The 72,089-nt window shown below is 42.2% G+C and overlaps 1 protein-coding gene across 1 annotated transcript; it reads right to left on the reverse strand.

Annotated features, from left to right (window-relative positions):
* Positions 1 to 7,492: 7,492 nt before the first annotated feature.
* adarb2 (adenosine deaminase RNA specific B2 (inactive)) lies at positions 7,493 to 46,903 on the reverse strand. Its single transcript, XM_036125771.1, has 8 exons — positions 46,871 to 46,903; positions 45,080 to 45,194; positions 31,722 to 31,890; positions 24,701 to 24,852; positions 23,680 to 23,848; positions 18,637 to 18,818; positions 12,160 to 12,341; positions 7,493 to 8,155 (listed from the first exon to the last, which is right to left on the reverse strand). Exons 1-8 carry the CDS (start codon positions 46,901 to 46,903, stop codon positions 7,976 to 7,978), a joined length of 1,182 nt encoding a protein of 393 aa, XP_035981664.1. The 3' UTR covers positions 7,493 to 7,975.
* Positions 46,904 to 72,089: the final 25,186 nt, after the last annotated feature.

The raw sequence follows: 72,089 nt of genomic DNA on the forward strand, positions 1-72,089 counted from the left end.
TCATACCCAACGAATGATTAGGTTTGCAGAGGTTCTTGACTCTGGGCCTGGACAATGCCATGAGTGATTCTTCTGTTTTTACCAGCCCTAGCTGCTGTCTTCAGGAGCCTTGTCCAGAAAACCTTCAGCTGACAAATCTTTATCCTCACTATTGACGTCTAGAACACCCTAAAGCAATTACTACAACCAGTGTAGGTCAGGGTGTCAAACTCCAGTCCTCGAGGGCCAGTGTCCTGCTGCTTTTATATGCATCCCTGGTCCAACACATCCGAGTTTAATAATCCGGGCGTCAGCAGGACTCTGGAGAACTTGACTGTCTGCTGAGAAGCTAACTCAGCCTCTTGACTCAGCTGTGTTGGACCAGGGACACATTTAAAAGTTGCTGCATAAAAAAACCTTCATTGGCACACTGCCACCGTGCTTAACGGTAAGTCCAATTCCAAACCATTTTCATTTTTTCCCTACCAGACAATTTGGTGTTTTACATCATTTAAGTACTTCTAATCCATGTGTTTGAGTTCCTACTGAACATTTTCCAACAAGGGTTTTCAGGAGGACATTGTTTAGGTGCTCATTTAGGATCTCGCGTCTGGGTTCAAAGTAAATGTAACCATTTGGTGTTTTGTGACTTTTTATTTTTTTTTATTACATACATGTTAATACATTTTCACAACTGATTTGAAAAGTTTACAGTTTTCCGATTTTTGGAGAGGGATTAGTCTGCTATTTGAGCTACTTTCAGTCGCATTCTGCTGGTTGTAGCAACATTTGCTGAACTTTCAGCGCTCCTGTTGTGTCCGTTTACCAGCTTTGGCTTCATGTGTCTCTGATCACAGAAATAAACAAAAATTTTATATTTGACGTGCCAATTAAGAGGTCAATGATGCTGTGGAAACAGTTAATTTACACTCGTTTCAAAGCTTCTTCTAGACATTAAGAGTCTTCCTGTTTCCAAGTTTTGTTCCCTTAGCTCTGCTAAAGAGTAAACCTGTAGGTGGATGAAAACTAGTGCTATGTCCTTTCTGTGGTTGAAAGTGGGAGCTTTGATCTGAGACTGACATCACATCCTATGTGGATTTGCTCTATTAGCTCTGGGATGTGAGAATCAGCAGGTTTGGGGGGAAAACATCTAACCAAATGCCCCAAAGAATCCACTTTCTCCAGTTCTGAGCTTCTAACCAGTCCCTGAGCTCACATTCATTTTGGCTGCTGCTGCGCATATAAGTGAGAGTAAACTGTTTCCTTCCCGCAGCTTTCACACTTGTCTTATGACTGTTAATACCTCCTTAGTGGCACACATGCTGAAGCCCGATCTCCATATGTGATCATGCTACTTTTTGAATGGAGAAAAATGCGTTGTCAGCTAAGTTAGCCGGGTCAGTGAGTGAAATCCACTGGTTTTCCAAAGAGTGACTGGAATGTGTTAAACTTTGCCCACTGCAGGACATCTCTGCTGTGACGTGCCAGTGTCGCCTGATTCAAGCGCCAACTTTCAGAACAAATCAAATGTGTTATTGGCTGCAATTTAGATAACAAAAGTGATTCAATGGTTAATTCTAACTGCTAACAGCAAATCAAGCTGTTAGTAGTTAGAATTACAACCACCATTAGAATTGAAAAGTGCTAATGGTTTATACTTCCTGCTTTCACTAAGTTTCATATCTGCAGCCGTCATTTTGGTGCCACACAGGGCTACTTGGTGACCTTCAGCTCTCCAAGTCGGATATCTGTACTGAATGGGCAATTTGCCACATCATTTGATGAAAATGGAAATCGGCAACCTTACAGAGGGCTTAAGCCACAGGCACTGCAAAAGTAAAGTATGCCACAGCCTGGTCCAATCGGCAGGGCTGGGCAGTGAGCCAGGGGCCTACTAGTGGACATCTGACTACTGGCCATCCTCATGAAGTCTGTTTCTGATGGTTTGGTCAGAGAAATTCATGCCAGTGACCTGCTGGAGGTCACTTTGTAGGGCTCTGGCAGTCCTCATCCTGTTACCAGACCTGCTGATGGGTTAAGGTCCTCCGACTGCCCTGACAGCTCTCCTAGAGGAACTGCCCGTCAGCTGCTACCTCCTTCATGCTGGTGAGACTCTGATGGGAGACACAGGACATCTTCTGGCAACGACACTTATTGCTGTGCCATCCTGGTGGAGTTGGACTGCCTGTGAAACCTTTGTATGGTCCAGGAGTCAGCAGACTTCTGAAGAGCTGAGGGCTCTGCACGATTCATATGTGACTGGCAACTCAGAGATGGATTTCAGCCCAAGACTATTCAGTGTTTTTATTTATTTTTATACAGGAACCTTAAAAGACATTCCAGCAATTCCATCTGATGAAAATGAAAACAGGCACCAGTTGTTTCTGTGAGCTGTTCTGAATGGAAACACTTTGTTATGCCAAGGTTTTTAAGACAACGGAAAGCTGATTTAGAGTTTATGTGGTTGTAGAAATTCAGATCAGAGTCCAAACGACACCGAGCTTTCTTGCTCTCTAGGTCTATTGGGTCAAGTTGAGCACAGATCTCATTCTGCACGTTTTTCAGTCAAGAAACTGATTTCTGTCTCATCTGCATTAAGCTGGAGGAAACTCCTAACCTGTCCACTGATTTATAGTCTGGACACGCTGACCCGGTGAGAGTAGCGGACATGGAGATACAAAGTCGTGAGACCAAATTGAGCAAAGAAACCCCTATCTGCCAAATAAGATTTAAACCCGTTAATCACAGTATCAGGCAACATTTTTACTAGTCTGGTATTGGTGCTGTGGTGTGGTTCTGAATCAGATCTTGCTTTATTAATCCCCATCAGGAAATTGAGCTTTGCAACAAAGCGCCATTATCAAGAAGAACACAATGTGTCTAAAACTGTAAGAGAAAATATACTGCAATAGAATAAAATTTAAAATAGATGGACTAAAATATGACGTAAATTACCATATATACAATTGAGGTGATTGCAATATATACACCCATCTTCCCTCTGATTAAAGTATGAACAGTAAACATGGCCAAATAGTTTCTCAGTCACATAGTGTCATTAATACAAGGTGACAGCCAGAGGAAGGAAAGGTGCCAGTATTTACACTGCAAAAATGGAACCGGAAACAAGTAAGTTTTTCTTGAGATTAGTGTGTTTGTCCTTTATTAGTATCTGCCAATGGAATAAGATTTTCTGCACTTAAAACACAAACAACTCATCACCATCATCTTATTTTAAGTGCAATATATCTAATTATCTTATTTTAGGGGTCAACAAACTCATTACATTGGCAGATCATCTTATTTACCTGCTCAAATCAAGGAGAAATACATTAATTTCAAGAAAATTAACCTTATTTTCAGTTCAGTTTTTGCAGTGTACTGAACATGCTCCCATGGCTGATAAGCTCCTCATGTAGATGGTGGGAAGGACGGTCTGGGTCCTCCTTATTTAGGATAGTGTCCTCCTCTTCAACCTCACTGAACAGTGCAATTCCCCGCCTCCAGCAAAGACGGTCTTCATAAAGGCTTTGCTGTGCTCCCATTTCCTGGGCAACGCAGCTAAAAAAAAAAAACAGCTTTTAGAAACACGGTGGGCAACAAATCAAGGCAGCAAGTTGTGGATTTCAGTATGTGTCCTGTTTAATTGTGCACTTTGTTACACTCAGATGCTGAAATGACTTCGGAGGCAGAGGAGCCAGAGGCCGCACTTCCAGTCTTATTCTCTGAATGTTGCTCAGCAGCCTCCAACGTTTCAACTTCTGGTTTGGATGACGACGCTTCCTCACATCTTTCCAACGCTGCATGTTAAAAATCTCTGCTTACAAATGGAGCGCACCGTCCTCAGAGTACGGCAAGTCATTAAACATTTTAACTGCTTCCAAGATAATGGAAATGCTCTTAAATACAACTGAGAGCACCTACACAAATGCTCTCTGTACTTAAATGGAAATTCTAATCCCCCTGAGGTTTTTTTTTTTTTTTTTCTTTTGTGGTGGAATTGTGTGAAGGCAAAAAAAGATGGAGAGATTTACTGAGAAACTTCCCCTACCCCCCCCTCCCATGCCAATGCAGTATAATGTTAGATCCTTTCTGCACATGTTGGCGTTGTGGCCTATTATGCGTTTGTGTCTCTTCTTTTCACTACCTGCCAGCATCCAACATGGCGGCAGAAGAAAGCATGGAGCTCCTCTCTGCCCCCGTCCATTAGATTAGAGGTGTGCGGCCGTGGTCAGCCTCTGGATCAAATTGTCAATTACGGAGTTTATTGTGGAGCGCAGGACTGACCACGGCTGAGAGGGGGGGGGGGGGGGGGGGGGGTGAGGTGTAGCTCCCTGCACCGGTCTGCTCTCTCATCCTCCAGGCTAATTTGGCTGCCGGTCTGTGTGACACCTGCCATGAGCCTAACTGAGATAACCGTTCCCCCGCGGATTTCCCCAGGGAGGCGCGGCGGCGGGGAGGCCTCTTTAATAATGTGCAGGCGCTCTCCAGGGTCAGCACATTATCGCCCCTGACGGGTGATCATCACAGAGCAGAAACAGACCAGTGTGGGAGGTACTAGGAAAAAGAAACCAGACAGGCAAAAGTAAAAAATTACAAGATTTAGGGGGGTTTTATTCACATATACAGTACAAACATTCACTTTTTATGTCACTGGAGTGCAATTTACAGACCTTAGCAGCAGTTCCTCGTATGCCTCAATTTACATCATAGTTGGGACTTTTTTTTATTTAATTTTTTTTAAAAGATTTCTTTCACATCTTCATCAATATCATTTGTACATTTATTATTATTATTTTATTTTTATACATATATACACTCTGATAGAGCATCTGCCATTCAGACATACCTTTACATGTTTTGTCTCAAAAATAAATTTGTTAAACTCTGTGATCGGCAACATCATGGAGCGAAATAGAGATGAAGGATGTCACAATTGCCCCCCCACCTAAAAAATAAAACACGATTTGTGCCCAACTTTGATACAGAGATGACAAACACGTGACATTAACATGAAATCCAGTCCCCAGAAGAGGCCGTCCTTTTTGGGTCTGACTGAATGTAACGTGGCTCCTCTTTTTGCTCCTGACTGAATCTCCCTCCAGCTGGTTCTGCATGTCCTGCTATCGGATCTTGGTCCTTAATGTAGGGCAACTTTTAAATCACAGGAACCTGAAACTAGATGCACTGCAGATCTATGCCAGAGACGGGTGTGGTTCTGTTTTAAACATGTCATGCTTTCGTTGAAGAAGACAAGATGTTCGCCTCCAAAAGAAGCTGCAGAAGGCTGCAGCAGCTGGGAATTCATTGTTGGATGTAGTGGGGATGACAGCTCATCCAACCTGACCAAATTTCACCGTCAGGTCGGAAAAACCAGAGGGACTCGCTAACGGCTAATGTCAGCAATATGAGCCGGTAACAATGTGTTTCTCAGCGTTCTACGGGGCTTCTCTAAAAGTACCAACTATCTGAGTCTTTCTTTTAGTTTTCTACCGTTTCTATTGTTTCAGAGGGCTCGGACCTTTAGAGGAACAATGCTTTGACCTCAGTTGCTCATTTTTATACAGATTTACAAAGCAACACAGTAGGATTGCACAGCGTGGACACAAAAGTATTCGCTCTCCTTCAAACTTTTTACATTTTGTCACCCAACAACCACAAACTTGAGTTTGAACAGGATTTTATGTGATGGAGCATCGCAAGTGGCACAGTGACGGGGATTTATGCCATTCGGCTCTGTGTTGTTGCTGATATCTGAAAAGTGGTAATGGGTCCTTTGTTAAACACAAAGCACACTTGCTTTCATCTAAAGCGTTCCAGTCTGGCAGTGGGATTAGGATCACGGTCCCACTTTTCATTGACCTGCATCCATCTTCCCTTCGACCCTCAGTTTCTCTGCTGATTAAAACCATTCCCGCAGCATGATACCGCCTCCACTGTGGCGATGTTTGTCTGCGACCATTGTTTCCCTTGTTTCCTGTGTCCACTATGTGAAATGTGGATGACTTTAACTTCCTCCTTACCATTCTTCTATGAAGGCCAGCTTTGTGGAGTGCGTAGCTAAAAGTTGTTGCGTCAACTGATGCTCACAGCCAAGCTGTGGATCTCTGCAGCTCCTCCAGAGTAGCAACGAGGTTTGATTTAGTGGAGTCAGCATAATGGAGGTTAAACACAAACGCACAGCGCGCCTTTTGACCTTTTATTACCCGTAAAAGATTAAAACGCACAAATTGTTTTTTCTCTGCTTTACAATTCGGCACTACTTTGTGTTGCTCCACCACGTAAAATCCCGACAGAAATGCTGGTTGTAACATAACAAAATCTAAAAAAAAAAAAAAAGGACATGAGTACTTTGGCAGCGCATGTGACACTTTATTTTGTACATTTCTAGGTTCATCACGTTACACGACAGTAGAAGCGCTCGCAGATTCACCCGTTCAGTCCAGGCCATGCAGATGAAGCTCGTTTCAAGTCTCGCTGATGATGTCGTCCTAATTTTGATAGAAATCCCAATGAAATGACTACTACACAAATAAAAAAACATATATAATACATGTGCCAGACCGGTGAACGTTTCGTGAGATAGGTCGGTATTTTGTGGAAATCTGTTTGTCAGTCCGTCTGCCCCACGGTTAACCAAGCTGCCAGGTCTCAGCAGATGCTGGGCGTGAAACAGAGACACCACTAGATGTCACTCTCACTGCTCGGATCTCACCGATTTTATCCCCCTCCTGCTGCTGATGCTGCTGCTGCTGCTGCTGCTGCTGCTGCTGCTGGCGGTCTGAGCGCTTCGGCTGAATTATTTATAGAGAACACGGCGCTGACAGAACAGTACACTCATGATCATAATGAATATAAAGACATCACAGCGATACGCAGATAAAATATGCTAAGATGAAATGCATTAAGGTGCAAATTTACATGGGCTTGATGGTGACCTGTGTTTGCTTGAACGTGTGTTAGCAGAGCTCAGATCTGATGGGAATGGGACGGAAGGAAAGCGTGGAAGTAAAAAAAAAATTAGACAACAACTTTTAACACTACTGGTTTTCAGGCTGGGGCGTAAAATGTGAGCGGAGAACGACAGAAGGAGGGGATCGGGTTTGCAAATGAATGTTGCTGCTGAGCTTGCATCAAGTAATTACAGAAAAAGAAACATCAATGGAGGTAAAAAAACAAAAAAAAAAAACAAGAAGAGAAGAAACAAGCGCCGCCGCCATCTCCTCCTTCCTTCTCGTGTTTAGTGGAGTTGTAATGATGTCGTTTATGCACCTCGCCTTCTGGAGGGGTGCATTAACCTGTCGTCGTGTCATGTTTAGCTCCCCCGGGGGAGAGAGAGGGCACAGGAGAGTTAAAAGGGTGAGTTAAGGGAAGGAGGACGGAGGGAGTAATAAAAGAGGAGAAGGTGAAATACCCCGTCCTTCTCTTTCCTCACTCCCTTCCTCCGTCTCCATCACCCGTCACCCTGACAGGGTTGGTAATTGGACGTGGACCCCTCTTTTTTTTCCTTCTTCTTCTTCTTCTTCTTCTTCTCCTTTCCCCTTCCTCTGTCTGTCTCGCTCTCTCTCCCCTGTGGCTCCGCTCCTCAGCGGGAGCCTCGGGGCCCGGAAATAGCTGATGACAAGATAGTGGCTGCCTTTCATTCTGCTCAAGGTTACCCCAACCCCCTTTTTCCTTCACAGCCACAAGAAGGGAATGGGCTGAATTTAGATGGCTGTTTGCTTAAACCTCTGTGTTTGCGATCAAAGCATGTCAGAGGAAAAACGTCCCGCTTTTCAACTCCGCTTTTTCCTCCTGTCTGACCTTCCACCGGCGGTTTCAGCGACGGGCATGAAAGGGCGACACGAAGCGCAATGAGCCGAGGACACACACAAGGGGTCGGTAATCTTTAGTTTGGAGGGTACACTTCCTGGTGTGGAGTTGTGTCATCTTGCCCTAAAAAAATAAAGGTCTCACACACACACACACACACACACACACATACTCCCAGTGTCGCTCAGACGGACAGCAGGAACTGATCCTGCTCTGGCGGCTTCTTCACCCAGGTGCCGAGGCCCATCTCCTGCAGGGACTTGAACCACTGCTGCTTCGCGGTCTGGTAAGGACGTGCCGCCACCTTGGCCTCGCTGTACATGAGCTCGCGGTCCGTCGCTGAGCTGGAGACGTGGACCCCCAGCTGGAAAACAAGAAAGCATGTGGGAGGGTAAACATACAAAAAGTGCATCGGAGAAGTAATCAGATCCATGAGTGGGGAGTAGAATTGGATCAACCCCACCCTGTACTCTGGATAAATGGATGGGAGAGTACTGAGACGTTCCTCTCCATGGCTACACTCCTCAGCTTATTCAGATCCCAAGGAGTACCCAGTTCAGAATAAATACAGAGAGTCTGCAGGAAAACCTCCAAAGGGTACAGTCCAGAAGTCACAGACGAACCAGCATATTAAGACCTTTGCTTTGTGACTAAGCCCCAGTGGACCCGGTCCATCTATCCATCTCCATCCTGCCATCACGTGTGACACCGAGACACTAAAACTCCTCCGGATGAGGCATGGACTGTCCCCCAACCCAGCAGGAGTGACTCTAATACTCTGATACCTGATCCCTTGATCACTTTACAGCAGAAGGAGCTACAGAGATCTCTTGTCGACTGATATTGGAGATGTACTCTACAAGTCTGGCTTGTTTGTCACGACAGTGACACAGAAGCTGGTCATCGTTGGTGCGGACATCAGCGATGGAACTAAATGTGTCTAAGGAAACCCGACTTGAGACTGGTGGCGCTGTTAGGGCCGCTGTGGTTTTAGCAGGAAGACAAACCTAAATGTTTTAGATCAAAGCACACAGTTCATGTCAGGGCTTTGAACCGATTTTTCCCCCCCAATCGGTTCGTTCCGAACAGAAACGGAATTATAACGTTTCCGATTATGAGTTCCACCAATAAATTGACGTTCCCGAACCGGTTAGAACAAAAAAATACTGTTCCTGGAACGGTTAATTTCGTTTCCTTTCGTTTGACAAATATAGCTATTGATATTGTGTTTGGAATGAGCGTTTTACTCAACGACGGATCGTAATTTACCTCTTATTTAAGATGTGTAGCTCTAGTGGAGACACCGCTCTCTCTCCATTCAGTCAGCGAATGTGTGATGTGATGTCACACAGGAAGTGAACCTCAGCCGTCATGGTAACGTGCGCAGGAAAATAATTACTTTTTTTTTTAGTTAATTAGGCAACGAAAACTGTGAGGAACGAAATAAAACCGGTATTAACCGGTTACCATTATTTTTAAATAAGTGTTCCAGTTCCAGAACATAAAAAATAATAACGTTTCCGTTTTTTTCGTTTTTTCGTTCCTTGAACCGGTTCAAAGCCCTGGTTCATGTGTTGGAACGGCCCAGTCAAAGCCCGGACCTAACCCCGACCGATGACAAAGGGGAAGACGTTGGTCTATTCCATAAAACCCTCAAGAAAATCCATCGTTGTGGCTGTAAAGTGACGTTTTGCTAGGCTCTGTAAAGCCGGGGCAGAAAGGTGCAGAAGGTTTTAGTCGGGGGTGGGGGTGGGGGGGAGCAAAACAAAACGAATGAGCCGGCACAAATGCATTTGGGTGGCTATGGGAGGGGGGGGGGATGGTGGGGGCCTCAACAGCTGTGTAATCTCCCCATTTAAATTTCACAAGCAATTGCACATTCTCTGTGCTTTTTGTGCATTCGTACTGTCGCGGAGGGAAACAGTGGAGATCGGCGCCGAGACAAGTGGGGAGAGGGAGGCGCGGAGAGCAAAAGTTTCTTTTGGAGATTAGTGCGACTGCTCTTGCGTGGCCCCGTATGCGCGGCGCGCGGGGAGCACTTAGGGTGGGGGCCTCCTCGAGTACTCCTCCAAATAATTATGGTTTCATAGTCATTATGCTTTAACGGCTCGCCATTAGCCGACGCAGGCGGTGTCTGTTACATAAAGTTTCAGAATGGAAATGAAAGTGCGGCGGGTGAAGATCCGAGCTGCCAGATTCTGATAAGCCGCGCAGACGGCAGATGTTGCCAAGACGACACATTTATCTGCGGCAGAGAGGAAATTCCACATTTCCTCGGCGCCGAGCGCTCTGTGATCAGGATTTTAATACACACATGTGGCTTTTGATTGTTGGAAAGCTTCTCAGTAGTTAATGTTTCTGGATGCCTGGCTAGAAGCAGGAGATTTCTGATGGCAGCGGATGCTGCTTGGATGCAGCTCTGGCTGCTAGCTGAGGATCTCCTGTCACTTTCGCACGGGCCAGACTAACAATGGTGAAGCATTGGTTTTACCACTTTAAAAGGTCTTCAAAAAAACATCCGATAAAATATATAACAATCTTTATAACCATGTGGGACTTTATGATAAGCTGAAATGTCTTCCCATCGTAACAATTAGTGAACAGTGGAATTAAGTGGTGATAATGTTAGCGTTTAGACCGTGTCTGGGTGTTTTCCTGCTGCTATTCTTGGTTTTTATCCTGTTCTACAAAGGTTTTTTAAAAAATAAAGCCCTCTAGGATTTATTATATAATACCCTGACAAAGTGTTTACCGTAAGCCTTGTTGACCACCACAAACTTCAATGTATTTTGTGTGACAGACCAACACAAAGCGCTGATTCAATGTAAAGAGGAAGGAAGATGATGCATCGTTTTCAAAACTTTAGTCTTTAGTCTGATACTCCTGTAAGATCCAGAGTCACATGGTATGTTTTTTTCTTAGGAAATAGAGTTCACATCTTTGTAATATAATCTCAGTAGAACTGCAGCTGTTCTGCGTCTCAGCGACTCGTGGAGAGCTGCAGAAGTCCACAGCTCAGGTGGGAGAATCTGTTACCAGGGCAACCGTCTTTGTGCAAACCACAAAACCTGGTCTTCATGGAAAAGTGGCAAGAAACAAGCCATCGTTCAAAGAAAGTCATGAGATGACCTGTTTACCAGTGTGCCACCAATTCCATAGGGGACACCGTACACCCGTGGGAGAAGGTGCTCTCCTCAGATGAAGCCAAAGTTCCAGTTTTTTTGGACTATATCCAGAAGGCTGTTTGTGGCAGAAACTATCACTGCACAATACGGCGGTGGCAGCGTCGTGCTGTGAGGATGCTCATCCTCAGCAAGACATCAAGAGAGTTGATGGGACAGTGGATGGTGCTAAATAAGGTTTCAAAAGACTTGAGTGTCGGCAGGACAAGAACCCTTCATGTAAAGCCAGAGCTAAAATTAAATGGGTGAGATCAAAGCATATCGATATGTTAGAATAGCCCAGTCAAAGTTTAGACTAAAAGCTAAACCACAGCCTGTAACAAGGCTGTAAAAAATAATATTCACGGATGCTTTCATTCAATTTAGCTCAGTTTGAGCCATTTGGCACAGAACGGTAGGCACAAAGGTCTGTCTGTGGAAGTGAAAAGCTGTTCCTCTGACTCTGTGGCTGGGGGCTACCCCTGTGTTGGTCAATTATAGGAAACTTCAATAACATCCAGCCTCATTCAGTGAATTAGAACATAGGTTCTGATGTGGCCCGTCTGTCTGTCGGATTACAAGTACCTTTTGAAAATGGACACCTTTAAGCAGTCCTTAAACCTGCTTTTGATTAAGACATATCTGTATCATTATCGTTTTGAAATATGTCTGATGCAATATTCTAGTCCTAAATGTTTATCTTTCATTAGTAATTTAACAGAAATAAAGGCTTAGACTGTGCGTAATTCTTCTATATAATGTATTTAACTTATTGAGCTAATAAATTAACTTTCCATTAACATTCTGATCTATTGAAAGGGTCTGTACACCACAGTTTGCAACTGTAGCAATACCTTTACAAATGAATCTGAAACCAACTAAACATGAACACCGACTGGTAGAAACGCTGCACCTCCAGCCTATGGTTGCATTTTCCAACATAATCTCTTAATATTGTCAGTTTTTTCTGTCAAAACGTGGCCTCTTCAGGAGCTGAAACCATGATTTTAGCGTAGTGAGCGTCTCACTGTGCCAAGTGAGCCAGACAGGACGACGGCTGAGCTGCTGCTGTGTGTGAAAGGTCTGACAGAAAAACATGGAGAGAAGTTCCTGGTTACAAACGGACAAAATGTGAAAAACTTTAAAAGGTACCGCGCGCCCAGCTTTAAGCCGCCTCCTCCTAAACCTCGGTTCTGAGGGCCCTCACCTTACGGTACAGTCTGTTCCAGCGGGTGAACAGGGCGTGCTTGCAGAGGTGCGACGGCGTCCCCGAGTCGCGCCGCCGTCCCGTCGCTGTGTTGATCACCTCCAGCTGCGGGTCGCCCAGGGTCCAGTTGACGCTGACGCACGTGGCCTTCCCCTGCTGCTGGTACTCGGCGCTGCTTAGCCCTGCGGGGGAGGAAAACCCACACTTTTAGCGGGGAGGCGTGACCTTCACAGCACTCACACGGCCGTCCCGACATGCCGTCTGTCCAGTTTCTACGGCGGGGAAAGAAAATGTTGAGACAGTGCAGCCTCTCACACCTCCACTTGTTACATTTGACCTTCCTCCACCCTCGCTCCCCTCTCTCCCTGAGGCTAACGGCTCATGTTACGTTTTTGCAGCGCTGCAAAAAGTGGACCTGAGCGTTAAACTGTGCGCCCGTTACTGTTGAGCTTTGATGCCCCCCCAGAGAGAGAGAGAGGGGAATCAATCGAGCCCTCCGTGTGTTCCTGTCGTGGTGAAACAGCTTGTCTGCTCTTGTGCTCCTGCAGCTCACAGCGCTGGAGACGTGCTGTATCTGCTGTAGACACCAGCCGGACCGTCGCTGCGCTCTCTGCCTGTTTCTCTGAAGCATTTAGCCTCTCCAGCAAAGCACAGGCTGACAACGGGGGAGCCGGGGGTCTCTCTGGGTTCCAGGGAGAGAGTTCGCCGTCTGCTCCGGGAACCCAGATGCTGGGGAACCAACGAGCATTCAGGGTAGGAAGCTCCTCAGGAGGCCGGCGTAGGTGTTTGGTAGGAGCGGGGTCAGTGAACAGCCTGAAGCTGCTCTAAATGTTTTACCTCCAAAGCCTCCAGCCATGATGAGGAGCAAAACATTTTAAATGCTGTCGTTTGGTGTTCACTGGCGCGTTTGCATTTCATTTTGAAGGGAAAATTAAAAGCAAGCTTTTTGAAACTTCTACAACAAATGCACAAATTAGGCCTATTTGCAGATTTGGAGAAGCAGCTGCAGGACCAACTGTGTCGCGCTTGACGACGGAAGCTGGGCTACAAGAAACCACGCTGCTGTTTCCAGACTATCTTTAGCCCTTACAACGAAATCTGATGCTGGGGTGCGTATCGGAGTTTTACCCCAAACCAGAGCTGCTTCTCCATGTCTGCCTTTATAAGAACAAATATGTTAAAGTTCATAAAACAAGATTAACAATGAAACCAAACCAATGGATTTTCTTTTTATGTGTTTATCTACTTTTAAACTGGCTTGACGATTCAGTGCTGTACATTTGACAGTGCTGGATGACAAGATGTTTTTCCACATCATCATCATGTAAATCTAACTGAAAGTTCTCAGAAAGTGGTTCCTCTGGCTTCTAGCACTGCCTGGACACTGAGCTCTAGCTACCTGGAGCTCAGGTGAGATGTCCCCTGTAGTCACTCATGACCTGCTTGATGATGCTATTAAGGGTGAACATCCACCTCGTCCCTCTACAAGGTCCATCACTGATTTGGATTTGAGCTTTGATTTTGCTAAATTGCACCTAAAATTGAACTTTTTGGCCACCAAGGAAAACGCCATGTCTGGCACAAACCCATCACATCCCATCACCCCAAGAACACCATTCCCACAGAAAAACATGGTGGCGGCAGCCGCAGTAACTGGGAAACTGGTCCGACCACAGATCCACTTGAGAAGCACTGGTTAAACTTCAAGCCAATCAAAAGTCATCCAACATGGAGGATCAGGAGCAGTTTAGCCTTGGGGAAAAGGCTAAACTCCCGGTGGCAACACGTGGCGAGCTCATAGAGACTGATCTGAAGACACTTGCAGCTTGAGCTCTGCAAAAGCTGACTCTGCAAAATGCTAAATTTAGGGGGGGGGGGGGGGGGGGGTAAAGGGTCTCGCATGCTGAAGTTTTCTGCTGTTTTGTCCTATTTATTGAACAAAACGTAATACACTTTCAAAGTTGTAGGCATGTTGTGTAAATGAAATGGTGCAAAGGCCTCTGTGAGAAGATCATTTTCAGCAAATGATGTTACATCCTTTTGTTCCTAAAACATGATCAATTCCACTTCAGTATGATCTGTTTTCAAAGAGTTCCCTTATTTTTTTTTTAAAGTAGTCTATATTTATAATATCTATGAATTGAAAAAATAAAACACATTTTGCTGGTTCTCCATGAATGGCGTTTTCCAAAGTTGAGATGCTCTTTAGAAATCAAATTATTTAGAAAATATTTGGTAACAGCATGTTTTGCTTTTAGGTCTTAGAAAACTGAACTAGCCACGATGAAAAGTATAAATGATAACACAATGCATGTGTGACCTCTGATTTTATTGATGTATTAGTTGTCCTCCTGCAGGAGAGCTGCAGAAATGTGACATTATTCACTTCTGGGTCAGAAGGTGAACAGTCTGGGAACCCGTGACCCAGATCGTCCCGCCCCACACCGGCAAACCCCCAGACTGGACCACCAGATCCATACTGTTCAATTTTCCTCACTAAAAGCTTTGAATGTTAGTTCTGCCTATATAAAAGACTCATAGCTTCTCTGGATGTTAAGGGACCATCCTCGCTGCTTCTTTCCTATCTCCTATGGCAACAAATAAAGAGAGGGAATACCAGAGGCACGCTCCATCACATTTCCCTGCAGCATCAACATCAGAAGGATGGCACCTTGTGTCCATTCATGCATTGTCTTCACAAAAGGATTTCAGTTTTGATTTTCAACCCAGCTATTTATTGCAACATGCAGCGCTAACCTGGACCTTTTTAAAAACGTTAGCAACAAATGCCTCTGATCTCATCATCTGACAGGCAGCTTGTTATAACACAAACCCGGAGCTACAATGCCTCGCCGCCCGCCCGCAGATCATCTACCCCCATTTTCCACGCTCATCTTCTCCATCCTCGCTCTTCCATTCACCGGTCTCACCTCTTCCTTTTTTTCCCTCCGCTCCACGGAGCTGGATGAATCACCTGCCACGGGAACAATCCTCCGAGTCTCTTATTACCCATCTTTCTCCTCTCTTGTGCAGATGCACCTCTTTGAACAAAAGAGCCCCCCTATCCATCGTGCCTCCTTCCCCCTTCCCTCGCGCTCCATTCATGGCTCATTTCATCCATTCAATGGCCTTGACTCCTGTGTTTCTGTAATAGCCAATTTGATTTTTCCTTCAATGAAGACTTGATCAATGCCTCCTCTGGGAGGATGCTTGGCAGAATGACGGAGGCTGAATGGGGAGCATCTGCATATAGGATTTATTTTTATCATGCGCGCAGCTCCATCTTTGATGCGTATTTGATACAACATGTAGCAGCTCAGCGTGTTTCCCGGGAGGGCGCGAGGCAACAGGTTTGCTAGATGCGACATTTTTAATGGGTCTGTTAAAATCAGGGCGAGGAATGAGAATTTTCCTGGAGGTGATAAAATTAGAGGGCCGTTAGACGCCTTCGGGGGACCACTGGGTAGCGCCGCAGAGCAGCAGAATCTCGAATTTCGGATTGATTGTTGTTTAAAGCGGACTTTGATTGAGGCTCGCCCTTTTAATGGAAGTAAAAAAGCAAAAATCCATGTAGCTCCGGTGCGACCACTAACGTGACATTAGGATTTAATGAGTAATTGATTTTAAGCAATGTTTTCATTTCCTCCTGAAGCGAAAAAAGTTCAAAAAGTCTTCTGATGTTTTCCGAACCAGCCCGTTTGGTTTTATACGGAAAGCGGCCCAAACAAGTCCAGCTGCAGCAACCCGATTCAAACATTAATAACTCTGATAAATCATCGTTAATAATGCTGCCGCTTTGATTCCCTTCATCCAAAAGGAACACAACAAAGCCAGGGTTGGTATTTGTCCAGCAGCCAAGGACAAACCGGTCGCTCTATCGATGTGTTTGGAGGTTGGCCCTCAGGGTTCAGGTGGAGTTGCTTTGGCTGTTTTGCGATAAGAGCGGACCCAGCGATCTCCTGCCACTTCCTCTGGGGGCCCTGCTTTTAAATGAGCCGGGGCTCATATGAGCCGGGGACCTCATCAGAGTCAATGTTGGAGCGATGGAGGAGAGTAAAGGAAGGTGAGGGGGAGGGACATCTGAATGCAAACATCTGTCTTTCCTCGCTGTCCCCTTCAGCACTGCTGTCCCCCCCCCCCCCTCCCTGTCCGGGGCTCCCTTCAGATTGAAAGGCTGACTGATAAGAGGTCTGATTACATTGATTCGGTGTAGGGCCGTTCCCCCTGTCTGCCCATTCCCTTCCCTTCCTTCACCCCTGCGCTCTTCAATAAGGCTTTTGCCACTCAGAGCAGACGAGGTGCGAGGATCTGACAGCTCCAGACACACGGGGAACAGAATCATTTTAAAACACGTCAAACCGGAGAGGACCCAAAGAAGTAGCTCTGCTTCCCAAAGATGAGTTATAACTCTAACATGAGATCAAAAACCAAACTGTTGATTTTAATTTGATTTATTATTATATTATTGTGCTATTTTTATAGTTATTAACTAAGTTTACAATGGATAAAACAACAATGTGGCCTTAGTTGATGTTTGTATTGCCTCCCTCTGTTTCACTGACTTACTCACCCATTCTACCACCCATTCTACTTGCAATGTTATTTCATCACTTTCTAAAATAATGGCATAATTAATATTTCGCCAAAAGTGATCTTTTTGCCTAAATCAACTTCTTCTTCAATATCTTATTGTTGTACTATTTTGTGTTTTGTGAAAAAAAAAACCTTGACAAAAATGACTTAAACCATTATTTTAGGAAGGTGAAGATTTTGGGATCATAAAAACAAATCACTGGTGGGAAGGACTGTACAGGTTCCAGCTGGAATTAAATCCAACAAACTTCCTTAAAGTGAAGTTTTCAACAAAAAATAAAAAAAAATCAATGTTTTGCACATGCAAAAGTTGAGCAAAGGTATCATATCTTATAAGCCATCTCTGAATTTGAACTGTATCTTGTACTTTCTAAGAGCAAAAGCTCCCCGTCAGTCAGATAAACTACTTTAAATGCGCAATGTATTCAACAACAAAATGTCTGTTTTATTCCCTTCAGTAAATGCAGCCCAAGGCAGATACCTGTATAGTTGGAGAAAGAGAATTGTAGAACATGTTAATTTTTTTTTTATATATATCCATACTGTGCCTGTGACATGATTTAATGTGTTTCCCTGTTTGTGACTGTCACTGCCTTTGTTCTTATCAATGATCCCCAGAAACCAAACGTGCCCTACATCTCTCTGCTCGTCTGCCACGCCACCTCTCTGACTGGCCTAGATCTGAAATGATGGCTGACGCTGTCGCTACAAGTTGGGCGTCATTCAGATCGTCTGCCAGCATTCATCTTTCCCACAAACAGAAGCCTCGGGTCTCGGCGGAGCCCGGCACGCCGACTTGCCAGACGACATCTGAGCTGTTGCTTTTCAGGCTTGGAACGACGTCAGCGTGGAGCAGCAGTGGAACACGGGTTTGTGAAGTGTTTGTGGGCTGGGTGTAAGAAATAATCTGATGTGGTGCCTTTGGCTGGAAGATGATTCATACTTTTTTATGAAGAATTTCCTAGCGTACATGTCGCTTTGGTTGGATAGAGCAGAAAGTTTATGCTAGTTTAATAAGCGCTGAATTAGGTAGAGAACATTCTGCTGTCATCTGAAACTAATGTGAAACATTTATAACTGTTTAACAAAAATCCTGATCTTTTTTTTTTTTAAAGTAGCTGAAATAAAACCTTGAAACAAATGTCCTGAAACAGCCATTCTACTAATCTAATTAGCATTCAGGTGACAAATTAGCAATCTCACACCTAACTGACCAAGTCAGTGGCAGATTCCCAAAAAATATAAAGCAACATCTTTGGTTTTGCTGTTGCCTTTTGCAATAAATCTATAATATTTTTAAAACACACTTGGAAATTTATGACTGAAGTAGTTTTATAAGACCTCTCAGAAGAAATGCAGCCTTTCTCCTATGTTAGAATGAGGAATGTTGAGCATCTTGTAGAGCAGGGGTGTCCAAACTTTTCGGTACATGGGCCAAAATTGTCAAAACGAAGGAACTCGAGGGCCAAAAATTGAAAAAAATACATAAAAATTAAACAAAAAAAGTATATTACATTTTTACCTGCTGTATGATCATTTTAAATAAATAAAGATATATTTTTTTTGTAGGAAATGAATGTGTAAATCATTGTAGATCCAAAATAAAAAAGGGGTTTTGCTCATTTGTTGTATTAAAAGATGGACATCCAGTTTGCAAATTATTTTGAAACATTTAATTTGACTCTTTAACAATAATAAACTTATAGTTAGAACTAGCTTGTGGAGTTCAAATCCGAATGAAAATGCCATAATATTGCAAAATGTGAACATTTCGCAAAGATAAAAATATCTCTCAGCACGTTTGACATTAATTTGTCAGTTTAAACAACCTTCCAGCCAAATTCTTCTTCTTTAAACAGAGGTCGAATAAAAAATGAGCCGTACCACTGAGTAGGGGCTGGCTGCGTCTGTATGTGGAGGGCAGAGGGCCCAGACGCTCCTGCCGCTGGTTCAGGACTCGGCCCAGATGGCCCGTGTGGCGCAGGCTGCCAACAGTGATGCTGTGCAGGTACACCGGCTCCACGAAGTGGCTCAGCAACGCCCCCTGCAGGCCCAGGATGTTCCACCTGAGAGGAGGGCAAAAGAAATACAGAGGGGGACAGCAAGATGAGGCACAGGCAGAACGGGAGACAGGATTAGGTGGTGGAGGAAGACATACAGATGTGAGAGCTTCCATGACAGGTAAGAGACAATTTGATCATTATCTTGACGTGGGACGTGATGAATCACAGCCACTGGTGTCGGCAGCACACACACTCACAAAAACACACACACACACATCTTCCTCCCCCAGATGCAAACGCTCATCGCCAATAACAACACAGCCAAAGGTCAGCACATCAGCACTCATTACATGGAACAACACATTACCATGTGTGCATTCATCAGTGCCACCGAGGTTAATGCACTGCAGGGGGGCTGCCGTCGATTGCTCGGTGCGAGGGCCAATCGCCTTCAGCGTCGCTCGGGAAGCCCCCACGTGCGACACGAATCCGCCGTGGGTCTAATCCTATCGGACTGATGCCTACCTCTGCAGCCAGCTGGTCACGTGCCACCTACCGTTTAAAAAAACCTCCCTCTATTTAACCAACAGATGCTAATTTGAGGATGGAAAATGATAATTACCATGTTTATTACCATTCTGCCCAGTTAGCGGGGCGGAGGAGGTCTGCTGTTTACCTGAGCATCCCAGCAATATACACTTTATGTTTACATCTTTGTTCTTTTTGCTAATCAATTTCTCTTTTTCACAGAAGCAATTATAGCACCTGCATGTCCCCCCCCCCCCCCCCCCCCCCCATCACCACCCCAGCACTCGCCAGCTTAATAATCACTCATTACAGCTACGTTTGCTTCCCAAGCAGTCAATTAACATCAACGGCTTTCTGGGAATCACTAAACGGCTGCGCGCCTGCGTCCGCTTTACCTCCAATCTGTCGCTAAGATCTGCCTTTCCCTCTCCAACAGAAAGAGGACCAGCTCTGTTCGAAAGGCAACCATCAACACGCGCACATTCCGAGTGCTCCGGCGACACAAACAAAAAAAAAAAAAAAACAACACAAAAGTTTGGGCTGAAATATTAATTTACGCCGAAAGCGACGCCGTGAATCGGAGACATCTTCTAATCTCATGCAAGAAAAGACAGCCATCTGGCTCGGGAAGAGACCTTTTTTCCTTCCCTCTCCGCATCCATCCTTTCCTCCCTCCTCCAGTAAATGCCGACCCATTAAAGTAATGTGTTCATCTGCATAAAACTGCAGTGAAATTGAGAACATCATCGTTATATGAAAGCCATTTAGGCCCCTCAATTAAATCCAGCTGTCGCCTTCAAATCAAATATTTGCAAAGCGTCTTCGCTGGGCACCGCTTAAGAAAACAAAGCGACGATCGTCGGCAGAGGCGGTGATGGCTGTCACCGGGGATGTTTATGGTAAGAGCACGGATCCTCTAATGTCCTCTCTGGTCCGGGCTGGAATAACTATAATAAAGTGCAGGAAGGAAAGGGAGTGAGGAAATAATAAAAAAAAAAAAAAGTAATGGGAGGTTGCACAATGAGTGGGACAGAGGACAAAAAGAGTATCCAGGGGATCACTTGAAGATTGCAGCTGAGAAACGCGAGCGCGCGGCCCTAAGCTGCTCTCGGTTCCGCCCTCCTCTCCTGACCTTGATAAACCGCTCCTCGGTGACCCACTCACTTTAACGGCGGCCACTGATCATTTACAGCGATTAAAAAAAAAAAAGGGAAGCCGTGGAGCAAAGAGAGCACGTCTGCCGTCTTCGCCTGGCAGGAAGGAGGGTGAAGGGGTGATGGGAGGGATAAAAGGCAGGATGTCCCCTCTACCTCCCCTGTCACTCTATTTTTTTGTAAAGTAATTGCTTTCACCCTTGTTGGTGACCTGGGTAGATTTAATCACACAGTCCCCAACCCTGGCCAACTGAATCAAATTGGTCAAATTAACAGCGGCTTCACCTCGTGCTCGCACCTACTTTTTTTTAGCCGTCTCCTGCATCCTTTTCTCTGTTTTCTCTGTTGCACACACACGCACACACACACACACACACACACACACACACACACACACACACACACACACACACACACACACACACACACACACACACACACACACACGCACGCACACACACACACACCCGCCGCAGCAGCTCAGCTGTCGTCCTGTATGGCTCAGTTGGCACAGTGAGATGCTTACTAAGCTAAATTCATGGTTTCAGCTCTTGAAGAGGCCACGCCACGTCTTGGGAGAAAAACTTAGAAAAGATTTCAGACCATCCGGAAAACCCCGGGCTGGAGGTTTTAGGATCTCTGCCAGTGGGTGTGCAAACTTCAGTTTTTTTTTCTAGACGCACTTTTGCCTTGAGAAAGTAATTGTACCCACTGAACATTGTAACATTTTGTTGCATTACAAGCAACTTCAAAATATTTTGATGGGTCTTTTTGTGTGAAAACCAACGTTAAGTAATGGATTATAGTAGAAGATGTGATACATAATTTTCAGGTTATTTAACTAACAAAAATATGTATTCGGCTCATAAATTCCGTATGTGTCACTAAGATACCAATGAATACAACCCAGTGTAAACACTACAGAAGTCAACTAATCAGTCAATAGCATCAAGCTGTGAGTAAAATCCGTTTTTACAGATAAAGCTATTTCATAAAGGCCTCAGACGGCAAAGAAAAGCAATATGAAGCCTTGTCAGCTTCATCCATCCATCCATCCATCCATCCATCCATCCATCCATCCATCCATCCATCCATCCATCCATCCATCCATCCATGATCTACAGCATTTTTTCCCCAATTAAATGATAAAATAGTACTAGCTGTCTTATTTGTCTTAAAATTTTATTTATCTTAAAATTTCACTTTGCAACAACAGGTAAGATGAGAAAATCCACGAAAAACCCATTTTTGACTCAACTACTCATTACTTGCAAACTTAAGTGCATTAACAGAACAGTGGGTAAGGCTTTGTATGACCAGTATGACGGTGAATGAAGAGTCAGCGCTACAGATTACAACAAAGCCATGACTAATGCACTCATTCATTAGAGTAGGATTACCAAATTCAGACACGTATGGGAAATCAATACAAGCACTACCTTGACTATCATGCGTCCTGGACACATACGGAGGAAAGGGGATTAGGTAAATATCAGACAAGTCTCTGCTTGGCTCTTATAAAGCCTTTTTTTTAAATGCCCGTTTCTAGTAAATCTCTGCTCTTCATAAGAAAGGGAATCTTCTAATAAAGGTAACCTTTCCACCACTCAGTTTATCTTTCATTGCTTAAACGGACCAGAGATTTCTTGGGTGATTGAATCCAGAGGGTTTTCTTTCTTTTTTTTTCAATTTTCTTATTACAAAAAAGGTGCCCCAGTGTGTAAAAGTAATAACAGCAACTGGAAAATTAGATTGTGGTTTCTTTGTAAATAAATCATAATGGATAGAAGAGGGCAGGTTTGTACACGCCGAGAGGAGAAGTTTCATTTATATGTAAACCTTTAGACTAGCTGATGTCAAATAAAAAAAAGTCGGTATATGAAATAAAACTAGCCTTTGAACTAAAAAGTATATATTTATCTATCCCCGATAATGAGTTGAATCAATCTTCAGTAAAGCTTTTAATTGCAGTAAAAAAAGCCAACAAAAATAAAACTTTACATCTGATCAGAATTACATGTTAAACATTCAGGCTACATACGTTTGCTGGTGTACTATGTGAATTTCGTAGTATGCTAGTCATGTCTCCAAGGCCGCGGATTACAGTGTTCAGCTGCACCTGGACAGTTTTTTTTTAAAATTAAACACATGGAGGGGCTCTATGAGAACCCCCGCTTGGTAAGATAATTATGAGCTGAATGAATTAGTAAATATATCAGTCCTCAGTTTAACTTTCAGTTTCAAGCATCTGGCATGCTGAGGTGAGTGAATCTGCTTCATAGCAGAAAGCACACAGTTGCACTGATTCTGCAGCACTGGCTCACAAATGTGTAGACATGGGATTTAAGTTACCTACGCCGATCATGCAGCAGAATTTTTCGACATGTCCAAAGAAATGCGTGACAGTCCGGCTTGGCTGGTCATGACTGTGATTGCTTCAATGCTAGATGTGCAGTAAAACAATGGTGAGGAGTTCTTTTGCTTCCTTTAGCCGCTGATACAAAAAGACGCAATGGTGTGATGGGATTAATAACACTACTGTGATCATTTCCTACATGACCCACCGTATCTGACTGAACACAAACAGCTGCAGCCTTCAATAAAAGCTCTTGCTCTTGTTACAATGCCTTGATGCGGAGCGGTTTGCTGCAGGCCAAGGATTAGCATGTTTACACTCTACTTTGCTCTTTCAGTGCATTTCCATTTCATTGTAAGGGGACAAAACAAACAAACAAAAAAAAAAAGATGTTCGACGGCTTAGACATTTGGAACGTGAAAACATTTTAAATGTAGCATTTCAGTTGCACTTTCTACCGCACCAACAGCTGCCTGAACACAGCGCACAAAGCAGGTCACATGACAGACAGAAAGGAAGCTGCAGCAGCCAGTACTGTCTCTGTTACACTGTAAACATCATTCTACAGGGTTGAAGAAAAAAGGAAAAACCCCACATTTGTTAGATCAATAAATTGAAGGGGATTGAATGTAATACAGCCTTGAAAGTCGTACAAATAAATAGCATTGAATTGAAAAAAATGGTCTGCACCAAATGCAGCTGATTGGCTCACTGGTTGTGCAGCTGACATTAAATCCCAGACAGCGAACCTACAATGAGTATATGAAGTTGAGTGTAGTCAGGGACCGCGATACCGATCATGTGAAAAAGCCTTGGTCTTGACCTCAATCAACCCTACTCAGAGTCTGAAGATTTGAACCCCGACGGATTGTTTGACAGCACTGACCTGGTGATCTTGTCTGTGCAGGACATGGTAATGAGCTGCTCTCCCTGTAGGATGCCATCCCACGTCTGGACGGGCCCCCGGCATCGCAAAGGAACCGTCCCTTCACCAGACTCAATTTTGGTTCGCAAGTGGCTTCGATGCTTCCTCATGAGGTGTCTGCTGCTGTGTACTTGAAATAAGGATGAGGAGAAAAGGCCAGGTTAAACAGATGCTCTTTGAGTAGGGTTGTCTGATTTTTGTTATTACTGAGAGAATACATCTTTGATCCTATTTAAAATCCATCATGTGTCCTTATGGAGATGACCTAGACACCAGGACCTGTTTAGGTTCTAACATTGTTGGTTAAGGTCCAAAGTGTACCTGAATACATACAAAGGGAAACATGTTGGTGATTTACTGGTGAGTGCTGTTTATTGCTCACATGTTTTAGGCCTAAAAAATGCTAAGTTTACATGTTACTCTTGTTTGAGCTGGTAAGGATTTTCTCTGAAAGTACGTACTTTAGGTTTACTTACTAGTCGCCAGATCTCTGACTCAAGGAAACTCTATCCTCGTCTTTCAAAACCCGTTACCCAAATGCTCATAAAAGGATCAGTGTTGATGTTTTAATAGCCTCACATTTCCCGTGGCTTAAAAAGGCTGTTTTTTCTCGTCATTTTCATCTCTTTCCATATAGCTGTTGCTATGATCTGACAGCAGCTAAGAATTAAGCCCCGGCTTCCGGCTCTGAAATGTTTAAGAGCAATCGGTCAAAGGTGTTCTGGAGTTTCATAATCTCTGTGAGCACACGGCAGAGCATTTATGGGGTTTAATGTCTAATATTTCTGAGGCTTCTCAGATGATGGCATTGTCTCTCTCTCTCTCTCTCTCTCTGAGGAAAGTTGAAGAATATTTCCAAATGAAGGCAAGTTTATCTGAATGAATAGACGATTAATTTGTAGTATGTACACAACAAAATGCCTTCATCTCACTGGGGAATGAGACAGCAATAGACAGAAAGAGGGGATGCCTGGTGTCTTACGATCACTTGTGATTTCATATGGCGAGTTGAGTCTCCCGTCCCCACACGGCGAAGTGCTGATGTACATGTGGAAATGGACGTTGTCTCTCAACCTGTAGCTGTGCTCTTTGTGGCGGACGAATATTGACTCCTCCCAGTCCTCCAGCCTTTTACTTCAGCAACCGAAAGGGAAAAAAAAACAAGAAAAAGACAAAAGGCAACAGCAGTGAGGAAGACGGATGAGAAAGGTAGCATTATTGATCACAGCATAGGAAATTGATTTCCACATTTTGTTTCCCTCTCCAAATGATGAAGCGAGGCTGAGACAGATAGGGACGGACAAAGGCTCACACCCTGACCACGACCTATTTTACTCATGTCACAATCCTGAACATTATTCATAATGCATCCATTCAAGTCCTGAAACTATGATCCACTAGATCAATAAAGAATGGGGTCAAAACACTAAAAAACAACAAAGAAAGAACAATGATTTCTGAATGTTCAAATTATCAAGGTTATACTTTCAAAAGTATATAGGACTGTAGTTTTGATGAAAAGCTGTAATTTGCCTACAGCATCACAAGATGACCATAAAGTGCTGAGATGTTTGTCAGTCGTTTGAATACTTCATGGACCAACACTACTACCCGCAAACATTTTGCCTGTCATCAGTCTTTCTTGCATGTTGAATGTACAACCACAGGTGAGCTGCACTTTACTGACACAACATTTAGCCATTTCAATATACAGATGCAGTTAAAGTATAGTGAAAATAGTGAAAAGTAAATAAACCAGTGAAGGTATACAAGTGCATATTGAAAAGGTCAAAGTGTAAAGGGATCAAGCAAATTATTATTATTTTTTATACAAATAATCTCTTATCAAAATATCAGCACATATGTTCTCTGTTCTGATTTTTTTAGAGGCTCTCTTTTAGACCATCTTTTATTATCATTTACGCCACTTAGCTTGGTCTGATGGGATTTCATGTGCATATTTGAATTTTTATGCAGACAACACAGTGGTTTACAGATGTGGATGTTTCTTCAGAATCACTGATGGGAAACATTTATAACAATACAGCATCTCCACTCTTTCAGGAGGAGTGAATGCTGCTTGTCAACACCTGATGCAATCTGCTGGGTTTCCTTAGATAGGAAACCTTTTTGAACAATCTGTCTGTATCATTTGATTGAATTTGACTTTGGAAAGTGCCTTGAGATGACATGTGTTGTAAATTGGCGTTATTTAAATTAAATTGAATGGAAATTAATTTTTGTTACATTGCTTGTCTGGTATTATGCCTCTATTACCCAGTTAAGGCACAAGAACTTATCAGCCAGAAACTACATAGTTAATGCTAGAGCTGACTTCCTTGGTATGTACATGTAAAACTATAATGTAATGAATATGTTTTTTAAATTATAGGAAAAAAAACTAGCAAGCCAAAAAGTTATAAAAAAGTAAAATGTCGGCTCAGCAAACCAAACACTTAATTGTCCAAATCACAATAATCCCAACTGCAAAACCCGAAGGTTTAGAAATCGTGCTACTTTTTCACTTATATGTAGTTTAAATCCTGCATTAATAAATACCTAAATGGGAGAAAAAAATACCTTCACTGCACAAAGATAGAAGAACAATCCCACGCAAAGACATAATAGCAGCTCACAGTAAAGCAACCTTTAAGCTTTGTGTCACCTGTGTAGTCTCGCTAACTGTCCCAGGCGTGCTGACAGAACCTGCTGAAAGCGGTACCTGGTGTTTGAACTATTAAGCTAACTACAGAATGCTCTCGCTTAGAAAGTTCTAATTTAGCGTGGACAGACTGGGAGCTGAATGACGCACAGCAAAGAGCAGCTGTTGCCACTAATGTTGCTGATGAGCAGCACGACTCCGTTGATGTGCTTCCAGCAACATTAAAGCTGATGTGATGAAGTAAATTTGCAGCATTTTAGCGGCGGTGATAAATACTGTCAAACTAGAATGACAGTATTTGGATACAACAACATATGCTAGGCTAAAGTTAGCTACGCTCACTGTAATCGTGCAAACATTTGGTTTTTAGAAACGAAATAGTCTTTGGAAAGAGGACAGGACACTGGTTTTAGTAATTTAATGCGGAACACTGGAGCTAGTTTACTACCAGCTATGTGAACAGCAACTTTAATTGAGCGTATTGGTTTGCTCTTTAGTACTGTCTTTCGCCCAATGACTGCTAGAGAAAGGCACTAGCCCCCCATGGCCCTAAATGGCAGGTACAGACAATGAATGGATTTATGGATAAATCAATGGATTGATCGCTCTTTATTGTTTACTCCCGTAAACTTTGGCCGCAGATAGAAACCCTGATGTAGCAGATCTTTCCGGATTGTGACATACACACTGTTTCTTGACTCTTAGGCTACGTCATGAAGGGGGAGGAGTAATTCATAGCTAGATATAGTGTTGGTGTGGTGCAAAACAACTAAGCAACACATAAAATAAGATCGCACCTTAAACTGGAAGTTAAAAATTCCGTTAAACATTTATTTTTGCTACACCTTGTTGCCCGAGAAAACTAATTTTATGTTAATATTTGATACAAATAGCTGCTCATTTGTGCCATGCATGTGTGTTCTTAATAACAAATAGGTTTGACATTTCCTAAACCTAGAATTGGGCATAATCAGGGACACAATAATAAATTCTAATCCAAGACACATAAGTCACACGTTTCAAAAAGGGTTTGCTAAGGCCTAGGTGATATATAACAAATAAATAAACTTTTTTTCCTCTGGTTCACAAAGTAGGACATGACATTTATAATGCAAAGCACGAGCGTTCCTCTTCATATAACCTCTCCTCTGCTGCTGAAGTCCTTTCACTAGGTGTAAACGTGGCAGTTGTGGCATTTTGTTTGGTCATTTCATTATAAATTATCTTCCACCATGGCCATTTTACTCAGCTGCAAAGTCTCTGTCATCTTGCATTGTGCTAAGACAAAAAGTCAGTGTTGGGTATGCAAATATGACATTCAACAATCTAGACTTCCATCCACTAATCTGATACATCAGCATTCCAGTTGAGTTCCCTGGGGACTACAGGGACGTAATATAATTCTTATATAGTGGATGCAGGTAAAAGTCAAAATTCATCAAAAACCATCATCATGGCACTGGTAAGGCTTGCTTTAAGGATTGCAAAGACAAATATGCCTTGTGTAGGCATTTATACCCCCTGAAGCATTTCTACATTTTGTCACTTTAAAACTTCCAACTTCCATGTTTTACATTTATATTACAGTTGAAACATATGATAATGCAGAATTTCTAAGTGTAAGGAAAATGACAATAAAATGGGTTACAGATAAATTTGCAGTGAAGCGGTGTGCATTGGTATGGAGCACATTAGTGCCAGTACTTTTTAGGCTTTTGTTGTAAAAATCTCAAAAAGTCTATTTCTTAATATTTGGCTCTATCCATCTTTCCACCAACTCTGACTGGCTACCTGTCCCTTCTGAAGAAAAGCAGCATTATGTTGCCATGCCTATGTTTCCTCATGGGGATGGTGTGTTCATCAAGGATCACTTCAGCAGCAACAATGCACACAACATGTGGAGAGGCATCAGGACCATCACTGACTACAGGCACAGCGACCAGCAGCTGAGCAATGACCCGGCTCTCCCCGACACCTTAAACAGCTTCTTCACACTTTGACTCTTCAAGCAGCAGAAGATCTGAACATCTTCCTCAGCCAGAGGTGCAGCATCAGCCCCTTGTCCTGCAGCTGCACCAGATCAGACACTAAAATCATGTGCTGACCTACTAGAGGGGTCTTTCTTTACGTATTCAACCTCTCCATGATCACAGGACTCGGACTCATCTTCAGCATTTGTAGCAAACTGAACATAGTACTGCTTATAGTTTTTTTTAATGGTTTCTTCTTGACACTTTTCCATAAAGGCCAGATTTGTGAAGTGTACAGCTACTAGTTGGTCCATATGAACCTTTGATCTCTGGAGCTTCTCCGGAGTTGGCATTGGGCCTCATTAGTTTACGGTGGATGGCCGTGCCTTGGCAGGTTACAGCAAACTCTGTGTGAGTTGTTCAAAGCTTGGCATATTTAGTGGTAACAGAGTTAAAGGGACTGAATAAAATATTTAATTCTCCTTCTACTTTACCACATTGAGCTACTTTATGTTAGCCTCTAGAAAGTACATTGAAGTTTGTGGACTTAATGTAACAAAACGTGAACAGTTATGGGGTATGACTCCTGACTCATAACTAACATGATGTGGGCTTAATGGGACACTGGACATTTTTCAGGTCATTCAAAGAAACTTTGGGTGTTTCCACACCTGAAAGTGTTAAGTCCGTTTAAGGTGAACTCTGATTGGTTCCCCCCTTGGTGCAGTTTGTTTGTGTTGATGTGAACACAGTAATTGCACTAGAGTGCGGACCTAAACGACCATACCGAGTATGTTTGGAGGAGATGGTCTCGGTACGAATCCAAACGAACTGTAAAACAGTTAATTTGTGGTGTGAACGGCGTCCGACCTCATATTGACACAGTTTCCAAGTGTACACTGTAAGCTTTATGCAAATGTATTCTTGTATCCAGGTTTGCATTGCTTTATAGGAAGTGGTAGGGTAAAAACCCTGATAAACAAATACTGCACGTCCTTTTCTTAAATCATAAAGCCCTATGTAGCTTTAAAGGCATCTTCTCAAAATGTATTTTTTCACAACACCCAGAAACACACTAATGATATGACTAAATTCTCTGTGTACAGCACAGGACACAGGATCTGCTTCCTGCATTTACAATTGGTCGTGCTGGCCCCAGGCACATCCGACCAATAAAAAGACTGAAAGTTCTCGTGTGATTTGTAGCGACAAGTTTTGGTTTTCTCGTGAAAAGAAACCAAAATACCCGGAAAAGTTCCAAGCTAAACTCCTCAACTGATTAGGACCAAAATAAATGAAATGTATGTTTGAAAACAACCTTACTCTGAAACCGCTAGAGTGTTTACTACCACGCTTTACTCAAAAGGCATTTTTTTCTCTTTGCGCTTCATCCTTTTAATATTGGATCAGACTGCCCGAGTTTTGGATCAGCAGGAGTGAGCAGATCCTCCAGATCCAAACTGCCGGGCAGCAAACCCTGTCCAAATTTGGTTGCTGGGCGGCTTCAACATAAACAGAAAGCAGCTAATTGTACTAGTTGCAGACTTGGATGCAGGAACCATTTGTCCTGCTTATAGGACAGAAGAGTTCCTGGCAGCGATTTTACCAGCAATGAGGAGGACGAGGAGATAAACAGGTTTTGGCTCAGTTAGGCGATGCGTGCCTGGAATATACCAGCGTACAGCACAACAGTTCAGTCCAAATTTATTCCAGCTGAATTAAAAATACAAATACAAGTAAAGATCTGAATGTTGATCATGCCGATACAACTGGGAATGTTTATTCTCTACATCTTTATTTATTAGATTTAATGAACAAATAAAGTATAAAGTAACAAGGCTACCGTCAAAGGACTAATTCTAGTGTATTAACTATTAAGACTTTTAACACTGGTTAAATGAGACTGGCCAAATGTCAACAAATACAGGATAATTAGACTCGAGGGAAGTCATTAGCTGATATATCTGACTCATGAAATTGTGTTATCTTTGCCCTTTTACTTTAACCTGAATTATTACGAAAATGCTTTATATATTATTAGTATCATTTTAGATTATTCTAATATGTTTTTTTATACCATTTACATGCTTATGCGGTGAGTGTAATGACTGATAATGGCTGCAGGTTTGGAGTTTAATTTTGAGACTCAAAGATTGTGAAGCTCTAGAACTGCACAAAGTATAAACTCATTTTATTTTTTGAATGATCAAATTATTTACTTTTTTTTACACTTAAGGTAAGAGCAGCTGAGGAACCCAAGGTTTACTTTGTCTTTGGGTTAAAACAAAACCAATGTTCTGTCCATAGAGAATCCCTACGGATAGGGGAAACAAGGTTACTGTTGATCGTTCAAATACTTTGTGGGATTTCCACAAATCACCAAGACGTAGTTCTCAAAAGCGTATACATCCCTTTTGATATTCCAGGTTTTTATTCCAAGGGAGCTATGGTAAATCATCCATTTCCATCTTTAGTGTGACATATCCTGTACTCTACAACATGGGGTTCTCATCCTGCTTTGCTCTTTGATTAAATTTCAGTATTCATTTTCCTTTGACTGAAGTCTGTCAACATCGCACATGTAGATTTGACAACACATGTCCACTCTACCTCGCAACAGTTCTCACACTGATGAAATCTCTGCTCCAGAACCATCTTTAGGTGACCCCACATATTCTCTCATATATTCAGTTCTGGACACAGGCTGAGCCATACTTTTCCATCTCTGTTGTGGAATTGAATGTATATCTGGACTCAATGTGATGATGATAAAAACCTTTTTCATCCACATCTTTCTAGCAGTGACCTGAAGCTTTTGGTTCAAAAGTGGCTGGAATACAGACCTGATTATAATTAAATTGATATTGATAAAAAAAACCAAATAGTTCTGAAGTAAAGTGACTCTAGAGCATGATGCTGCCACCACCATGCTTCAACGTGGTTATGGTGCTATTTAGTTGGTGTGCAAAGCTGTTTTTAGTCCAAACATGCCCTGCTAAATTAAACAGTGGCCCCAAAGTTAATGTTTAGTTTCATCAGTCAATAACCCCCCTTTATAGCCAGGCCTGGATTTTTAATAAGCCATATGAAGAGATTGCTGCCAAATATAGAACACAGCCAGTCCTTGTTGGAAATGCATGAGGTGGCTTTCTGCAGCTGTGTGGTAAAGCAGTGGAACCTTTCTGAGCGCTTCTCCTGACTGATACCTTTACACACAGAGAGCTTTCTGATTCTTTTTCATTTCTCTGCAAGCTATGGATTCAGCTGGAGGACGCAACTGACCAAATGTCACCACTAGTAGGCTATCTGAGCATTTCCAAGGGGAAGAGATGTAAACACCACAGCCATATAGGAGCTCTTTGCTGCCTTACCTCAAGTAGACTTCCAGTTGAGAGTAGAGAAAGCGTATCAAAGCCCTACGAGCTGTGACTTCAGCGTGACAGTCATTGACGACTTGTCCTTGGTCGCTCAGGTACTCCCCGTTGATGCATTTGGTTCCTGTGGAGAGAGCCACCACCTGCGCGTGCCTCGGGTCCAGATCTGTTGAGCAAACGCAGACAGATCCTTAAAATTCTTGCAGACATTGATTCGATAAACATAAAGCTCTTTGATGTGTTTGACGTTCAGATTCAGAATTTTGTAATGTTTTTTTAATTAATTTTGAAAATTGCTAAAATAAATCTTCATTCATTGACAGCATCTATGCCAAGGAGTGTTGCTTTACATGCAACCTGTTGGTACTGAGTATGCTGCGTTCATTGATTGGACAAAGGCTGGACTGCTGAGGTTCTGACCGACCACTCCTCCGTTAGGGTCAAACAAAACGTCCTGTGATTCTGATCAGCAGCCGATTTTGTTGGTGAACAAACAGAAATTTAAATGCTTGCTAAGCCTTAATATGCACATGATAGTGACCAGTGCGTCTGAAGAAACAAGCAGATTTTATACCAAGACACCAGAGAGCAGTAAATGACTACTCTGTAAGTGGCAGTGAGAGAAAAATAAGACCTAAAGCAAATGCTCTGGGAGAAATAAAAAAATCAAGCAGAAATCATGTCTCATAATTTCTCCTCCGTTACAAAAAAAAAAAGACTTCCATAGGTCATGATTTTGGCCAACAGAAACCCAAGAGACAGACAGGCAGACAGACAGAGATTGGGGGGGGGGGGGGGGTTGAACGGGTGACGGAGCAGCACGAGAACGCCTCGCCATTTCTTCCCTGGCTGCCACAAATCTCTCCCATCTCCTCAGAAAGTCAGGCTTCGCCGGCTTCTGGCAGACCTGCAGGCACCGCCGGACAAGCACACGAGCTTTTATCAGCCCCGGCCCAGATGGCACTGCGGCGTTAGAGTCTTGACACCTCCACTGATGAGGAGAAGCAAGAAGGGCAGCGGGAAGAAAAAAAAAGGCTGAGAGAGGGAGGAGCGTGGGCGGTTAGTGTGGCGGGGAGGGGGGGGCAGTTAATAAACGTGCACATGAGATGAAGACAGGAAAGACCACAGAGGATGGAGCAGGTTCAACTTTTAATCTACAAACTAGAAAAGTTTTGCAGGGTGCCAGGTTACTCAGAGGTTGAGCAGGTGCACCACAAACAGAGGCTATAGTCCTCTGTGCAGCTGTTCCGGGTTCGATTCCCAGACTGTTGTCTTCTCCCTCTGCCCTTCTTCCTGTCAAGCTACTAATGAACAAATTCCTCTAAAGCCAAGAAATGTAAAAAAAGAATAAAGGTTGTTTATAGCAATTTGTTAGAGTTTTGTATTTTAACACCCACAGTTGATTTGCGATTATTGTTCTGGATTGTTTGAAGCATGTTTTAAGCATGCAGTAAGTGGCTTTTGGTTTAACGTTGACTTTCCTCTTACCACCTTCTATAAAGACAGATTTGTGGACAGCTCCATCAACAGGTGTCCGGTCAACAAATTGTTTCATCTGGGCTCGGGATCTCTGCAGCTCCCCCAGAGTCACCATAGGCCTTTTGGCTGCTTCTCTAGTTAATGCTCCTTGCCTGGCCTCTCAGCCATATCTCGGTAGGTTTGTAGTTGATTTGTATTCTTTCCATTTACAGATGATGGTTTGAACTATTCTACAGGAGATGCTGAAAGCTTGGGATGTTGCTTTATAACCTGGCACTGCTTAAAGTTCTCTATAACTTTATTGATCACTCGTGTCATGGTTTCTGGTGCTTATGGACTCAAATGGATGATGGACATGGAGTTGAAGAAGGGAAGAGCTCAGGAAACGGAAACTAGAACTCCCTAAGAGCATGTCAGCTCATGAACCAGGATGCTCTTTAATGCTCTCTAACAAGTCTTTTGTAAGTCCTCACAGAACTGATTATAAATTAGAGGCAGGTGGACTCAGACTTATTAACATGACTGGTTGCACTGGGTTTTATTTATGGCTTTCAGGATTATGGGGAGTGAATTAAAAAGACTGAATTAAAACCTTTTAGATTTTCATTTCCAATCTGGGGTTGAAAATATAAGGAAACGTGGCCAAGTTCAAAGGGGATAAATAGTAGCAAGAAACTGTACAGTTTATTCTTTAGCAATGAGATGTGAGAACCAGATCCCTAAAACAAGTGACTCCTCTGAGGGGTGGAGAAGCTCCAGGTTGGTGACTGGGAAACCCTGCAGAGGAGGCTGATCATTCTTTTCCGCTTAGAAAGCTATTTTTTATCCTCTTTAAGGATCCACAGTGAATGGATAAATCCAGTGATGGCAGGTGATGGAAAATGTGTGTGTGTGTGTGTGTGTGTATATATATATATATATATCATATCACATTGATATGATTTATCATGTCTAACTCTATCATTTGCATTAGTATGTGTGAGTGACATTAGTACCCGTGCATTGTAGGTGCCAGGTGTGTGAGTTTGAATAACAAGTATGATGGACTATTCTGATTGGATGAAGAATAACACAAAAAGTGTTGATTGGCCATGGTGGGAGAGCTCTATACCCCAAGGAGAATCTGTAAGTAACCAATAAGAGACCAGCATGAAGTCACATGGAAGCCGAAAGTATACACACACACTCGTCTGTCTGGCATCCCTCGATGTAAATAAATATGAATTTAGACTTTAATTTAGACAAAAGAATAATGATGACCTCAATTAAACCTGAAATAGAGTGGGAAAGCTGAAAAATCCACAGTCAGACATATCTTATGAGAGAGAAAAGATGTGACAATTACCTTTTATTTTGGAAATTTATGATTCCTGTCGACTCTTTTTTCCTGCAATTTTGTTCATCCACCACTAGACTGATCACAAAAAAATTAACTGGTGCAAACAATGCGCACAACATATCAATTTTTACATTTCTATAAAGCGCGTATGGGTACACAGACTGCAGGCCATACCGTAAGTAGGTTACACAGGATGCACAAACACACAAGAAACAAAAATGTTTAAGAGTTTGAACCCCCTTATGGCACACATCTTTATCATATCGCGAGTTCAGATATTAGCATTCCCTTTAAGCAAAACAGCCCTATCCCCTCTTGGTGATAAAGCGAGTTCAAAAAGGTAACAGACTCTCCCAATTTCATTCTCCTGCTTTTCCTTGCCGTTCCACTTTGCGATTGTTTAGATCAATTTTGCAGTGGATAATTTCTGCTGTGCTGCTCGCTAGCCTGCCATGAAATTGGCACTGAGGTTTCCTCCAGTTTGCAGGAGAGAGGAGGAGAGATAAATGAAAGACAGAGACAGAGAGAGGAAGGGACAGAGCCCCACGGGCGGTGCACTGTTTTAAAAGGAAGAATAATCAGCTGCATCAAAGAAATAAAAGAAAGGGGGGGGGGGAGTGCTCAAAAGGAACAAGGTGGAGTAAAGTCGAAGGCCTGAAGCGCTCTTCACACACAAATACATCTGTTGATCGCTGGTGATTCAGAGATGTCACACCCGAGGATAGCAGGTCTGTCAAAAAGCATGTACATCACAGATTTAGACCTGGAACCGCTCACTATGGCAACTGGACTGTCAGAAACCTTTAATAAGAAGACAGAGAGAAACACTCAGGAGATAAACTAACCCTCTGACATCACACAGAACCCAGTTGTCTTTGTTCCTGCCAGGCGCACACATGCTTTGCCATAGCGCGGTGTTGTGATTGTTGTTTCTGATGTTGGCAGCACCTAAGTGGAGGTAAAAAAATGAGGGGGGGGGGGGGTGTTGTTACAGCCGAGCAGCGATGTGCCTGTTCCCTTTCAGGAATTAACAGGAGTTAGAGGTAAACGTACAAACTTGTGTCAGTAACAGTGAAGAGATGAACTCTGATATCCATCTTATTTCAAGCCTCTTTTTGAGGGCAGATTTCCCAGTTTACCCAATTTAATTCTGCATTTTGGGACCTCCATGGCAGATGTGGTCTACGGGGCTCCATCTTTCATTTGTCATGATACGTGTTAGCACCTGGGAGTACCATACACTCTTCCGTATGCTCTCGTGCTTCCAAATGCGGCATAGCACCCATGCCCTGCGCGCCGTCATGTTGTGCGTAGATTAGCATTTGCATATCCAGAAATACATACTTCTTTAACCCATACTGCTTTGTAGAACAGCTACAATTCAATCAGATCGGATGAAAAGTGTCTGCAAACATCAAGTTGCAACTCCACTGGCGTTAGTCCCTCCCTTGTATTTTCCTCATCTCGTAAAGGATAGTGAATTTTACTGGTTGCTTTAAAAAGGTTAATTGTTGGTCTCATCTGACCACAACACCTTCTTTCTTGACCCTTTCACCTTCTTCTGTATGTTTCCTGTGTCCCTTATACGGCGAGCCTTGGACAATGGCTTTCTTCTTGCCACTCCTCTATAAAGACCAGATTTCTGGAATACACAACTAATATAAGCTGTGTTAACGCGTTCTTCCACCTGAGCTGAGGATCTCTGCAGCTCCTCCAAAGTTGCTACTCTTGTCTCGGAAAGTTCGCTGGCGTTCCATACTTTGAAGAGTGCCTTGTGAGATGCTCAAAGCATGGGGTATTACTCTAAGACCCTAACGCCGTTTTAAGCTTCTCCACAAAGTTGCACAATATGGATATTTGCTAAAAATATTTTTGCAGGGCCCTAACGTGGAGGTATTCTGAGCATGAAAGAGCTCCAGGGCTATAATGACCCAAACAGTTCCTGCTTAGCTGTAAGGACGATCGGAGCTGGATCCAGTTCTGCTGAGCTAGCCGTTTGTATTTTTTTCTTTTCTTTCACCAGGGTGTGGGTCAACACATTAATCAAACAGCTCGGGCACACGCGTTTCCTCTGTGCCTCTGCTTAATGTTACGTTACTTCCACACTGCAACGCCGGTCCACTTAACTTGCTCTGTCTGCATGTTGGCAAATTGGCCTCCTACCACCAGGCTGCATCACACTACATTACACAGAGCCGCAGCAGACTGTGAGCCATTTGTTCAGGCTTTTCCATCACGCGCTCTCACCCAACTTTCAATTGTCTGGGTTTAGATCTCCGTCTCTTAATTCAAAGAGGATGGAAAGCAGGGAGCTCGTGTCAACCAGGACAGCTAAGAACAACAGTAAACCACCCACCACCAAGTCTTCAAGTCTTTTAAGCTCCAGTAAAATGACTTAATTATGTCAGAATTTTCAAAAAACATGTAAATGTCCCACAAAGAAACTCAGTGGGGTCTATAGTATTGTTCTTCTTTCCCAGCTGCCTCTTCGGTTTGTCACATACTGTTCTACAGTGACGCTGGATCAACGTCTTCCTAATCTTTTAATGCTGCGGTCAACTAAAGATGTCGCTGCGTTCCCTGCTACAGTTGCAGCAGTTCTCTCATTGTTCGTCACTCGGAGTAGAAATGAGGCCCTCAGAAAGAAATTGCTGTGCTCTAATAATTACAAAACATAATGAATGAACTCATAATCTTGCCTGTTTGTGAGGGTTGGCGGGACCGTTGTGACTGTGTCCCCATGCAGGCACCATTTTAGAGTAACAAAGCAACGCTACAAATGTTTTGCAAACAAAAATCACGCATATTTCGTCAAATGATGAATTTGTACCAACGTTTAAATACAGGTGAGTCATTTGGGCCTGGGGCACAATATTTCTCTTACGTTGTGAAGTTCAGGCGCACCTCTTCTCCACTTCTAAAACTTCTAAAATCTTCTTTTATATCTATTTTTTCTTAAGATGCTCCTCCAAAAACTCTAAGCCTGCTGGACGACCTGCAAGCCAGACTAATATTGTTTCCAGGGAAAAAGTATTTGCAGACTTCTTCTGTTTTTACTTTTGTGCCACACTTTCTTATTACAATTCATAACAAAAATGTCCAGAGCAGACAAATATAACCCAGGCAAACATAATATACAGTTTTTAAATGATTTATTTATGATTGATGATGATGATTTCTTACACAGAGCTGGCTAAACCAACCCTTTTCCATGTGAAAATACCACGTCTTCCCTCTTACATTGTGACTTAACTGTGATTAACCACATTGTTTTGGTTCTAGCCACTCACAGGTCTGATTACTGTCAGCCCTGCAGAATCAAGTCATCTTTTAAAACAAGAATTACTAGGATTTTTTTATACCCTTAGAGCTGAGAGATGCTTTAATAATGACAACACACCAGTTCATGACTGCTTTTCTTTCTTCGTTAACAGTTTTATTTATTCAGAGTAGAATAAGAACTGAATGGAAAAAGGATACTAACAGTATAATTTAGTTTTTAAAAGTATGTACATAGCCCAATTAATAGAGTGCAGCATATTTGCTGTATTGACAGTTTATAACCGTTGCTAATATACATTATTTAAAAAATATCCATCCGTCCATTTTCCAAACTGTTTAATCCCTATTTAAAATATATATATAAATTTTATCTTAAACTATATTATTCTTTATAATAAAATAAATCTATATAATTACTACAACACATTTATAGAAATACATATACTTAAGGACACACACAGATCAAAAACCAAATGTCCACTTTCCATAAATGTGAACTGCATCAAGACACAATGAAAATGATGGCAGCAGCTTTGTTTATCTTTCAGCCACAGCTTGACTGTAATTCCACCATAAAATAGCTGCTCTTTTTCGATTGAAAAAGAGCATTGCTTTATGCAAAGGTACTAATCAACAAATTACAACATTCAATGAAATTAGTCTGAACAGGGCAAAAAAATCTTTTATTCCTGAACCTTTGGTGTTGTTGAAAACCAGTTGTTTTAGTTGAGAGCAAAAAGCACCAATTTTGACAAATATTACTGAGATGTTGGGACTTCGAAAAGATAAGAGTATAATTATTGATTAAACGTTTTATCAAGTCCCGAGACACTCCTAGAATGCATTCATAAGTGCACTTCCTCTGCACGGCTGCCCATGTGTTGCATTTGTGGTTTTAATATGTCTTGCATTTGCTGTTTTACCCCACAGTCTTAATTGTTTTATTTGTTTATCACGATTTTTTGGACTGTTTAGTGTTGAGGGCATGCTAAATGGGTAATTATCTGCAGAGGTAAAAAAAAAATTGTATCATAAAAAAATGAAGCTGCAGTCAAAGAGGCATGTGTGTGCTATGACAATATCTACAGAGCCTTGCAAATGTTTTCACCTGTAATCTAAATGCTTTTAATCTTAATTTATGCGGTAAACCAGCACAAAAAGCAAATGTGTGTGTATATATATATATATATATATATATATATATATATATATATATATATATACACACACACACACACACACACATATATATATATATATATATATATATATATATATATATATATATATATATATATATATATTCACACAAAAGTAAAAAAAAGAAAACAGAAAATTGGCAAATGCATGTTTCCACATATTTGCTGTGAAGCCCCATAAAAGTTCTTGTTCAACCAGAACATTTCTACAATTAGTGAAATAAAGTCCATCTGTGCACAATCCAAGTGTCACATGATCTGCCAGTATAAACAGACCTTTTCTGAAAGGCTCCAGATGCTGCAGCACCATTAAGATAGAGGCATTACACCACGAAGACCAAGGAGCACTCCATACAAGTCAGGGACAAAGTTGGTGAGAACAAGTCAGGGTGGGGTCAGAAAAAACATCCAAATCGTTCATGTTTCTTTGGAGCACAATCGGATCCATCCACTTCAAATGAAAGCACATGGTGCCACAACAAACCTGCCATGAGAGGGTTGCTTACCAAAGCCCACAGTCCAGGCAGGACGGCATTGAGCAGAGAGGCAGCACAGAGACCAAAGGTAACTCTGAAGGAGCTGCAGAGCTCCACCGCAGTGACTGCATCATCTGTTCATAGGACCACAATAAACAGTATACTCTTTATAGCTGGGCTTTATGGAGGAGAGGCCAGAAAGTAAACATTACTTAGTGTTAAAAATAAGAAAGCACAATTTGAGTTTTGCTAAAATGCATGCCTTGGGGTGAAGGGGTGTGTTGGGTTTGTGTCAGACATTGAATTTACCTTGGTTGGCAAAAAGGTAAATTTTAGTTTCATCTGACCAGAGCACCATCCTCCATACACTGTTTTCAAAAGGTCCTCTAGGGGGAGCACCACTCTTAAATGACTTTTGGCTTTAAGAGAGTTACCCAGTGTTAATATAACCTGACAACAGCCAGATGCATGTCTCGCTCCGCCTAGCTCCACTCACATACATCTGGGACATCGCTCATTGAAAGTGATTTCCCCAACCAAATCTATGGTCTGGCCAATCAGGACGCAGGGCGGGTGTTTCCTGGATGTGACGTAGTGGAGAAGCGACCGTGAGATTCCAACAACAATGGCGGCTTGCATCGAGGAAGCAAGCGTTAGCATTGATGCTGCTATTTCTTCTGTGTTGTCCAATCTACCTAATATTGTTTCATTAAAAGAACATCAGAGAACGGCTCTGAAGGCTTTTGTTGGTGGAAACCATGTTTTCACCCTTCTCCCGACCGGATTTGGCAAGCGGTTAGCCGCTAACGAGCGGTTAGCCGCTAACCGTTAGCGGTTAGCGCGAACCATATTAGGAGGCGTTTAGTCCTCAACACGGTCCGCCCGGGATCGACTCCGACCCGCGGGGCTTTGCTGCCTGTCTCCCCCCCCCCCCCCCCTTCCTGTCAGCTCACTGTCAATAAAACGCGTGCCACTGGAGCCGCAAACACATAAAAATTTTTTTTTTTCTTCCTGCGTCGCTCTCATCAGCGTCACGGGTTAGCTTCGGTGTGAGTGGTTGAAATAGCACGGCGATAAAGATGACAGACAAGTGGCTTATCCAATCATATGCAAGAATTTTTGATAAGCCCCAGCCTTCAATAAAGGCCTATGGAGGTGTCCCAGAGCGAGACATGCATCTGGCTGTTGTCAGGTTAGTGTTAATACACTCAGGGAGTCAAATTGACTAGTGTTAAAGAGGACCTGTCTGGCACATGAAGCAGGCTAAAAGTTGTCAAAAAAGGAACACATCAGGCCTTGATCTAAGGAAGTTCAACAACAGATGAGAAATATGGTCACTGACATCTTTAAGTGTGGAACAAACACAAAAGGATGGACGACGTCCAAGAGGTCAGAAAAGAACTGTGGCAACATTCAAAGCACAGCAGACCTCACCTGCTTTGGCAGAAAAAAGATTGCAACCACTGGAGGATTCCAAGGCCAAAACTTAAATAAGCCGGAGAAGAAACTGTTCATTTAAGTGAAAAATAAATACCAAACCTAAAACAGAATCCAAATAAACAAAACGACTATAAGCTTTGTAATGATCCATTATTACGGCTGTCAGCTGCGAGTGACGGGCGCCGGGAAGCTATTACTGGAGTCCCTTTATTGTTCATGGCTCAAAAACAGGAAAAATGTTTCCTAATAAGCCAACCATTATCTCCGAGAACCATAAAGCAGACATTAAAACATTTTCCTCTGAGGCGGAAGGAGCTCTGAAGGTCAACGTTTATATGCCATTCATATGCCAGCTCATTTAAATGTCATTTAGGTGGAGCTCCATAGGTCCTATCGTTCGCATGTTCTCTCACCACGAGATGTTGCGCGATTACGCTGAATGTCATCCAACCCCTGTTGGCTGAATCGTTGGAAAAGCTCAGGAAAAAAAAAAAGCCCAACACATGAAGGGAGGCTTGAAAAACCGACTTGGAGTCAGCAGAGGAGGCGCGCTGTTGAATCTCTATTAGCCTTAACAGGCAACTGCTCAGAACATATAAGGGGGGCTTTGTGAGATCCCCTCTCTCTGCCGCAACACATTCCCGCTAATTTTGTTTCTTCCCTGACAAGCTGTTGCCTTGCCTTATGTGATTACTTGAACGTTACAGTTTGTGAAGGCTGGAAAAGCAGATAAAGAGCGGAGAAAAATCCCCATTTTGAAAACGGATATGCCGACTAAGAACCGAGGCTTAACTGCCATTTGCAATCAACTTGTTTGAAAACCTTTGCTTGCATCTCTTACTTTGAGTCCCTGCGGTGTTCCTGCTTTGCCGTCTCCCACATCAATGCGCTCGATGAAGAAAGAAAAATTAGGCAGTTTCTCTCATCCCCGTGAACAAATATAAATCAGGAATAGGCGTGTTTGTGTGTCTTTTAGCACTGTTCTATATGCGTGATCCTGAGTTTTCTTTAGGTCTTTGAACACATCTGAACGCCGTTCGCCATCTCCAGATAACCAGTGGTGTCTCAGATGCGTTCAAAGTGTGATTTTCCACACTGTTAGACGCCGTACGCTTTACTTCGCCTTGCAGTCTCAGCCTGGTGGCGGCGCTAATCTTGCTTAGGTTGGAGCTCGACTGTCTTGGAATTACCGAGGAGGGAGGGCTCGCCGTGTGTCTCCAGTTCAAAGATGGGCCCCGATTCATGTTGTTGTGGGGAAAAGGCAGGGGCATGAGACACATGGGGACGCAGAGAGGCGGCGGGGGGGGAGGCTGAACAGGACTCCCCAGAGTTCCTGTCAAGTTTCGGTGTCTGACGCTGGCCGCCACACCGCCGCTGCAAGCCGCCGTCTCGCTGCGAACGCTTGGCAGCCCGTGGTCTGGATATTTGAAGATAACATTTGCTATTAATAAACAAACAGAAGCAATTACTGGGAGGCTGAGGAGAGGAGAGGGATTGGATTAACTCGGGATGAGCGCCGATCTCACTGAAGTCCAAACTGATGAGCTCCAGCACTCCAAAGACTCCAAAGACAGCTGAGATACCGATCCCTTCTCACTGACCCCTCCCATAGCCCCACTGCCTGCCGCCGCTTACAGATAACACGTGTGTGTGTGTGTGTGCGTGTGCGTGCAAGCAAGCAATTTTTTGAGTCAGAACTGTGTGCATATGTGCTCTAAAATTCTTTCTCTGTAATACAAACTGTGGGTGTAACATCCAGCTAAAGATGCATGATTTTAGCAACTTTTTTTATTTATTTCTACAAGTATAGAAGATACTACTTTACATAATAGAGTTCATTAAATAATTAAAACTTAATAAAGTTTATTTTAAAGCATCCTTGTAAAATAATTTGTTTTCATGCTTGTCCAATTGTGATGATGCGAGTGCAACCAAGTTTTAAAAGCTAAAACTGTGTTTTAAAGAATCTCTGCTCAGTAAAGGATGACCCATTTCACTGTTGATCCGTTTAAAGTGTAACTCACCCCAAAGTCAACTTACCTTTGCAGATAAACTATAAACTGGGTCTAAGGGTGCAACGTTAATGTTATTGTGCATTTTTTTGTCACATTTTCATGTGAACTTGTTCATTTCTGCAACATTTGTCTAAAAGCCGCCTTAGTGCCGCCCTCTTAGAGTTGAACGGAAGCTACTGCCGTTGGATTGTCACGGTGGTGGTCCACTCCTGACCGCTTCTGAACTGAAGATCTTTAGCTATGCAGTGTTTGATGATGGAGTAAAAGATCTGTGGGCATGGAGCACATCCTGTAGAGGAGACTGTTGATTGGGTTTCCCAAATGAGTGGACAGAGATCCGCCGCTTTCCCACTGATTTCAAACAGGGCAGCTTCAGACTTTTTCTTTTTTTTATACATTGTGAATGATAAATGTTAGAAAACCTTTGCTTTAAGTCAGATATTTTTAGTTAACTATTAAAGCAACTTCCCATTGCACATATCGGTGTCAATACTTGGATGCTTTGTGGAATTTCTCTGATGAACTGCATGCTTTGGTCCTCGGCATGTCTTCTGGATTAAGGTCAGGGCTTTGATTTAAACATTTTAAAACAACAGCTATTCCTCCTCTTTAAATATTTTATTGCCAGGACAAGTTTTGTGCTCGGATGTTTTTAAAGCACAGTGGTATTCCATCCGCATCCCCTACCGAGCACTTTTGTGTTATTCTCAGGAACATTCCTCAATGTAAGCGTAAAACTTTGGCAGCTTAGAAATGATCTTGAGTTACAGATTTTCATTTTAAGGTCATGGTGATAAGGATTCAAGCAGTGCTGCATTGAGTAAGCTTAAATGTCTCCCCGAGTTGAACAGACCTTCAAAAACTGCCCATCAGGTGAAAGACAAAAGTTTGGCATCATAGTAAAGATAAGATAAGAAGTTTATTTGCCCTTGCTCACTGTTGTCAGCATTACAACGGAGCTGTGTTGAGCTGGACAGAGAAATAACACGAACAAAGACAGAATAATGACAAAATAAGTAAAACAAGTCATAGATTAAACAACAATAAAATAAGAATACTGATAAAGCAGTAAGGATCACTGAAGAGTCTAAATCTATGTGGTATGGAGAGTTATAAACTGTAGAGAATGAGGGTAAAGGGGCGACTGTCCATGAATCCATAAATAATAAATAAATGTGGCAACAACATCAGTGTTGTGAGTAAAAGGTAAGTAACGGCACATATGCTCATCATGTATATTGCACTTACAAGCGGGGGGGGGCGGGGGGGGGGGTATGCATGCATGCATGCATGGGTTCATGCTATATGCACGTGTGGTGGAGAGATGGTGTGTGTAGCATCACAGTCAATTTAAGTTTCACAGCTGCTCTTAGGAAAAACTGTTGTTCACTTTTGGTTTTTCTTTGTGCAAAGAGGCCAAAATCTTGTCAGCATTTCCATTGAACCCGCGGCGTAGTGTTTCTTTTTGAATGGATGAATGCTAAACGTTTGAGATTGGAGAAGCCTTTGTGTGCATCCATTCATCGTGGTCTATGTCAGAGAATGCATGTATTAGAAAATTCCAGGTGCAATAAGTCGGCAGACATCCTTGGGAAGATAAATGTCCGTGCGACTGCTTCATACTGCGGCAGGGTAGCTGTGTGAAACTTCCTCCTCCTCCGCCTCCTCCTCCTCCTCTCTGTCCCCCCCCCCCCCCCCCCCCCCCCCAGTGTGTCACTCAGTCAGGTTGGAGATTAGGCTGATCTAGTTAGGATTCCCACAGTGGCATCTGGAACTGCTGTCAAGGCTTCCTCGACGCTACGAGTCCAGCATGCAGTGGGGATGACTGACACTCTCTACTATGTCTCATTCTCCTCGGAGACTCTGAATAGTCAATAATTCAGCAAGACGCCGCGTTCTCCAGCATGAGCTCAATGAACAGCACCGAATGGAAACTCTGTCTGTCTTCCTACGCTCACTTCATAATTTCTTTCTCAATCTAGAATTCCTTCCCCATCCCGCCCTTGTTCTCTCCATCCCTCGTCACCCACTCCCCACCGCCCCCCTCACACACTTTCACTCTGTCTATATTGCACCACTTCAATAATTCAAAGTCATATATAAAAGTCAATGAAATTTGCCATACCTCGGGTCATTACGATGCCTGCCAGGGATTTGTGCCGAGCGTGCGCCGGACTGCAGCCGCCCACCAGTGACCGGTACTTCTCCCTCACCAACTGGAATATTGAATCGGCAAAGTCCTGAAAAAACAGAATCGCTGCCTTAATTTATTTTTTTTACCGTTAATCTTTGCAGACTGACTGCCCAGGTAGAAGTTCGGCACGTGTAGCGTTCCCCATCTTGAACGTGTCAGGCCAGACAGAGAGCGACGAGGAAACATTTATTTACCATGACTCCGATGATGTTTGGAAGAGAAGATAATGACAATGTGCATGCTCCATGGATTTTTTTGGAAGAAAAAAAAAATACTCTGTTGCATGAATTCAACCCCTTAATATTAAATAAAAATCAACAAGAACCACAGAACTACTGTTTACTAGCCAGGATATGTATAAACCAAAGGTTAAAAGAACTCTAGCTGTAATCTTTCTATTAGCGGTGTCAGAAAGATATCTAACAGCCTTTAGTGAAGCTACTTTGTTGATAAGGGAACTTTTTATCCATCCTCATCAAAATACGCTAGCAGTATCTTTGCATTTGTTGAGTAAAGGACTCTTTCTCTATTTAACATTTTTTCGTGTCCATGTTTCGTGAAGTTGGGTAAACTGTCTAATTACATAAGATCATAAAGAACAACTATCCAAGTGAATAAAGGCCAAAAAGGTGGGCAAACCGATTCCTTTTGTGGTGTTTATCAGAACCTATAGCAGATGACGTGTTTCTGAAAGGGTCATCAACCAGTGCCCTAAAGTGATGAAGGAGCTACATGCCAAATTTCCTCAGAGAAACCAATAACTAAGATGAAAACTACGTGAAATTTGACAAAGATCTGGGTTTTTCTCATTGACAGAAATCCCTCAACTATTATCTCAAGAATTTAGCCAAGGGGAATAAACGTGGTAATCTTTACCGACTTAAAGCAACAAAGGTTTAGTCTGATTAAATATCTGACTGTGACACAAAACAGTTGTCTATCTCCTTAGAGAGTGTATGTAAACATCTGGTCTCAACAGTACTAATTTCCACTAGTAGCTTTATTCCAGGAATTTCAGACAAAAAACCCAGAGAGAAATATCAGGCTGGTGTTGTGTTGATCTGAATTGGATTGGCCATATCACACACACACACACACACACACACACACACACACACACACACACACACACACACACACACACACACACACACACACACACACACACACACACACACACACACACACACACGTACCTAACCTAACCCCTGGCCCAGAAAAGATTTGAGGACCAAAAAAGTTACTGACTTTACATCTAAAACCTAACTTTACCAGTAAAATGAGCAAAAAATGTTCTTGCTCAGCTGCAAGTACAAGAACACACACACACATTTTTTTTTTTATCAGTAATTCATAAAATGAAAGAGAATGCCGGGTCTTGTCCCAGAATTGATTATCTTTTCTCTGGCTTCGCTCTAGTGAAAGAACAGGTTTGGACAACATATTCACATCGGCTTCTCATTTCCTCCACCATCTGCCACTGGGTGACACTCTCTATGCTTACTTTCCAGCTCACAAAAAAAAAAATTGCATTTGGGTTCCGCTCATTCCTGTCCACCAACTCCAAATCTCCAAATTACAGCTTGAATTATTGGATATAAACGTCCTTCCAATCATTTCTTCAAATTCTTCCCGTCCGTCCCTGTGTCCAAACCCAAAGCTTCTCATCAGACGCCCACTAATTCTGTTTTAACAGATGTTGCCAAAGCGTGTGTCTCTCACTCGCTCTCCTCCAAAAGCCTTCACGCTCCTCATCCCGGTCGTAATTAAGGGCTTAGCCTCCGAGCTGCCTCCGTGCCAACTGTAAAACATCAATGTATCACCAGGAGATGGCAACAGAGTGGCGTCGCAGTGGGGCCTTTTGGACATATTGAGGCTCGCCGTAGCTAAGAGGACATCAACAGATGCCACAGCGACAGACGCACAGAGCAAAGCGAGGGAGGGAGGGAGGGAGGAGAGAGATTAGGGCTGAAAGAAGACGAGGAGAGCGAATGAATTAGTGAACATATTGCACATTATAGTCCTCATCAGAGCTGTGAAATACTCTCACAGTCAGAACTGGAAGCTGAGGTGCTCGCAGCTTGCGGTGTGGTGGGTGGCGCGCGGGTCCGGGCGTATGTATGCATAAGCACATATTGCTGCTCTGACACTGATGTCAGCCTGAAGCGTTTTGTAGAACAGAGAGAGAGAGAGAGAGAGAGAGAGAGAGAGAGGGGTGAAAAGTTTGCTCGTTTAATTACTCCTGCTCCAAGCTTTTTAAGATTTTCAGCTAACACCTGTGTGCTTTGTTACGTCAGAGATTAACACTTTTTCTTCTTCTCCAACAAAACACCTATGACAAGAAAGGAAGGAAGAAATTACTTTTTTTTTTTTTTTTTTTTTACATTTTGTGTTATTTCACTCTAGGTCTAGGTTTTCCCACCTTTTCTGATTGTCAGGGCCCATGCTCTTTACAAACTGATGCATGGCAAGGATGAGAGGACTGGACAGTTTAGGCACAACTAGAGCTGAGAAATGTGGTTGTAACTTGCTGAAACCAAAATCTGACCTAGAAACAGAAGAAAATGTTGCACAAAGATTATTATTATAGAAGATTTGTTAAACTGTTGCGTCTGAGACCGTGGTTCTGAATTAAAAAAAAAAGATGGACAGGGGTTGTTCTCTGCTTCCAGCCGGAGCATCTTGTATTTATTTAGTCCAGAGAAATCCAATGGAATTTGGACAGTTTAGGCTACAGGTCCCAGGGGTTAAGCACATTTAGAAACCAGTAGATGTCTTTTTGTTCCACCGTTTGCTTTTGAATTCACTTAATGTCATGGGACACATCTTCTAAGACCACATACCCAAGAGACCACATCAGCTACAGGCAGGTGGCACTAACATAATACCTGATGAAGACCCCTGAGAGGTTGGTCCTCAGCCATCTTCAGCCATCATCTACCTACTATACTAAGCTCTGGCCTACCTGGAGAAACCTGGGAGAAGCGTGAGGATCATGTTCTTTGATTTTTTTTTCTCCAACACCATAAACCACGACTTCTGAAGGACAAGCTGGAGCGGTCAGGAGTGGACCACCACCTGTCCCAGTGGATACTGGCTTGTGTATGTGAGGACACAGAGCTGTGTCTCTGACAGGTTGATGTGCACCAGAGCACCGCAGGGAACTGTGCTGGCACTGTTTCTGTCCTCCCTCGACACTGCAGACTTCTCCATCACCTCACCAGGTTGCCTCCTACAGAAGTTCTCTGATGACTCGGCGATAGTCGGTCTCATCACAGATGAGGACGGGTCAGAGTACAGACAGTGGGTACAAAGCTTTGAGGACTGGTGCCAGTAGAACCGTCTAAAGTTAAATGCAGGGAAAACAAAGGAAGCTGGTAGTGGGCTTTCACAGGTGCAGACCCACCCATTGACACCAGTTAACTTACAGGGAACTGATGTGGAGTTAGTGGACTCTTATCTCCACATAGTGGACTCTTATAAGTTCACCTGAACCATAAACTGGACTGGGGTCACAACACTGATGTTCTTCATAGGAATGGTCAGAGCAGACTCTACCTGATGAGGATCCTGAGGTCTTTTGGAGTGCAGGGAGCGTTCCTGAAGATGTGTCCCACCCCATGCATGGAGCTGTTGCATAGCTGAAGAGCTCTTTCAGTGACAGACTGCTGCGTCCTAGATGCTCAAAGGAGCGCTTCTGCAGGTCCTTCCTCCCAGCTGCTGTTAGACCTTATGATGCCATCTGGTCACAACAGACTCAGTAGCTGTTTACAAACATGCCAATGATTACACAGCTTCTTGATCCGAATAAGGATTATTATACCGTCTCTCAAATGGTCTATTTGCACACTTTTTAGCTTCTCAGGGAATGCAAAATGCCGTTTTCCTTTTTTTTTTAACTTACCATTTCATGTCTACATGTATATGCCTTATTATGTCTCAATAATTGCACAGTATTTTTTCCTCTTCTGATAAGTAATTCTCTTCTGCTTTACAGCTTATTTTACATGTATATTTTTTTTCCAAATTAATCAATATTGCGTGTAAGTCTTGTGTCTTGTTTTTGCCACTGTCACACCCTGTCTCTTCTATTGTCGTCATGCTGCATAGATAGAAAACAATGCTGTTTTTTCTATGACTATTCCATGAAATTTTAGAAGAAATCTAAATCTAAAAGATTTAGATCAACAAATGTACATATTTGTGCCTGTGTGTACATATTTTGCCATTAAAGTTGTATTTTGCATGATCATTCCATAATAGAAAAATAACAATTGAATATATCATTAAAAGGCCCAAAATGAGCATGGCCTCCGTGTCAGTAAAGAGTTTACGTAAGGTACTGGAAGGAAGATGCTGAGTTATTTTTATTTTCTCTACCTGGTAGGCGGGAGAGAAAACAAGCTGTTTTGCAATAGATCTGAAACTTAGATGGTGCCAAATGTTTAAAATGTAAAAAAAAAAAAAACACGAACAAACACATAAAAGGACAAGAAAAAAAAAAAACAGGAGAAAAAACCCCAGTTCGTTTCTTGAGCCTGAAAGTGACATCCAATTAATTTGAACAGAACCCTGCTTGGCTTGGCAGCGTCAGCTGGTGTCGGTCACACTGTGAACCCAGAGTCAAGTCCTCCATCCCTCCTTAAAGGCCCTTTCATCGAGGACATTACAGAGAGCAGAGGAGGTGGCAGCTCAGAAAGACCTGGGGAGCAAAGGTGGAATAGACCCTGGCAAGCGGCCCGGCTTTTTGTTCCTTCCTCCTCCTCCCCTCCTTTTCATTCTCTCCTCCTCTTCACCTCTCGCTCTCAGTTCGCAATTCCTCTAGTTTCTTTCCAATCTTTTTAAGTCCTTGTGGTTTTCTTCTTCTTCTTCTTCTTTTTTTTTACTTGTTCTTTGTCCTCCTGTGCCCCATTTCCTCCTCTTTCCTTCCTTTTAATGTCAGGGATCTCTGTGTCCCTCCCAGGTAGGTCTGTGATGGAGAGCAGTGATGTGCCAGGAACAAGAAGCCCCCGCTGCGCCGTCATTTTCTTATCATCATCATCACAAGCAGTGACGGTGGGAAAACAACAAAATCTATATCAACGCAGAGTTGTGTTTGTCTGTACCCCGAAGGACTCTCTGTGGCCTCTTTCATTGCGGCTCGCCCTGAACACACACACATCAGCTCTCTTTCCTAAACTGGGAGTTGAGTGCCACCCTGGTTGTGGAGCTAATGTGGCGGAAAAATGCGGCCAAGGATCTCACCCCTCAGTCACTCAGACCGACGTGTCGCACAGCGGCCGGCCGGCCAGCCGACTTCCCCCTGGATGAGAGTCAAAGCTCCAGTCTGGCCGTTTCTGGCAATGTGCTTCTCAGCGTCCGACTGCAGGTAAGCTCCTCTCTGAAGAGATCTCACATTAAAAACTGCTGCTGTAGCAGTCTGAGTTCCTCATCCCACCTGGCTTCTCTGCTGCGTTAGTTCTGACCAATTTCCTTAGCAGCCCCTCTGGGCGTCCTCAGAGGGGAGAAGACAAGCAGCAGGAGTTATTTTGTAACTGCATGTGCAGTGGATGGGATCTATGAAAGACATTGAGATAAGGCAAAAGAGAAAGAATTTAGAATAATAAACCTGATAAGACTATCTTTTACCCCTTTTCACAACTTTTTAACACTCTTAAGTTTATTTTTCTTCCTGTAAATGCCAGCGCTACATTTGTTTTTTGGCCTCTGCAAGTTCTGTCTCCTGTACTGACTGCAGCTGGAAATGACAAAAACATCCATCATCTGTTCTCTTCAGATGAGCCGATGAAGTATTTTTTTTCCTGTGGGCGGGAGCGCACAGGTGCTTTTGGACCAATATGATCCACACACAGAGATGTACATACAAGTGCAGCTAACAAGCTATGAGTATGGTGAAAAAGTTGAATGTATTTCATTGCTCATTTGAGAAAGTGACTAATATATTCTACACATTCCTTACACACAGAGCGAAATATTTCAAGCCTTCATTTCTTATTATATTGATTATTATTACTTACAGAAAATGAAAGCTCAAAATTGAGCTCAGAACATTTGAATATTACATAAGATCAATGAACTAAAAATTCTCTTTATTTCAATGCACTCAATACTTTTTTTGTGCACGGTTTACATTACTGCCTCAATCTGTGGCTGCATGGAGGTGATCAGCCTGTGCTTCTGCTGAGGTTTGATGAGGCCCAGCTTGCTTTCTGCAACAGTGCCAATGGTCTTCAGGTCACAGCTGAACCAGCTTCTGGTACCTAGCGGTGTGGGCTGGTGGCAAGTTCTGCTGGGAAATAAAATCAGCATCCTAATAAAGCTTATCAGCAGATTCCTCCAGACTCTGGGACCTTGATTTCCAAATGAAATGCAACATTAACATTTATCTGAAAAAGAGGACCACTAAACAACTGTTCTTCCTCTCCGTAGCCCAGTAAAGACGCGTGCAGGTCCTGTGTAGGATTCCTCTGTGCGTAGTGGCTCTTGATGCGCTGGATCCAGTCTCATCCCACAGCTCCCTCAAATTCCCGAATGGACCTTCTCTTACCACACTTTTTCCTTCCACTCAACTTTCTATGAATATGTTTGGATAGAGCACTCTGTGAACAACTAGCTTCTGTTGATGACTGTCTTCTGGACATATGTCCAGTTAGCAGTCTTCGCCATGATTGTGTCGCCTACTGACCCAGAGTGAGAGACCGTTTAGAGGCTCAGGAAACCTTTGCGCGAGTTTTGAGTTTCTAAGCTGATTAGGGCACCCTGCCCTTCCCAGTATTTAACTCTTATTTTTTTACAATAAAGGTGTGAAATATTTCACTCTGTGTGCAGTTAAGTTATTTTATATTTCACTCAGTAATGACTGATGAACACTATTGAACGTTTTCAAGATATTTAAAATCTTTAAGTACCTGTATGTCTCAAACATATTTAGACATATAGCACACACTGTATTATAGGTTGGAGTTACTTTTGGGATTAATGACTGCTAGTTTACTGTCATTGCTCCTAAAAACCAAGTTTAAATAAAGTGGTTTGGTTCTAAAGTTAACTACCCCTTCCGGCTCCGCTTTACGATGACTGAATCTGCACTGACATCGCAAAGCAACCAAACTGGGCAGAAGAAACATGTTGGTCAAAGACAGATCAGTACAGAAAGGTTTCTCTTTGCACCCATCTTTAAGACCTACACTGTCAGTAGAAAATATTCACACCTATCAACTTTTTTTCCCCATTTTGTTGTGATACAAGGTATTCAAATGTTTTCTTCAAAAGCAAACCGACACAAAATAGCACAAAGTGAAAAACGTGTTTTCAGACATTTGTTTAAATGTCTAGAAAAGTTTAGAAATAACATAATAAAACCATTCAAAAAAATTAAATTTCAAGCACTCATCCATGCTCATAAACCAAGCCACTGAAACAATTCTGCAAAAGAAGAGTTGGCAAAATTTCTCTACCACAATCTAAAAAGCACTTCATAGCTAGTTATTGAAATATAATGTTTTAAGGCAGTTGCTTATGCCAGTTATAATGAAATGTGCTTGATTACTATTCCGTTTCTGTGTCTGTTGAACTTGAAATAATCTCTAAAGAATATCTAATAAAGCTTTTTGCATATATAAATCAAGCAGAGCACTATAGCGGAAGCAGTAATGCACAACTTGTGAAAGTAAAATCTGTTGGGCTCTCGTTGGCGTTAAGACAACAATTCTTAATGCTACACTGTCAGACAGGACACACAAAAAATTTAAAATGAAAAAAATCTGAAGGGGGGCAAATACTTTTGCACAGCAAAATGCCCATGTTTAAAACTCCAAAGTAGAAGCTCAGAACTATGAAGGATGAGATGTGTACTAATTGGTAGAATTGGATATATTTTTAATATTTGCAAATGAAAGTGTAAAAAGTTAATCTAGACGCAAAGTCTGTGCTGGCTTGGGATCCAGGGAATTCTGCGTTGTTGCTTCTACAATCTTCATCTCTGTTCCCAGACAAGGCAGGCCATTTAGGCTCCTAAATGGCCTGCCTTGTCATCTCCATTTAGGAGCTGATCTCTGCACAACAAACAGTTATGAAAACTGCCTCCTCCCCCCTAGCCACACACGGCTCTGTGACAGAAACCTGCCTTTATCCTTAAATATTATTGTAGACCCAGAGTGCCAAGAAGAACTTTCTAATAATCCTAAAAATCTTCCGGGCATTTCCGGCACATTTTCCCCTCCTTGCCGGCCCTCCCCCTCCGTTTGGGGGCACGTAAACAGTTCAACACCTTTCTCCAAGGTAATGTGGAATGTCATCACCAATCCTCCTGCTGTCTTTTCTCTGAAGTCAATATTGTGCCAGAAACACAAAATGTCAGCAGGGAAATTTTCTCCGCTGCCGCTTGACCTAGAAGGCAGCGCACGTCGGCATTGGGGGGCTGGGGGGGTGATGGCGCGTTTGCCTGTGTGTTGCGAGGCAGAAAAAAAAGTGCCCAAGTGTATAATTTATTGTTTAACACATATAGCCCCGAAGGGGAAATAATTGACAAAAGAATCCAGATCCATCCCTGATTGCATTTTAAGGGCTTCCATAACGTTGTCCATATGTTTCGGCACATTGTGCGTTAGTTAATCAGTGGGAATGTGGAGTCCAAACCCTCAGGCAGCTGTGATGGGTGTGTGTGTGTGTGTGTGTGTGTGTGTGTGTGTGTGTGTGTGTGTGTGTAATCTATGAACTCCACTGCCTGATGTCTCCCTAAAACACACACACACACACACACACACACACACACACACACACACACACACACACACACACACACACACACACACACACACACCTCAACCATCCACCCTCAACACCTTATCACCCGCCTGCAGAGCCACCCAGCCTGCATAAAAACTGGGCCATGCCTTATATTTCTTTATAGAGGTGTTTAACAATTCATTCTCCCCAGTTTTAATAGTGTCTGCCCTCTGCCTCCAAATCCCCCTCCCTTCCTCCCACACTCCATCTAAAACCTCCGTTTCCACCTTCCAGCCGAGTCTCCCTTCTCCCCATCTCTCCCCCTATTGCCAGGCATGAAGCTTTTGAAAATGGATATCTATTCATTTGGTAGAAACGCTGCCTCCGGGGGGATTTTTTATTTTTTTTGTGTCTCGCGGCGAGACAGATTTCTTTCATGTTTGTTCTCCGCGTGACACATAACATCCCTCTCACTCCTAAATCTTTGACTGTCGCCGTCCGCCAGATCGGTATCACAAAAGAAATAAACAGACCGGATGCATTGGCGCTTTTAACACGTAGCTCTGCTGTTTCGCCTTTTGTCAGGACTAACACTTGCTGCTCTGACCCGTGACAGCGGTAAAAAAAATAAATAAATAGGAAAAATTAGAGAGCGCTGTTAAACATTCCTGCCCTCCACGCCTCTAACCCAAACCGACCTTTTGTTGTGCCGTGACCAGATGGCCCAGCAGCCCATGCAACGCACGTGTGTGTGCGTGGATTAGTCAATCTTTTTACAACCAACAACAGGGGCCTTTTCAGTCAGATAAGGCAGCCGGACTACGGCGTGCAGGCCATCATCACCATAAAGCGGACGCTTGATGTTAGAGAGTAAGAACAAAGGAGGGATGAAGGAACGCCAGACAGAGACCCAGTGACAGAGATACCGCTATTGATCTGCCGTCGCCACAGCTCACCCCCATCCTCCCTGCCCCAGAGTGGATGAGAGACGCGAGGCCTCGCCGTGGGTTTCCAGCAGCAAAGCGGAGCTCAAGCAGAGAGTCCTCATTAAGCTTGAAAAGGTGGAAACCGAGACGATAAGCCTGGTGCATGAGGGAAGGATCAGAATCAAGGATCATAAGCTCCCACAAGAATGATGGCTCCATCCCAAAAAACCACAGACAGTGCCAAACATAGAAACTAGATCATTATTCAGTAGATGCTCCTCACTTGGGACTGCAATCAGTCTTCACGGTGGAGTTCCGAGAATTTACAATTTGATGTTTGGCCACGACAGGAACAGCAAAAGACGGTCAATAAACTCCAGAAACCGAAATGGTTCAATGCTTCAATGCTTCAGTTTAGTGGAATCCAGCATATTTTTTAAACAGACAATTATTGTTTGAATAGGTCAAAATGCACTGTATATCGGTTAGTTTTTGTGGTCGCCAGAGGAACCATGAAGTTGAATTTGGGATTTCCTTATATAATCCCAAAAACCTTTGCGTGTACGAAGTTAAGATCAACAAATTTTGTTCTGCCATTTCATTGGTAGCAACAAACTAACTTCAACTGGAGAATTTTGTAATAGGAAGCAGTGAAACCCAAACCCAATAGCAAATTCCTGATGTGAACGCGGCCTCATTTTTGTCTGACACCTTCATTATGGCATTACAATGTTATTGTTGAATACTACGGTGATGATATTGATTTCAATGAAGTCACAAGTTCTACACTTTTCTCTTTTTGTTCCCAATTGCTGTTGATTTAATTCCTCTTAAGCATCATTGTGAGTTAAGACAGTGCTAGGTGTTGGGATCAAAGTCGATCTAATTGGCCTAATAAATTATGAGGATGCACTGCTTGCAAATATTGTCTTCAATCAGTCCTTTGTGATAGTTTTACCACATATTGGCATTGATATGATTACATCATTTTAAATATTGCTATGTAAATAAGTTATATGACTGAACTCATGATTGTAAATACACTCATAAGGTACTATTTACCAGTCACATGACATTTACAACAAGAAACCTAATGCACTGAAGTATTTTCAGCTTTGAAGCTGGAGGCTTTGTCATTGAGCCACATTTTGACAATAACTCAGACATGAAATGCTCCATCAGCGTACTAAACAAAAACAGATTTGAACAGATGATGGGAAGTTGATAATAGGAACCTTGATAACACACGCAAACTTGAACTATGTAAAACAAACCTTGGCCATGTCCAGATTGGTTACAACTGTTCAAAGTCACTAATGCTCTTAAGCTGACATTCAAACAATAATTTGGGAAATAAAAAATCCAAATATTGAAGCCAATATGAGGATTAACAACTACATCAGAACCATTTACAACTGATGTTCAGCATGACTAGCTCTGAAGCTCATAGTTGGTCTAAAACCTCTTCATCTGATCAAACAAAACCATCACCATGCAAATCTGAATTCCTCTGTGGCGCTGTGTTTGGCGTCAGTGTGACCATGGAACTGGGTTGGCCAGGTTGCCATGTTACTTCAACTAGATCTTTTTGGGAAGAGCTTTCTGCACAGCTTAACTGAGTTATTGGCAAAATCAGAATCATGTGTGGGTTTATTCCCCAGAGCTGATCACGGGTTTGCAGGACTGGGGATTGTGAGTCAGAAATGTAATCTATGAGTTACGTTTAACAGTAAGCTCAGTTCTAGTCAGATCTTATCTAAAGGTTTAGGAAGATAAGAGGAAACATCTAACATTGTTTCACCGTATTGAAACCTTTGGGTATATTCACTGCATATTCTTTTCTTTTAAACAGCAAAAAAATTGCCTTTGTAGTGTCTTGTACGTTTTTTCATGCTTACCTCAAGGAGATAATGCATGATCTCGCTGTTGATAGTGTTCGATAATGCCTGCAATTATTTTGTATGCTCCAGGAAAAGTAAGTTAACTGTTGCTTCCATGTGCAACAATATCCTTTTCCTCCCAACGGTTTATACGATGCAGTGGTGAATATCTGTGCTAAAAACCCAAATTAGTGATGGAAGTATTGGAGACTATCACCAAAACAGTTTTGCTTTATTGCATATGTTTGATTACATATGAAATTATAAATGACTTGTTACTTGTCTACAGTTCGGTCATCAGTCTTAAATTAATGGCAGTGTTCCCAGAATACGAAAGCATACAAAACCATAAAGTATGTGCATGTTTATTAATTTGGTAATATGGTCAGGTTAGATTCTGTCAGTCTTGTCTGAAGGTGTTCTCTCTTCGCTCCAGAAAACATGAAGTCAATATAAAGACACGGCTCGGTGCAGCTCTGTATCAGATTTAACATCACATTTTATATGTCAGATTTCTAAAACGAATCACACCGAGCAGCAACTACTGTAATTACCCTCAGGGAGAAATTGGAAATGCAATTATATTGTCTAAATGTCACACAACACAGCAGACTGCCTCCGTACTCAACGTTCCTGCCACTGATTATCGAATGTTGTATCCATGATACAGTTAACAGAAAAGAGTTAATATCTTTTTATTCCAATACTACGTTTCAAATATTCAAAGGTTATTTCACACGACACAGTGCAGAAAAATGACAACTAAATAAAGTTGAGTGGGATAACGGACGGAGTGAGGTGGTCTTTTCAGTATAAATCCCCTCTGATTAACCTCCGTGGTGGAGATAAAAGCTGCGATATGCCTGAAACAACTTAATGATGTCAGGCAGAGTGTAAAACACACACCGGCGGCTTTATACATTATGCACCAAAGGCCAGCAGAGGGACTCCCGCAAAAAAGATAACATGACCATACCCCTAGGAGAGAAAGGGAGCAGAGAGACGACAGGCAGACAGGCACTTAAAGAGAGAAAGAGGCTAGAAGGAGACAGAGGAGGAAACGAGAGGGTCAGTCGTGAGAATTTTACAAGAGTCTATCATCTACAGTACATAGTTGACTAAGGGATGATGGAGGAGGAGGGGGAGGAGGCCACTCTAGAGGCCCCTGAGGGCTGTTCACACAACTCCCATTAATTTGCTCATGATTCAGCGCAGAGACAGAGAGAGACTGTGAGAGCTCAGCCTCTTTACTGGATCATCTGTGGGGAAGTTTTATATGTTATGTAGTCAGGAATAATTTAAGAGTTGTAGTCAAAGTGAACACAGTGCCTCAGAGATTAATTAGCTTCTTTGAAGTAGTCAGGGATTTTATGTGTTAATGACTTCTGGGTGGCTTGCTGATAGGATTAGATGTTAAAAATCCAAAAGAAACTTAGCGGATGACTTCTTTACTAACCAAACTTTAATGCTGGAAATGGAGATAGGGACATTTCTCTGTATTCCTAGATAACAGATCTTGGTTCTGTATGTTGTTCATAACATTGTTTTTCAAAGTTGGGTCCCTGACCCTACTTGATGTCCCAAATCAACAAGTGTAAGGACTTGAGATCCTCTTCTGAAATACAACTATGATATGATAAACTTGTTTATACGCAGCACATTAAAAGGACTTTCAACAATAAAACTTTCCTTTTTGATAAAGCTTATAGTTAGAGCGGCTTAGGTTATCCTGAGCTATCTATGTAGTTATGCTGCTAGAGGCTTAGGCTGCTGGAGGACATCAGGGTCTATATTTTTACTCTGCTGAGTTCTCCTACTGTTCTCCAATTTACATTGTTAGTTATTACTTTTAACTTTATGTTCTATTTGTCTTTTTTCTCTTCATAGTAGGTACAACTGGTCTGGCTTTCTGTAAGCTGTGACTCCATCCAGGGGGGCAGATCATCTTCCATTTCCAAAAAACATAGGAAGGATTCTTGGATCAATGTGTGCTTCTGTGCTTTTTTGTGTCTCTGTCTTCTCAAATCTCGTCAGTCGCGGCAGATGGCCGCTTACACTGAGCCTGGTTCTGCTGGAAGTTTCTTCGTGTTAAAGTGGAGTTTTTCTTTCCACTGTCACTTCATGCATGCTCAGTTTGAGGGATTGCTGCAAAGCCATCCACAATGCAGACGACTCTCCCTGTAGCTCTACGCTCTTTCAGGAGGAGTGAATGCTGCTTGGAGAGACTTGATGCAATCTGCTGGGTTTCCTTAGATAGGAAACTTTTTGACCAATCTGTATGATTTGATTGAATTTGACTTTGTAAAGTACCTTGAGATTACACGTGTTGTGAATTGGCACTATATAAATAAAATTGAATTTAATTTAATTGATATAGTAGACAGGTAGGGAACCCGATATTCGATCCAGACACGGTCCTGCGTTTAGACGATTTTTTAGAAAAAACCTCTCAAGCAAATACTGGAGAGGAGACAGGTCAGATGGCGGAGGCTGGGGTTGAGTCCCAGGAACAGGCTTGGGTCATACACGAGAGGTCGGAACTGAGAAAGGCACACAAATCCAAAAGGCAAGACTCATAGTGAGTACATTGTGGGAACAGTCCAGATTGTGGTCCAGAAAACAGAAGTTTAGGTAGATGTTCAACAAGGGCTTGGCTAGGCAGGAAAACCCAAACAAAGTGGTCAGAACGTGGTAAACAGGCTTAAATACTGCCTGATATCTATTCGCTGAACACTTTAAATTATCTACAGGTAGAGTGTATGAAGCTTAATTTACCAAGCATGGCAGGATGAAGACAGCTGACAGGCCAGATCATAACAACAACAAAATATATAAGGCTATGGGCTGGCATGACATTCGCATTGCCATGTTTTCACCAAATCACAGTATCAAAACAAACAAAAATATTCCTACTGCTACTTAAATCACATAATGTGCAAATGATTAGAGATCACAGCAAGATGCACATTAAAAGAACTTTCAACCGTAGGAATGGCATGATTGAAAATTAAATAGGTATACATAAATGTGATGTGTTCTAGGAAATGAAAGGCTATCTTAAAAGATAACTGAAAAGTAGAGCTGAGTCAATCATTCCGGGACATTAGTAAGGAACAGTGGTGGGCACAGTCACACTAATATGAAAATAACTTTTTGGTTATGGCATTATCGTTCACACTAAGATTAGAAATTATTTGCGGACCAGTTAACATTCATTTTATTGAGTTTGCATAGCTGTAAGTATGATAACGTTCACGACAAGATATTGATCCAATGTTTACGTCACTTTCCTAGCTCTCAATACACATTTACACAGACTTCTCTAAGCAGTAGAAGTCACAGCTCCACAAAAAAACATTGTTGATAGCTATGCTGTCGTCGTCTTATGTTTCTTCTTCTTGTTATAATGTGGTCGGTTCCCATTTCTCAAAAGCAAAGATGCTGGTATCCACTGCTTTTTTTCTGTAAACAGTGCACCACTGGGTAACCTTAACTCTTTAATTAGTGTTCAACAATTTTGTACAAAACATTGGGAGTCTTACTGCCTGGCTGCCCTATGGCAATCCTTGAGGGACATTTAACCAGCATGTATAAAATAGGAAAAACTTGTTTCTACACAGCAATGATGAAACCAATTTTTGTTTAGGGTTTTCAGTCAAACATAGTGCACATTAAATATATGATCTCATCTATGCTACAAGAATAAATAACCCAAAAAGTCTCGAGCTATCTCACATTTGTTAAACAGTCGAAAACAGTGGGGAAGAGGGACCTCCAGAAATTCTCAGTATTGTGTTCCAGGCTTCCAGCAGTGTTGCCAGGTCCACTTATTATCACCGACTTTGGGCTTGTTCATTTATACTGTTTACCATGAGGTGAGATTTTTAGAGGGGGTTGCTTGGCAACACTGGAGTGACTTGCTGACTCATGTTTTTTTTCTAAATGCTGCTGTCTCGGCACAGAGGGATAGAATATTCCCCTCATAAGTTTCCGCTGCTGTGTAAAGTTAAAGTTTAAAAGTAATTCATCCTTAAACAAAACAGCTATCCCTCAAGCATGCAGTACTGCACATGTTCGTCATGTTCGTTGTGTGTGTGAGTGTACAGCACATTTTGTTTAAAGATGTGTGACACAAACTGAGTGATCGACAGCCGGTGGTTATTGGTTAGCGGCTAGTGTTCAAATTTCCTTATTTATCATCGATTTAATGGTAATGAACCTAATATTCTAGTTTGTGGAATATGAGTTTGCGAAGCTAACTTTTTGGTTAGCTGTGCCCACCACTGGTAAGGAATGTCTGGGTGTCTGGGTATCCTGCTTAACTTAATAACCTTTCCACATAAATACTGCAGTAGCAAAATATTTTTTTCCATAAGAACAAATGCTATAAGTCTCTAATTATTACTAGCTGTAGCACTATCATAGAGACATCAAGATAAAAAGAATACCACATATCACTTCCTGTTTGTGTACAAACTAGCTTTAGCACTGCAGCACCGCTAGCAGCTACAGGACATTTGAAAAGTGGCAATTAAAAGCCCCGTTATATCTTATGTACGATTTTTGCCTGTATGTGGCAACAATTAGGCAGCTGTTTTTAGAAAGTGTTTTGTTAATATCAACTATTATAAAAGTAACTTTTTCAGTTAGCCTAAAATACAATTTTCAATAACCAGGGATGAAGCAAGTTTGTGTTCTTGAAATTATCATGTTTCTGTCTTACTTTCAAAAATTCTCTTGTTAAACCTTTGTGTTGTACAATTTTGTATGCTGCAAATGTTGACATATCAGTGATCCCCCAAACGGAATACAATAAACTGATTCCCTCTCACAAGGGTGAATGAAATATGCCACCATATATACTACATTTTGCTAACATTTAACATAACAAGGTATCCAAAAATCCATGCAATCAAAACATGTATTACTATCTACAGGGTTGTGAATCTAAGAAATGAAAACCCTATCATAGTAGGAAAAAAATGCAGTTTTTAGCAATGAAATAAAACAACCACATATCACGCTATGAACTACACTTAAAACAAACATATTGTGCTGAGTTACACATCCAGAAACAAGAAGATCAACTAAACCTTGCATTTTGGCTGTGGTAAGAAGACTAACACCATGGTAACAGAGTATCAGACCTCGAGAGTTTTTAATAGAAGCCACGTTTATAAATCTGTCCACTTTCAAATACGGTTATATTTATCAATGTTAATTTTTTAAAATCTCTCCACAGAGAATTTTTGCCTGGAATGGTTTAGCAGACAGAGAGGAAGCCACCAACAAGATCCCTTTTTACTGTCTGGACACATTTTCAAGCTGCTGCGACAGCTTGAAAACATTCAAGGGTACAGGAGGATCTACTGTTGACTTTCATGATATGAAAGCACAGAGCCATTCAAATAATTCCTCTGAAGAGGGGAGCGATTGTGTCCGTGCCTCCATCCAGACCCAACAGCCGCTACTCCATCTCTGCTGCTCTTGAAGATACAGCTGTGGCTCCTATGATGGACTCGAACCTGGCAATCAGTAACACTACAAGCCCCTGGTGCCGGTCTTTGAGCGATGGAACGTGTGCTGCCAAGCGCTGCTTTCCTCTTGCTGTGCAGATTAGAGATGCATCTGTGGGGAAACTCCAGTGTTTTTGGATGCTACCCCGTACCCCTGCTAAGCAATGTCTGTAATGCAATTCCCTGGTAACAGTGCTATTTGGTCCTGTGCCCTATGGCTACAGAAGTTCAACTTCATGGATTTACTGAACAAACATCACACCACTCTGCCATTAATGTCAAAGATGATTGCTCTTTGACAGTTCTTCTATTTTTGCTTATTTGTCACACTTACATACTATGTTAGATAAGCAAACATGCTTTAATAACAGACAAAGATAACCTGAATAAATGCAAAATGTGTTTAGTTGTTTGGGGTAAATAAAAATCCATACTAGCCTGGGCCTATGCGAAAAAGTAATCTCTCTACTTAGTTAATTCACTAATTATTATTTACCACATTGCATTCTTGCACAAATGCACTTTGCACAATCACTTCTGCACATACAAAAGTTTTTTAAAAATACTCACCTGTACACTGTGATCGCACACTGTCTCTTTCTCCTGCATTGTTTACATTTCAATCATTTACTTTTAAATCACTGCTGCACGTTATCCTGTCATTTTCAAGCTGTATGCAAACTAAATTTTGTTCTGTACGCACTCTGTGCATACAAAATTACAAATAAAGTTGTCTAAGTCTTAGTCATTGTTTGGAGACTTGAGCTCAATTCCCCCTAGCCACATCTTAAATCAAGAAATAGCTTAAGTAGGATCTGTTTTACAACATGAAGCAGGCTAAAAGATCTCAAAAGTGAGAAATTGCTCCCCCGTTGACATCCATCAGAGAGGTTTTGCAAAGCCATACCAATGACTTTGAAATACACTCAAACTACAGTGTGAGATATTACCCACAAAGTGAGAAAATCACATTATGACTCATCTTTGAGGTAAAAAAACAACAACATCTAATGGTCTACAGACCTAAGGCAGTTATAATCACTTTTAATGAGTCAGCAATATGTAAAAGACTGAGCAAGAATGGCATCAGTCTGTTCACGCTTAGAACCCGTACAAGCATAACTGGCTGAATTAAAACAATTCTGCAAAGAAGAATGGGCAAAAATTCCTCAAAAGTGATGTAAAAGACTCATCGCCTGCTAGCGTAAATGATGACGGTGGTCTTTGAACCAAAAGATGGGACAACCAGTTTTTAGAGTAAGGAAGGGTATGTTTTTCACAGCATTGAATGTCACTACTCAAAATGTGTCATCAGCTTCTCTGATTGACCATGTGCTTAAAATACCCTCGATGACAAACAGCAAGATGTTTACCACATTCTGTTTATTTTTCTCTTGTAGTGCAGTCTGTCTTTTTTCTTGTGAGAGGGGTCATTCATCTCGAGGCTTTCGCTTTGCTGGTGACTAAGTGCGGACCGGGGCCTGTGTCATGTCTGTGGGTGCTGCAGTGGCTGAAAAGGCCCCGGAGCCGCCCATATATCATCTGATATTGATACGCTTCCACCTCCACACCAAGGCTGACATTTGATTCATAGCTCTAGGTGCTCCTTTGGTATTCCTAGCGGTCAGCTGGGGATCATGGGTAAATATCAATGCCGTGTTAGCTTGGAGCACCTGACTGACATAAGGGAGATTAGTAAAAAATAAATAAATAAATACAACCAGTCAGGGCAGGTAGCCAGCTTTTCTTTAACTGGTACGTGCATGCATTCTGCATGCTTTATTTTCAGATAGAATAAATACTAAGACGATGTTAAGGATGCAAAAGTGGACTTTCTGTTGTTTTGTCATTAGTCAAAGAACCAGGCAGAACCTTTGGTTGTTGCCTGCTAAAATATACGATACGGGAAACAAGGTACCATGCCTGGTACAAAAATGGGTTTAAACCCAGTGTGGTTGCAAAATTCCAGGGCAAGGGTTATACAAGCAGCAGAATACAGATTACAAAAACAGACCAGTACACCAGAACTTAATTTTTGTTGCTTCAGTGTTCTTTTATTTTTAAGACCTTACATGGTTTTGACGACTGGAAGACGTGTATCACCGCGGTACTGATGAATTTTCCCTTCAATTCAAATTACTGTCCTTCTTTTATGTTAAATAAAGGTTTGCATTAATTCATGTTAGACCTGTGCCCTTTTATCATCTGCCTCTTAATCATCCTAACTACAGATGAGGTCATCATGTATGTTTCTACCCCATAGTTAAAGCTTTTACCTTTTACTTTTGACATTCAGAGCCCAATTAAAAAAAAGGTAATTACGATACATATCTAACATTCATCCCGAGCAAGATACTTTTATTACAAGCTAGTTATGGACAAAATACTGAATAGGATGCCCATTGACAGAGGTATGTTTGACATTTAGTGAGTCAAACCACCCTTTTTCTATATCAGGCGAAAGCTTTAAATTGTAAAACTTTAGGATTCAGGTCTATAAATAAAAATAATTTATTAATGAATCATTTAATCCACTTGTTAAAGCTTTACAGCCTTTGAAACAGCTTTAACACAGAACTTTAACAACTGAGTAAAATTAAATAAATAAATCTATTTGACATGAAAACCAATATAGACTGAGTTATTGTTAATAACGTTACAACAGTTAAAGGCCAGGATAAGGAACTGGAGGTTTTAAGACTGAAGAAATACGGCGTGAAGTGAGGACAATATGAGACAGTGTATAAAAAAACCTGCAAAACCGTAATTCCTCCATTTTCATGTCTTTTTATTGCACAGCACACAATGTTAATTTCAACTTGAAAAAAAATGTAGCGGTCATACTTCAATTTCTACAAATGGGACTTGGGGATTAAAATAATGGACTCTGGGCTGTTAGCACTGAGCTAATCACCTTAATAGGAATCAAGGCGCCTATAGCAGTATGAGTTCCTGTAAAGTCAGGTGTTGTAGTTCTGGCTGGATATGGGTCGAGGTGAGCTATTGCTTTTTTCTTTGCAAACGGCACTTCAGTGCTATCCCTTGTGATAATCACTGGGCTTCTTGTTTTCAACAAATGGTTAATGGAGTGAATCTCTTTGGAGATTTTTAAATCATTTCGACCACTCAGTGCTTTGTACTGATTCACCCAATCGCATACATTCACAGACCAGTATAAAGATCAATGGGCAATTTGGGGTTCAGGGTCTTGGGCACACTGACATGTGGCAGGAGAAAGCTAGAATTGAACCCACAACTTTTGGGATTGTAAGACAACTACTCTTCCTGTTGAGCCACAGTTGTCCCAAAGCGTGATCTCTGTGTCTTGGGGAGCTGACTAGTTACACAGTTCAGATGGTGCTACCTCAGTATTAAGTCCATGAGCAGTTCAGGTCTGCTGAGCTGTTTTTTTAATGGACATAAAGTCAACACAATCCCTCATGATACCCTGAAGGTATCTTGCAAGTCCACAACCCCTTAGATCAAATGGTGTTGTCCCTTTGCGAGTAGAAAAGAAAGCTCTACATACATCTTAATGTCATGATCTCTTTTCAAGAATTCAGTTTTGTGTCTATCACGTGTTGAGATTCTTGTGCCAACATGTTTGTGAGGCTTTGACTGTGGTGCTGAGGAATTTTTCAATCGAGACATAGATGAAACCATAAGGGTTAAAGTGCTAGGACTACATCCAGCGTACACCTAGACAGAAATACTGAGATCCATATCAGGGCGAGGCATAGATTTAACTTTGAGTTCAAAATGAGGTCTTTGTGTAGCTGTGAGATTGAAATCACATATTTCTCAGTAGGATATTCCAATGCAGTCAGGCAGCCTTACCCTCTTCCTCCTCACCGTGCATTAATGGGGAGGGCTGTAGGTGGTTTTGCAGTGTCTTGTGTAAAAAAACAAACCAAATATTTCGATGATCTTCTTTTGCAGGTGGTCTTTGTTTTCCTAAAATCATAATTTATTCGCTCTGAAAAGATGACCTAGAATTCTAATGCATGGCCACATGAAAGTACACTTTTACAGCCTAGGACACTGCCTTTGCCATCGTATTCTCCATTGATTGTATTATCTTGGACTTAGGATTGAGTTGGGGCTGGTCAGAGTCCATAAATATGATAAACAGGACAACCAGGCCCAGGCAGGCACGCACACATAAAGTCCTGGTTCTACATGGAATTGCTCCCTGGGCGAAAACCCCTCTGAGCACCACACCCCTATATATACTATATATATATATATATATATATATATATATATATATATATATATATATATATATATATATATATATATATCAGAGCAAATATTAAGGTATACCTTCAAATACAAGACCTGAAATTAATCACCTTTTCAACTAGAAGATGTAAAAAAAACCTAGGTTTGGACTGCAATCCTTCTAGGTTTCATATGAATCAAGGGCAAACACTATTACCAAGCCAGCCCTGCACCTATACCTGACACTGTTTCTTAGGTGGTTCCATGCTCCTCCTCCATCACATTATCCTTCTCTTTCTCCTGTCCCTCGTCGTCTGTCTCCTCCTTCTCACTCCTATGACTGGCATTATTCTGTCCCTCTGCATCAACTCCACGACCTCGACTGAAACTGGCCTCCTCAGCTACAGCTAAGAATAACAGCAACAATAATAAACATTATAGAATGTACAGTGTTGGAACAAATACCTGATTTTTCGGACTACTATATAGCACACTTTAAATCCTTAAATTTTCTCAAAAAGTGATGGTGCACCTTATATATGATTACTGTGGAGCTGGTCTGGTGACATGCACAGAAAAAAAAGTTTACAAGATGTTAAGTCGTGGCCACACGTTACTAAGGCTTGGAAACGAGATAGTACACAGCCACATCAGGCAATTGCAGAGAAGAAAGGTAATTGTGTGCTAAATAGATAAAGTATCGTGTCTCGTGAGCAATTTACATCCTCCTTTTTCGCCCCGATGCCATTCCTCTGACATTTTTTGTGCATCCACCTATAACCATGCAGTCTCCCGGATCCTTCCAGCTCCTTCTGGATGAAGTCAATAACGTTGCCAATGTCCGCATACTCTTTACATCTCAATCTGTATGCCTTCAGCACCTGAATTAAGTGTCTCTTACTTATTACCACTCGGTGTTTAATTGCAAGAGATCGCAGGATGTCATTATAGTTAATTCCAAAGTTGAAATAAAATGAAATCAAGTCTATGATCTCCATGTTTCTTGAATGTATGCTACGCCACCATAAAGGAGCTCCCTCACAAATAACTTGTGGCCACAACTTACCTATCTCGTTCCCACGCATTAGTAACGCGTGGCCACGACTTAACATCTTGTAAACTTTTTTCTGTCCATGTCACCAGACGGGCACCGCAGATTACCGTTGTGCTTTCAGACCGATTTTATGTGGTACAATACGCTCAAAAATCTGTTAAAATGTGTAAGTACGACCTTGGTTAGCAAGGAAGCCGCTCTGCTTAATGGATATTCAGAGCATTACGGTACACTGTATCACCACCGCATCAGACTCCTGAGCTGTCCACAAGACTGCCTGACTGTAATGTCTAAACTAGAAGTGCATTCATGTAAGGCAGCCCACGCCCGGAGTACGCGCTAGCAACAATAAACCTAGTTAATTCAATATAAAGTTCAGTTTATTTTGGCCTTATGTCAGAAACAGGGCAGTGTAGTCCATCTACTCTGTCCTCCTGACAGAGACGGATAGCGCTCCCTCTCAGGAGGGGCGGAGTGATATTACACACTTGGCAAGAATATTTAATGTGCTTCATAATCTGGTACGTCTCATGTGTGGACAAAGACACACATAGACACGTTAATTCACGGTGCACCTTATAATCCGGTATGCCTTATGGTCCATAAAGCACGTATATAAAAAAAAGAAACCATACACAAACACAGTAAGGGAATTACTCAGTTTATTTCTAATTTCCTTGGGCTTGTAAAAAAATTGTTCATGTAGAAACACAACAGGAAAACAGGGTGTAGCCTAAAATATTATCCTTTTAACACAGGCTCTCCCCAATCTCTCTTTTCCTGGTCAGCCAGTATGGATTGACCTTAATTTTAATTGATAAAACAGCGTAATTATTTATAAGCATATAATGCCACCTTTAATGTTCTGTGTGCGCTGAACACATCCAAAACACACTCATATGGCAAGTCTGGGATGGGATGATGCCATGTAGGGCTGCGGCTGCGGCGACCGGCTGGTCGGCAATCCTCCCGAACCTTCCTGGCCACCCTCGCCCCCTGGTGTGACTGACTTTAGCCACTAATTCTGTTAAACAATCGCACTAGAGTGGATCCCCGCAGCCCCGTTTCCCGGTCCATTTGAGAGACCCAGAGGTGAACTGCTGCTCCTCATGGCCTTTCCTCGTCTCATTTAGCCTACAACCTGTCAGCCTCTGTGCAGTGTGCAGGGCTGCAGCATCTTCTCACAGCAAGCTGGGCGCCTGCAGCTGTGAGAAGTGATATGATAGATAATGGGAAACAGCTTTTGGGGCGCAGATTATTTTTAATTTCTTTGTTGTTTTTTTTTAACTGCTCGAACCGCCCCCCCATGTGTCGTTGAAAAAAAGTGCCGCCCTGGTCAGCTGCCCGGTTTGCCTGTGCCAAAAACCGCTACTGCATACATGCACGCACCTCTAATTTCTCGTACATACAAAGGTTTAGGCTGTGGGAGGGAGCCAGAGAACCTGCAGAAACCCCATGCATTCATAGAGACATTATTACAAACTCAATGCAGAAAAACATTCCTGCTGCAAGAAGAATGCTAGAAATTATTAGAGGTAACAACCGTGGTACAATGCTGCCCGTATGCTACATTGGAATTGGCCTTTGACTACATAGCACAGTGCTGTAGGGCTTTCCAGTGGTTTAGAATAGGATTTCCTTACAGATGCAGGTCCATCATTTTGTGATAAATGCTGGTTCTGTCTATGGTGCAATTTTAACAATCTTTTTTATGCTCAACAGTTCCCTGTATTTTTGTTATCCAACAATTTTTGTCCCTCAGTGCTGCTTTCTCCTGTAGAAGACAGGAGTGGACCTGATTTGTCCCTGTAGATAATGGAAGTTTTCATAATGCAACATGCTTATCCTTTAGACGGCCCCTTTGCTCGTTTCTGCCCTGATGAATGCATCTCTTAACAGAAGAGGGTTTGGTTTCCATGATCCCTCTCAACACCACACACAGCGTTTTCAACAAGCACTTTATGCACTTCGGAGAATGCAAATAACCACATGACAGGGACTTTTGAATATGCCAGAGAAATCGGTCCGGGGCCCCTTCCTCTTTAAAGAAAATTCCTAAAAATGAATCAGGTGCCGTTTTCAGAGTAAGCAAAACTCAAGACAGGCTGTAACAAATGCACTTGCTCTCTTTTGTCACCTCTCCGTTCCTGAAAACCTTTGAAGTCAGGCATGTGCACACGCACGGGACAGGGGAGGCATGGCGACACGGTAAAAGGAGAGTCCATTTAGACCTGAGCAGAAAGAGCAGTGATATATTCTGTATCCCATTGTGCATGCTCAGCTTTTAGGCCTAAGCTTTTCTCTTTATATGTGAAAAAAAAAAAACACTTCATTGCTATGAGCAGCTCGGGGCATGAGACCATTTTTCTAATGGATGTGTGTCAAGCTACTAAAAACTGTACAGGAGATCTAAGACGTTTATGGCTTCTTTCGATTGCTTTCTTTTCTCTCCTCTTAAGCGCAAGCAATACCCGCTGTTACCATGTACAGGGAGGTGGAAAAACAGAAGCAAATGAGTGCCAAACATATGACAGGGAGATCATTATGTCTCCACCTACAACAACTGCGAGTGCATCTCCCCCGACCACCAGAAAGGCTAATAATACTGTGGGAGAGAGCACTGAGAGCACGTTACCCTGAAGAGCCGGGCTGTTGGTGGGAAGCAACCGCCACAGTTTAACAAGCCGAAGCTTTAAGTGTGTTTCTATAAAGAGGAGCCTAACACAGCCACCGCTGTAAAGGTGACACAAAGAGAGGTAAAAAAAGGAGGAAATTGAAGAAGAGCAGAGAGGGGTGGAGGGAGTTTTCAACTCTCTACTTCTCTGCTCCTAATAAAAGTGGCACGCTATAAATACACGACACACCAGGCATGTTATGAATGAAAACGGTAATTTTAAAGCGGTAAAAACAGTTGAACTAGTATAGAACAACATTTGTTGCTGTGCTCTGAAAGATAATATATATCGTAGTTGCATAGTAGTCTACATAGAAAAATGAGCCTTTAGGCCATGGTGTCTGCAGAAAACAGCTCCATTCAAACACGCTCTATGTAAAACCCTGAAGGAACTGATGCTTTCCATCTATCTATCTATCTGTCTGTCCGTCCGCCGCATTTTCGAGCAGAGAGTTGTGCATCGCAGCACATGCCATCCTACACAACATTTTTAATGCGTAGCGTCTCCAAATGAAAGATACGAAGAAATCCTGCACACAAAAATCCAAAATCTCTGTTCTTGACGGACCCCCGTAAGCTGATTACATCAACGCCCTGAAGACGAAGTTTGCGTGTCCTTCACTGTGTTTTTTGGAGTCTTCTCTGTCCTCTCTACCCCTAGCTTGTTATGACAGATGGACTGTCATACAGAAAGTGGTCGCATTGCAGTTTTCCTCTAACGAAAAGTGAGGTGGTTCCTAAATGCTGTTGCTACTTGCTTGCTCAACACGAAGGACGGCGAAAACCTACTGACCAACTTTTAAGCGACTGACACTATAAAGTGAATTTGACAGCATTGTATGATAACGAGGATTGAGTTAGGGTCTATCTTATTGAATTAGAAATTGCCAACATGATATTGCTTTGATCTGATATCACCTATCTGGAGATGAAAACGATCTGTTTGTTTTTTAAAGCTGCGTGAGATGACATTTGTTGCATATTTATATTATGTGCAATTTGGAGATGTGTGCACTTGAATTTGCAGCGCGTAGAGCTTGATTTTGTAAGTGACAAATGATGACGGTGTTGCATTTACTCGTATGAAGTTTACATGCGTACATCTGAGTTCACATAAAACAACACTTCAAGTCAAGTGTCTAATGATCAAAAGTGGTATTAAACTTGAACCCCATCTTAGTGCGCCTAATAAATACAGCTACTAAGTATGTGCCATTTTCAAAGACTAACGGATCTGTGTTAAATTGTAAACAGGTAAATTATACTGTGTGAAGTTTTTGCGCCATGTTCTGTCAGTAAGAGAGATGCCATGCTGGTGTGAGACTTAAAAAAAAAGATCATTCAGATTCAGCCCTTTACCTTTCATCTCCATGACTGCGAAAAAGTATGTGTTGTCCCCGTCATATTTCTGCTGTTTCAGCCCTTTGGTCAAGCTTAACTTGTTCAGCTCAAACAAAGTTTAATATCAGACAAAATCAAACCGTGCCTTTTAGCTCAAGACACCGCACAGCCACCACCATGTTTGACAGAGGGAGGATGCTTCTTTTCGGAAATGCTGTACTCGTTTTACGCCAGATGCATTGTCAATTTACAGAAAATATTTCCAAAAGTCAGCTACGGGCAACTATGAGATGTGACTTACTTTTAATTCATTACTTATCTTGTGTGGCAATTCCAATTTTGTTAAATTTTACAATTTTGTAACATTCAGGTTGGGTTTGAGGGTGTTTTTCCCATTGATAAATGAAATCTTTACATCCAGCTTTTTGTATTCACTAAAGTTATTTTGGTCTGATATTAAAACAAATTATGACCTGAATCATTTTGGTCTGACAATAAATAAATAAAAATAAGAATAAAAAACAAGTCTTCAGTAAAAACACAAACACTTTCACAGCAATGTATCTATTGGATTATTTAGACATCAATCCAACTCACAT

The sequence above is a fragment of the Fundulus heteroclitus genome, chromosome 21 (genome assembly GCF_011125445.2).
Source record: "Fundulus heteroclitus isolate FHET01 chromosome 21, MU-UCD_Fhet_4.1, whole genome shotgun sequence".
NCBI lineage: Eukaryota > Metazoa > Chordata > Actinopteri > Cyprinodontiformes > Fundulidae > Fundulus > Fundulus heteroclitus.

Coding starts and splice junctions, on each gene's coding strand:
- adarb2 (XM_036125771.1), bottom strand. CDS start 46,903: ATGAGGAGCGTGAAGGCTTTTGGAGGAGAGCGA. Junction 45,195..46,870: donor AGGCTTTTGGAGGAGAGCGA/GTGAGAGACACA, acceptor CTGTTTTTTCAG/GACTTTGCCGATTCAATATT. Junction 24,853..31,721: donor CAACTGGAAGTCTACTTGAG/GTAAGGCAGCAA, acceptor CGGTTGCTGAAG/TAAAAGGCTGGAGGACTGGG.